This window comes from Camellia sinensis, chromosome 10, assembly GCF_055761805.1.
Source record: "Camellia sinensis isolate YWXY chromosome 10, ASM5576180v1, whole genome shotgun sequence".
NCBI classification, from domain to species: Eukaryota; Viridiplantae; Streptophyta; class Magnoliopsida; order Ericales; family Theaceae; genus Camellia; species Camellia sinensis.
The window spans coordinates 182678702-182750790 of NC_138970.1; the positions used below are offsets into that span (position 1 = coordinate 182678702).

General features: G+C 35.6%; 1 protein-coding gene and 1 pseudogene across 1 annotated transcript; one reads left to right on the top strand and one right to left on the bottom strand.

The window, feature by feature from the left end:
- Positions 1-9617: 9617 nt before the first annotated feature.
- LOC114278373 (acetylajmalan esterase 1-like) lies at positions 9618-33388 on the bottom strand (annotated as a pseudogene).
- Positions 33389-63510: 30122 nt separating this feature from the next.
- CPL3 (C-terminal domain phosphatase-like 3) lies at positions 63511-70981 on the top strand. The gene is made up of 12 exons (XM_082893077.1): positions 63511-64679; positions 64812-64944; positions 65048-65103; positions 65184-65244; positions 65325-66743; positions 67386-67997; positions 68106-68252; positions 68336-68604; positions 68694-68805; positions 68897-69154; positions 70144-70190; positions 70301-70981. Exons 1-12 carry the CDS (start codon positions 63898-63900, stop codon positions 70362-70364), a joined length of 3960 nt encoding a protein of 1319 aa, XP_082749203.1. The 5' UTR covers positions 63511-63897; the 3' UTR covers positions 70365-70981.
- Positions 70982-72089: the final 1108 nt, after the last annotated feature.

Below are 72089 nucleotides of genomic sequence, written 5' to 3' on the forward strand. Positions count from 1 at the left end.
TCTTTTAAATCCAAAAATATCGTTTCAACTACTAGACCGCTTCAACTCTTGCATATTGATCTATTCGGACCATCTAGAACATTAAGTTTAGGAGGAAAATCTTATGCCCTTGTTTGTGTTGATGATTACACTAGATATACATGGGTATTATTTTTAACACACAAAAATGAAGCTTTTTATAATTTCTCAAAACTTTGTAAAAGAATTCAAAATGAGAAAAATCTTAATATTTGTAGTATTAGAAGTGACCATGGTAGAGAATTTGAAAATGATGATTTTATTAAGTTTTGTGATGACTTAGGAATAGATCATAATTTCTCAGCCCCTAGGACTCCTCAACAAAACGGTGTGGTTGAAAGAAAAAATAGAACTCTTGAAGAAATGGCTCGTACTATGCTTTGTGAAAATAATTTGCCTAAATATTTTTGGGCGGAAGCTGTAAACACTGCATGCTATGTTATAAACCGTGCCATGATTAGACCTATTCTTAAGAAAACTCCTTACGAACTTTGGAAAGGTAGAAAACCTAATATTAGTCACTTGCGTGCTTTTGGTTGTAAATGCTTTGTATTAAATAACAATAAAGATAATTTAGGAAAATTTGATGCTAAATCGGATGAAGCTATATTTCTTGGTTATTCTATGTCTAGTAAAGCTTATAGAGTATTTAATAAAAGAACTCTACTTGTTGAAGAATCTGTGCATGTTGTTTTTGATGAATCTAACGATATTATTTCCAAGAATCTGTTAAGTAATGATATTGTAGAAAATCAACCAAGCATGGAGAGTATTTATAAAAAGGAAAATGAAGAAAATCCATTACGCAAACATGACGAAGAAATGACAATGGAGAATCTTCAAGAAATATATGCTCTTCCAGAAAATGACTCAAATCTACCAAAAGAATGGAAGTATGCTCATGGCCACCCCAAAGACCTCATCATAGGTGATGCGGCGGAAGGTATAAAAACTCGTTCCTTTGTTAGAAATATTTGTGGTAACTTGGCATTTGTTTCACAAATTGAACCAAAATCATTTTTAGAAGCTGAAAATGATGAAAACTGGATTTTAGCAATGCAAGAAGAATTAAATCAATTTGAAAGAAATGAAGTTTGGTTTTTGACCCCTCGACCTAAGGATCATCCAGTTATTGGTACAAAATGGGTTTTTCGAAATAAAATGGACGAATCTGGAGTTGTTACTAGAAATAAAGCTAGATTAGTAGCTCAAGGCTATAATCAAGAAGAGGGAATTGATTTTGATGAAACTTTTGCACCAGTTGCTAGACTTGAAGCTATTAGAATGTTACTTGCTTTTGCGTGTTTTAAAGATTTTAAATTATATCAAATGGATGTTAAAAGTGCTTTTTTAAATGGGTACATTTCGGAGGAAGTCTATGTTGAACAACCTCCCGGTTTTGAAAATCATAAATACCCGGATCATGTTTTCAAACTTTCAAAAGCCTTATATGGCTTAAAACAAGCTCCTAGAGCATGGTATGAAAGATTGAGTAATTTTCTACTTGACAAAGGTTTTTGTAGAGGAAAAATTGATACAACACTTTTTATAAAAATCAAAAAGGAAGATATGCTAATCGTTCAAATTTATGTTGATGATATCATTTTTGGTGCTACTAATGAAAATTTGTGCAAAGAGTTTGCTAAAGACATGCAGGGTGAGTTTGAAATGAGTATGATAGGGGAATTAAATTACTTCCTTGGTCTACAAATTAAACAAACTAATGATGGAATCCATTTAAATCAAACGAAATATATCAAAGATCTACTCAAAAGGTTTGAAATGGAATCATCAAAGCCTGCAGCAACTCCAATGAGCACATCGATAAAAATCGACAAAGATGAGCAAGGTAAACCCGTAGATGAGAAGAAATATCGAGGTATGATTGGTTCTTTACTTTATCTTACTGCAAGTAGGCCCGACATAATGTTTAGTGTTTGTATGTGTGCACGTTTTCAATCCGCACCGAAAGAGTCACACATCATCGCAGTCAAACGCATTTTTAGATATCTTGTCGGCACTCAAAATTTGGGATTATGGTATCCTAAGGGAACCACCTTTGAACTTTTTGGTTACTCAGATGCCGACTTTGCGGGATGTAGACTTGACCGAAAAAGCACTAGTGGCACTTGTCATTTTCTTGGACACTCACTCACCTCTTGGTTTTGCAAAAAACAAAACTCAGTGGCTTTGTCAACTGCTGAAGCAGAATACATTGCCGCCGCTGGGTGTTGTGCACAATTGCTTTGGATGAAACAACAACTTCAAGATTTTGGACTTCACTATGATCATATTCCTATAAAATGTGACAACACAAGTGCCATTAACCTTTCAAAAAATCCTATTCAGCACTCACGCACTAAACACATTGAAATAAGGCATCATTTTCTGAGAGATCATGTACTCAAAGGTGACATTGAACTCGAATTTGTGCCTACAAATTGTCAATTAGCTGACATATTTACCAAGCCTCTAAATGAAGAACAATTTTGTTATATTAGAACAGAACTTGGTATGATGAATACTCCAATATAATGTTTATATTAAAAAATAATTTTTTAATAATTAAATAAAATAAATATTGTAATTATTATTATTATTATAAAAAAAAAATTAATAACAATAATAATATACATATATTTATATATATAATTTTTTTTCTCTCTCTCCCGTTCCGTCCCTATCTCTCACCCACTCTCTTCCTTACTCTCTCTTTTTCTCTTTCTCTTGGTCTCTCGCTCTCTCCTTCTTCCTCAGCCGACTCCATATCCATGTTCACCATCATCTACAACCATCTCCACCATCCACAAAATCATCCATCACTTTCATCACTACTATCATCCACCCAAATCCCTCACCAATCCACAAAACTCCATCACTTCTCTACCCAAAAATCTGCATCACCATCTTTGCCGATCCATCAAGTTCCATCGCCGATCCACCAAGATCCGTGACAGATCCATCAAGATCCATTGCCGATCTACACAAATTGCCACCGATCTACCCAATCTTCTCTATTTCTTCCGATCATCAAGGTCATCACCGATCAACATGTTAAAATTATTATTGCACTGTGTTGTATTTTTTTTCTTGTTATATGTGCTCCAAATTCTCTTGGATTTAATATTGGTTGCTTCTACCTTGATTGAAGTATTTGTTTTTATTTTTATTTTCTCCTTTTATGCTAGTGCACTTGGTGTAGTTGTTTATGGCCAGATCTTAAGGGCCTTTGGTATCATAGATTGGTAATCTATTTCTTCAATTTTATGAAATTTCTAGTGCATTAATTCAGGGGGAGACTCATATTTTGAGATTAACAATCATTATAAAAATATATATATATATATAAAAAAAAAGGGCATGTGTATATTCTGTGCATAATTTTAGGGGGAGTATATATATACATTTTTTTTCTTATCTGCCATACTCCTTATCTGCACCAACAAACAATTTTTTTGTGCAAAGTCAAAATTTAAAAAAAAAAAATAATAATAATAATAATAAATACATAAAGGAAGAAATGCTCACAATTTTATTTCAGAAAAAGAAAATATTACTCGATTACAGGTAAATTTTCAGAAGGTTTCACAGATTTTTTCTTTTTCACTTCTCTCAACAATTTTTCATGAGCCTCTGTTACATGCCTCTCTCTGTTTTCGATTTCTGTGAGTCTTGGCATTATCACCGTTGCATAATACTGCACTGCATTCTCCAACTGTGCATTTTTTCTTTTCAGCTCTTTCTTCTCCTTACACATATTCACTACTTGTTGTTTTAACAAGCACACCTCATCTCTCCATTGCTGATTTTCTTGTACTCTTGCTTGTAATCGTCGCGCCATATTGGAAACTGCAGTCATGGCCTGTGTACTAAGAGCCATAGTGTGATTAATAGCATCGAAATCATTTCGATTGCCAATACCACTAGAACCCTCATTTACAGGCATAGCATGTGCCTGCGTCACTGGTACTCTCTCATTTGCTTGCATTACAGGCACCTCATGCAGGTCCGACTCATTGATAGACAAGGTAAGGAATGACATGATTATAAAATGAGCTAAAACAAATTTTTCTCTCAAACACTTGATGATTTCGTATCTTTGCTTCTGATCTGTGTCACTTTTTATACACTCCATTGCTCCATTCCTCGATGCATATCTGCTATATCTGCTCAAATCTTTTGTTTGTCCATACTTCCTGCGCTCGAGATGCTACAAAATCCCCACAATGATTCCGACAAGACAGCCGGCCCCTTATTTTATTGTTGGCCTCCCAGATTATTGTATCCCTTGTGTTTGTTTCTTATCTTCATCTTTATTTTGATGATGTCAAAGGGGGAGAAAAAATATGATTTTGAAAATTATATGTCGCAGGGTTGTCAAATATTTTGTCAAATTTATTTTGTGTCAAATCCATACATATATTGCCATCATCAAAAAGGGGGAGATTGTTAATCATATTATTTAATTTTGATGATGTCTAAAATATATTAGTTAATATACATATTATTTGACACAAATTATTATCTTTTTAAAAAATATATATATTTGTTAAATATTATTTAAATAAAATAATATTATCTTTTTAAAATATATATGTTAAATATTATTTTAAATATTTTCAAAAACTTTACTATTCACTTTTTGAAAAATAGGGTTAATTACTATTCATCTTTTGACAAATCGATTAATTATATTATTTTGACAAAAATGATTATTTTAAATATTTTCAAAAAACTTTACTATTCACTTTTTGAAAAATAGGGTTAATTACTATTCATCTTTTGACAAATTGATTAATTATATTATTTTGACAAAAATGATTGATTGGTTGTATTATTTTGACAAATTTGATATTTATGGGTTGTCTTATTTTGACAAAATTAATATGGAGTGGTAAAATACATTTAGTTTAAAATATTTACAACATATACAATATTTTAAAGATGACATATATTTTCAGATCCATCATAAATATTATTTATAGAGATTTTTCTGTATGCAAAATTTTGATCAGAACTTATATAACATTATATGCAGAATACATCACGTGCGCTATTAAATTTTTTACACTACATTAATTATATCATATTATAATTAAACAAGAAGAACAAGATGGAGTTATGTATATATGTATATATATATATATATATATATATATTATAAACTAGATGGAGAAAATTATTTGTTTGTTTGAAAGTTGTGAACTTTGTATTAAATTGTCTACAAAAACGGTGGCTCCATGTTTGAAAAAAACAAGAAGAAAAAAATCAATCTTATTTTTATATTTTTAATTCTTATCATTTGCTGACTATTTAAATTTAAGGAGTGTGCTTATGTAAGCAATGACATCAAGAGCCTGCTTATGTAAGCGATGACATCAGGAGCGTGCTTATGTAAGCCATGACGTCAGGAGCGTGCTTATGTAAGCCTTGACGTCAGCAAGGAGTGTCTAACGGGTATATTTTTGTGTATAAATAGAGGTGTTGGATGTGGAGAAAAAATCAAGAACTTGAAGAGAAAATATTTCTGTGAGCTCCAAAATTCTGAGTATTCTGCTCTTTCACTTTCAGATCTAAGTCTAGCTTTTGTTCTTACACTTTCATATCTACTCTTTGTGAGAGAATTATTGTAAAAGTGGGTTCAATTACCACTTATTCTTATTCCTTATTTTTGTGAGAGATTTTGTAAGGGTAAGGCATTTATTGTTGAGTGAGGCTCAATAGATAAGAGTAAGTCCTGTGCCAAATCCACAAGCTTGGTGGTGTATTTATTCAATTGATAGTAAAGAAATTCTCAAGGAGGTTCCTTGGGGAGTGGACGTAGGCCTGGCGTGCCGAACCACTATAAATCGCAGTGTTTGATTTTCTCTCTCTATCTCTTCTACCTTTATATTGATAATTATTATTCTGTTTGTTTTTATTTATTCAAATTCTGAATATTGTGTTATATTTAATATTGTGAAATTTTTAATAACCCAATTCACCCCCCCTCTTGGGTTGCCTAACTGGGATAACACAAACAAAACTGTATACATATATCATTTTATATATAAATTTGCCCCCGGTATAAAAAGATATATGTAATTCTTCTTCCATCTTGAATTCTCTTTCTATTGTCCATAATAAAAAAAGGGAGAGGGGAGGGATTTGGTCAAAGCCCCCTTATAATAAAATTTTAATGCATTAAGGTCAAGTACAAAAAGTTTTTCTTGAAAAGTCCAACAAATATCACTATTATCAAAATATTAAACTTTAAAATAATTTAACTTTTGATGTAGTTTTTGGTTTTTAATAAAATTAATATTTTTAGAATTCTCTTATCAAGTTCTATCAAATAAGATCCATATTGACTATGAAATTCTTTTTAAAAAAAAAATTTATTACCTTTGAAATTGATATAAACAGTAACAGTAACATATTATTTTGTCTCACAGTAACATGTTACTCTGGTAATATTGTCCAAGAGAAAGAAAAAAAAAAGATATTGTACTTCATCCTTACTCAATTATGTGTTTTCTCCTTAGGGGATTTATGAAAAAAACTAAATTGGGTTGTCCTTTTCACTAAACAAAAGTCCAATAGAGGGGTTTTGACTAAATTTTCCCATAAAATATTGGAACGATTTTAGTTCTAGATGTTGAATGCTAGTAACTTATGGATAGATTAGTGACAAGAAAATTAGAAAGTTTAGGTAGAGATTATTTTAGATGGATATTTGATTTAAATGGAAAAATAGGGTACCATTGAGATATGGTTTGAATGAAAAATTTTTAATTTATTTAATTTTATTAATTTTATTTTTTTATAGAGATTTCATTGGCAGTTTAGACACTTGATTTATGAAAATTGAATTAAATAGTTTGACTTGAAGTCCATGGGTTAAGGGGGCTCTTCTTTTTCAAAACTCAATGAGACTTGTAGTAGCCTGCTTTCCCATTGATATGGTTCTTGTGGTGACACAAGAGGAGAAGGGATACAAAATATATATTTATGATGTAAATCATGAAAAATAATAAATATGATGCTTAGAAGTTGTTTGGGATAAACTAAGGGTTGTTTTGGAAAGTTGGTAAAAAGTTGGTTTTTGATTTTTTATCAAACTTTTTGACTTTTTTGGGAGTGATTTGGGAAGTTGGTAAAAAGCTGGCTTTTTGCTTTTTAGTTTAATATTTATTTATAGTGTCAAATCAAATGAAAATGACCAAAATATCCTTACCCAACATAAGAGATTTTTTTTTATTTTTTTTTCATAGGCCCTAATTTGTAATTTTAGGACTGCATTTTTGGCACTTCCCAAAGAGATTTTGTTGTGTTTTTTGACATTTTGTCCAAAAACGTGGCTTTTTACTATGTTCCCAAAATAGCACTAAATAAGTGTACTTTTTGACTTTTTATGAAGGCACCGTTTGGGAAGCAAAACTGAGGCTATTTTAGCCACGTCCGGACAAATTAGGCTTATTTAGCCACGTCCAGACAAAACAGAAATCAATGTGTTGGGTTCAATCCTTTGTGGGGTAAATTTACCAAAATACCCTGAAAAGAGAAGAAGCTATTCTTTGCATTGTTCCCTCAGCGTGACTTTTGGGGTACTGACCCACTGTCACTATTTTTTGACATGGAAGGATTTTGGGTTTTTTTTTTCCCCTAAAATAATCATAAAAGAATAAAAATAAATTTTTTAATTCAATAAAATAAAATATTATATTAAGAGATTGTTTAGGGTATCCTAAATAAGTATACTTTTTATCTTTTTTGACTACAAAATTGAAAAAAAAATATGAATATTTGGGTTAACTTTTTTATTTTTTATGAAAAAATATGTATTAACAAATTGTATAAATTAGTGTGTAGGAAAAAATTTTAAAAACAGAATGACAAAAATACGGCTCATCCAAAAAAAAAAAGTTTTAAATATTTTAATTTTTTTGTTATGTATTTGGTTATGATTTCAGTGTAGACTTCTGAAAGTAGTATGGAGTTTCAAGTTATGTGTTTGGTTATGAGTTTTAAAAATAATTTATTAATTGAGTTTTATTTTATGTGTTTGGTTATGATTTGAGTGTAGAGTTGTTTTTAAATTTAAAATATTAACATTTTAAATTATTTAAATTTTTTGAATATTTAAATTATTTTGTTAAAATAATTTTTTGAATATTTAAATTATTTAAATTTTTACGCTTTAAACTTTTTGAATATTTATTTTAATTTTTTTCTTATTAAATTTTTTAGATTATTTACATTATTTAAATATTTAAAATAAAATTACAATTTTACCAAAAATTAAAATAAAATTAAAATTAAATATTTAAAATTAAATTAAAATTAAATTATTTAAATTGCACAGGACAATAAAATAAAACCTCACTTTTTATCATTTCACAGAAAATGAAAATAAAATAAAAATAAAAAACACATGAAAAAACCATTTGCAAAAAAAAAACTTAAAATACATAAATTATTTTAAATAAAATACGCCTCATTCAAAAATATTTAGTACGAATTAAAAAATTACAAAAACGTAAATTGAAAAAAAAAATGAACGACAAAAATACGCCTCATCCAAAAAGAATAAAAAAAAAACAGAAATTACCATTTGCCATGTAATTTACAAATAAATAAAACACATGAAAACCCATTTTTGAAATATAAAAACAAATTAATGTGTACGAATTAAAAAATGACAAAAACGTAAATTAAAAAAAAATGACGAGAAAAATACGCCTCATTCAAAAATATATTAAAAAAAACATAAAAACATAAATTACCATTCGCCACGTAATTTACAAATAAATGAAACACATAAATAAAAAAAATGTTATTGTATACCAATAAAAATAAATAAGACAAAAAACGTAAATTAAAAAAAAGAACTAATTAATGTATAAAAAAATAAAAATGACAAAAACATAAATTTAAAAAAAATAAAAAAAATAAAGCAAAATACAGCAAATCCAAACCCAAAATAAAAAAAATTAATATTTTACCAAAATACGCCAAAATAAAACCCAAAATAAAAAAAATTAAGCAAAATACGCCAAATCCAAACCCAAAATAAAAAAAAAAAAAGCAAAAAAAGCCAAATCCAAACCGAAAATAAAAAATAAATAAATAAATAAATAAATAAAAAACAACAACAACAAGGGCACTTTGGTAAATGAACAGGAAGACACCTCACCTAAAAGCCAAAAAGTCAAAAAAGCAAAAAAACTCTTCCCAAACCAGGTTTTTTAGCCCCAGGCTAAAATAGCCAAAAAAGTCAAAAAGCCAACCCACTTCCCAAACGGAGGCGAAATATGGATTGGGTTTGAAATGATGTAATAGAGAGGTGATGTGATTTAAAAAGATGGTGTGACTTAGATAGAATAGTAATTTTTTGACTTTTTTAATATATGTCAAACCAAGCCTTAGTGTCTGCTCGTAATATTTTCAAATTAGAGTTGTTAAGTCATGATTACATAGTAGTATTTCCTCCATGAAAACAAACACATCACAAAGAACTATCATGGAAATTGTACCCATTATTATTACTTGCAGTCATTTATTTGTCGATGAGAAATATCTTGGAGCTTCTATCCCAGCTTTTGACGAAGAACAAAGCATTAATGCACTAATAGATTCTTCCAAACACATTGAATTTTAGATAGAATATCATTAATGAGAATCTCAGATATACGACGGTAAGCCTCATGTGTTAAATGTAAACCATCCCAGTGTATATATTGTCTTGGGTTAAGGCAACCAGGCACACCTTGTGATCCACAAGTCCTGATAGGATCATAATTATATGACCCTCCTATACCACAACATGCTTTCAGTAGTGATTGTTTGTCAAATCCTGCACACATATGTGCCAATATAATCATTAGCTGGAAAAGTAACCATTCATCATATTTGCAAATTATTGTAGTTGCTTGTGTTTAAACTTTTTGTAGTGTATATATATAGGAGTGCATATGTATGTAAGATATAGAATAAACTCACTCACCAAGAAATGGTGCACGATGAAGAACTGATTGGAATGCTGAATAGTAGTCAGCATAGAGTATAACAACCTGCGGAAACTCTTGTCTAAGAGAGCCCAAGGCTCCTTGAAGATAGTTATTTTGAAACATTGCAAACTCATTTAAACTATGCAAGCAGCCGAGATCGTCATAAGCTCCAGGACCAACACTGGGCAATGTAGTCAAGAAGATCGGGAGGCATCCTATGGGAAAATTTCCAGGAACTACAACTCGCATGGCACCAACTCGGTTTGCTTTTGGTCTGTTAGTTTTCTTTTGCTGTTCTTGTCTGTGTTTTTCTTCTTCTTCTTGGGTTTGGTTCCTCACCAAACTCCTCTCCTTGATGTAATCTCTCTTCTTGTTTGGTTTTTGCATCTATAAAGGTTCCTTTTTGCTGATCAAAAAAAAAAAGGCATATCACTTCCTACATCAAGAAAAAGTAACATTAAAACTGAAAGATAAATTGATAGAGAGAGAATAAATTGTATGTATTATGATTGATATTAAGTGTTTTACAACACTCTCATTTATAAAGAGTAAATAGGGTACATTGGATGCTAACCCACCGAAAATATAAAGATACAACATCATTAGTATGACAGCTATATATTACACTATATTACACTAACACTATAATACACTAACAAAAACCATATATGACCAAAAAAAATAAAATAAAGGGCTATTATTATAGAATTTTTATATAGAATTTATGACCAGAATAATGTGCCAATAACATCTGAACCTATAGCAACTATGTAGTTTGTAACAAAAGTTCAAACAACTATATATAGAGGTAGAAAGACAAAAGCAATCAAATGAGGAGAATTTGAACAAGAGCTTACTCTAACTCCATTGATAATGACCCCAACAACGTCTGGGACAAGAGTTTGAATCTCCTGAATGGATTTTCCTTGAGATAAAGCATAATTGAAGTCATTACCTCCAATCTCACCCACATACACAATAGCCCCCGTGAGCCTTCTTACACATTCTGATAAACAATAAAATGAAGAAAAAACAAATTTGACAGGATATATTCATTAGTTGTAACTCGTTAGTGGCTCATAATGTTAACACTAGTTCTTGTGACACAAACCTTCTAGCGATGGGCAATTGGAGTTAAGGAGAGTTCTAAACCAATTTAGTTGCGCACTAAGAGGAGTATTGATAAGTGGAGTTTGAATGCCCCTTGCAGCTAAGAAGGAACTATCTGAGCGCTGTGCTTCCAGCTACTGCAAAGTTGGCACCATGATCAAATGAAGCATTCTTTTCCAGATAAGGATTAAGCAACGGGAGTTGAAGAGCCACAGCTTTAACACAACCAATATATAGTTTAGTTACAAATTGATACAATTGATATTTCCAAAACTAACATCATCACATATCACATTAATTGATTTATCTACATTTATCAATTAATTGTAACATTTCAGTAATGATAATATTTTGGGTAAAATACACCACTAGTCCTATAGACTTAGCCTGATTTCACTTTGGTTTAGTAGTTTCATTTCAATCAATTTTAATTTTGCACTTTCATTTTCATGTCAATATAATCCATATGCCATCCTCGATTAATATTTCATATTGAAAAATGACACGTGTGATACACATGGACAATTTTTTAGGGCATTTTAGACTATTAAAGGCAATTCCTACCCTAGAAAGAAAATTAAATAAATTACACTGCTGGTTCTATAGTTTTAACTGAATTCCAATTTAATCCCTCTAAAATAATTTGAACTAAATAGATATGTGGTCTCTTGTTCTAGAGTCATTAATATTGGATTCAAAATCCTACTCTATTTGTATTCAAGACAAGAAATTTTCAATGGGGTGAACCCTAGAATCAATCGCTCACAGTGTCACTTACTTTGTTTTTTTTTGTCAATAAGTAAGAGTATTTATACTATATATATATATATATATATTTATATCTATATCTATATCTATATTATATATATAACCAAATGTAGTTGTTAGGTTAAAAGACTCCAAAACTTGAATCCTAAATTTTCATAATTTGGGAAAAATAAAATAAATACGTGGCACATCTCTTTACCCCTCTTCTCACTATTCAAGTATTCCCACTTCCTCTCCCAATTGTGTTATCTAAAAAAATATTTAAAAAAATTAAATAATATATTTCATTGGAGTTGTGGATATACATATGTATATAGAACCCCACATGTTTATCACCATATCACATAAATTTAAATAATAATAAAAAAAAAAAAACTCACAACTCTCACAACTCTTATTTCCACTTATTACATATATAAATAAAATAAAATGTTAGCATTTATCGGATTCACGTTTGCTTTTAAAAAATAAAATAATTTCATAGCCTATAGATAAGATTAAGATTTCAAAGTTGAAATTTTATTTTATTCTATTTTCTCATGTTTATATTATTTTATCTTTAAATTTGAACTTAAATTTTTACTTTCTTCAGAACTTCCTATCTCTTAGAGTTTATCTTCTATTTGAACTTGATTGTTGTAGATTTTCATATATTCCAACTTAATCTTTTAAAAATTTATCTTCAAGTTGAACTTTATTTATCTTTAAAAATCGTCAATTAATTATCCATATAAATTTTAAATATGATATAATTCCAAGTATATCTTTTGTCTAAGCTTAATCTTTTCAATATAAAAACAAGTACTTGAAAAAGGAACCATAAACATGACAGTGAAAAGAAAAAAAAAAAAAAATACAATCAATATTGTGCCCTTTTCGACTCTCCTTCACGGTGCCTAAAAAATTTTGCTTTAAATTTCAAGTCACAAGTGATTTTTTTTTTTTTTCAATTGTATCAACTTTACATTTGAAATGTGTACTTACATGAGTTTTTGCCTTTGTGGAAATGGAAGTTTATGTAAATGAATATTATTATTTTATTTTTGCTGTAAATTCTATTTATGTTTTTGTTTCTTTTTCTTTTTTCTACAATCTGTATTTTTTTATTTCTTTCTTTTTTGGCTAATAATGTGTCATTTAATTGAGATTTCATTTTATCTTTGAAGTGCTACTATTAATTTGTGACTCTTTCACTTATTGACTATTTGTGTTTAATTATTTTCGGTGCAAATGTTATATTGGAAGCGAAGAGATCATCAAAATTTATTTGGATATGGATTTATGTTTTAAATTTAATCATCAATTATATTTGGTTGTTGATTGCCATGTTGAAATAACTTATGATTAAATTAATTTTCAAGATCTCATTTCTTTTGAGACTTAAACCACAAATTTCTTCTTTTTCTAAATATCTTTTTATGCAGATTCAAAGCCTGAGCAAATGCAAGCGATCTTATATTTAAAATGTTAGGTGTTTTTGAATAATTTAAATATTTCTATTCTTTATGTTTGTCCGTTCAATTTTAATGCATTTTCAAACCTATTTATGTTTAGTGAATCAACATAAAATTAAGGAAAAAAAATTATTTTATTTTAATTCATTATATTGTGTGAGATAATTAACATAATATCTCTTATTGATTGAAAAAAAAATGAAAAAATAGCATTCTTGTATTTAATGTTAGTCATTTTCATTAATTATAATTTTAGTATGCTTTTGTTACTCTACTTTTGGTTGTCTTAACTAACTCTTATTATCTATTTGTTATGCGATGATTTAAGATGAAAAAGGTCAAAAATAATAAATAAACAACACGATAAGTGTTCGCATTTATTAGATAAATGTTTGCTAATAAAATAATTGATTTGTATTTTTTTTTTTAAAATGTGATGTTAAAATTTTAAAATTAAATTTTCTATGATATCTTTAGCTCCTTATCTTTATCAAAAAATTAAATTTGAATTTAAACACCAAACCTCCAAAATACATTATCTTTAAATTAAGTTTCCATATAAATTTGAACAACCACCAATAAAATCCAACATTGGAAACAAACCATCAACAACATCCTCTTTTTTTTTTTTTTTTCCTCCTCCTCCTCCTCTTAACGCAGTTGTGGTCATAAAAATTTCTTTAAGGTATTAGTATTTTATATCTCCTAACTCCAATAATTTATTTATTTTTCCTCTCCAGTGACGATTATAATATACGTAGAGTTTTGCAAGCAATATCTGGAGGTTAATCATTTTTTTAATTGAAATCTATTTGAAGTCATAAAATTTCATGTAATTTTTTTTTCATCTTTATTCTATTGTATTATTTAATGATAGATCTTTTCAAGCAACATGTTCAAATTCATATAAATTTACATAGGGTCTATATATGGTTTTACATAAAATCTACTTAGGTCTATCAAATTTTTCATGCAATTGCTCTAGATTTATAGATCTTCGAATGCATTTTGTGATAATACTTGAAAAGAATTTTTATTGAATAATTCGTGCATATTACAATTATCAATCACTTCATTTTAACTCACCATAATAAATATATATATATATATATATATTATTCATGTTTCTTAAATATATCATTTGTCCTATAATATTTGGTATAACTACTGCTATACATTTTTAGTCTCTTTTTTTTTTTTTTGATCGGCAAAGAAAAACTTTATTGATGAAAGCAACCAAAAAAGATAGATTACATCAATAAAGAGGAGCTTGGAGCAAGCACAAAGCTCCAAGCGCCAGTTGGTGAGAAACCAACAAAAGAGAACAAAAGAAGGAGAAGAAAAAAAAACACAAAAACGAAACAACTTCACCACAAGGACACCTACAACCAGCAAAACAGCACATAACAGCCCAATCAACTAGCAGACCATCTTGCCTTCAGCCCATACACCAGAAACCAGCATTACAGCCCATACAACTAGCATACCATCTTGCCTTCAGCCCGGACAACCACTAGACCTGCACTACAACCCAATCAACCATCCAACCCATCAACAAACAACCCAAACAGCCAGCAGGCCAGTAGACCAGCATAACAGACCCTCAACCACCACAGACAATCTGCCACCCAGACAAAAAACCAAACTCAGCATCAACCAGAGCATAGCAGGACCAGAGCACATATACTATCCATGATTGAATCTTTATGAAAACAAATTATACACTATTGGTCCCCTGGCAGCAGTAGCCTACATCAACACAGCAGCAAAAAAACTGAAACAACCTCCCGCAGCAAAACTCACACAGATCAGAATGGTAGATAGGTAGCAACAGAAATAGCACCTGAAGGCATGCATTAAATCAATCAATAGCAACAAACAATTTGCCTCCAATTGAGAACAACATCCACCAAAGAAAATGGAAAGTCAGGGAGGGAGTTTTTGAGCCAGAAGGCTAATCTAAACTTGATGAGATCCCACAGTTTATCTGGGTTCGGACTAGCATTGGTGAAGACACTCATTTCTATGCTTCTAGAGAGACCATAAAACTACAAGTGGAATAGCTCTCCAGAATTTCCTAATAGGCCTCTTAAATTTAACACCCATCCACCAGTTAAAAAGATCTGCCACCGAATTTGGGATGCACCATTGAAGCCTCCATTCAAACAACACATGGGACCAAATGGACCAAGAGAATGGGCAATGGAGTAAGATATGATGAGCAAATGTAGTTTTTAGTCTCTATTGATCTAATTATTAGTTATATATGATATCTTAAAAATTCATTTCAATAATTGATTGCAATTATTAAATTGATATATGTTATATATGATATCTTTTTTAATTTTTCATGTTGTGAAGTATTAAAAAATTTGAATGATGTATAATAAGATTTATATACACAAATTAAATAAAAATATTTTATTTATATTAGAAAATACAACTAAATAGCATAAATTTTTTAAAAAAAATTTATTATGTTCACTTTGTAAAATCCTGTGCATCGCACGGGTAACTACTAGTTTATATATAAGCAAGTGTAATATTATCTCAAAAAGCTTCAAAAATTCATTCATAAATTCTCATAATATTGAAAAGAAAAAAAAAATACGTGATAGCTCTCTACATCTCTCTTTTCACTTTTCAAGTCTTCTCACTCCCTCAACCCATATAGAAAAATAAAAATAAAATAATAAAAAAATCACATAATATCTTTATTTCCCACCATTCAAATAAAAGGATAGAAATCTAATATGGTTATCCTAATCTCTCTCTTCTACAAAAATCTAAAAAAATAAAGCCAAGTAAATAACCAAGAGATAAAAGAAGCAAATAAAATAAATAAAATAAAAATCCTACATAGTTATCCTTATTTCTTTTCTAAAAAAAATTCTAAAAAAACTAAATGTGTGTTATCTCAAAAAACTTCAAAAATTCATTTCTAAATTCTTATTTTGAAAAGAAGGGTGAAAAATCTAGAAATCCCCTAGATGTTGATTTGTGATTATGTATCAATTTTAAGTAATATATAACAATCCCAATCAAACAATCAAGACAAAACATCACAACGATTTTACGTGAAAAAATCACAATTGGACACCTCCAATTGTGATAAAAAGAACCACGGGCAACAACCACAAAACAATCCACTAAGAGGATATAAAGGAATTACACAGGTATACTCTCAATTACCTAGCGAATTCACGCCTAATTGAACCAACCTCTATGTGCCTCTTCTAACCCGTCTTCACCTCGGAATTGTCTTTACGATGAGCCACCCCGGAATCCACCAAAGCTTCAGGCTCGAATTCTTCAGAATCCACCGAAGAACAACTCTCTCTTTTGTAGAACAAACAAAACCTTTGATGTACTCTCTTTAAACCATGAGTTGAATACTCAATAAAACATCAAAGTAAACTAACAAAATTTCCCCAGACATAAACCTTAGAATCTCAAAAAGAAGATCTGGAGGTGTTATCCAAGTATTGGGAGAAAACCAACTACTTATAGAAAACCAAAAGTAATCCTAGATTTGGAAGAAAACCCAATCCTTATTGAAATCTGGAAAACTGTGTTCGCGCGGTCCGCTCGAGCGCCCAACAGCCTGCTCGAGCGTCTTCAGCAAAATATGAGCGTGATATAACAGAGGTCCGCTCGAGCGCTAGAGAACTCGCTCGAGCACGAAATCACACATCTCAGTACTTTTACAGGCGACCAAAACTACTGGAACCAGGGATTCTCTACTTGAGCGGGGTAATATCCGCTCGAGCGGACAGGCAACTTGGAATGCATTTTTGCATTTTGCTTCGGGGGCGCTGTCCCTCGACCCCGCCGTGGCGCTGCCCTGGACCCGCCAAGGGGCACTGCCCCCTCGACCCCCGCGAACTAACCGGGCAGCTCGATCCCCGTCATAATCAGCGAAGTGGCAATCTTGAAAGCATTAGCATCACAAACTTCTCTGAAAGGCACAATTCGGGTTGGATTCGCATCTAAACACTTATAGCCTCACTGAAATAAAAATGCGAAAATAAATACAACTGAAAGGAGTTTTGTCAAATGGGGTTGCCAAGAATAAAACCTAACAATCTCCCCCTTTGGCAATGTTGTGACAAAACACACCTAACAAATAAAATCCTAAACACCCCAACCCATTACAGCCAACAAAAGCCAACCTCTTTCTCAAGGTCATGATCTGCAAAACAGTTATTAGTGCTACAATCTCCAAAACAACTATTAGTCCCATAAGAGTATATGAAAAAGCAATAGACATATGGCACGATTATCTTGAAACATGAGATGGAAAACATGAATAGATGAAAACAAAGACTCATGAAAAACAACTCTCAAACAACCAAAGTAAGATCATAAACCAACCCAAGTCAAGATATGACGATGTGAATACCAAGAACACGCAAGAAGAACATAATTAGCAAACAGTGCATAACAACATGCAAAACAACTATAGCCAATCTCCCTTACCAAACAAATCAAAGTGTTCAAGCTAACAAACTCTTGCAATGAAAAACCAAACTCCCCCTCACTAAAAACAAAGAACAAGAAGAAAAATGACAAAAATAATATGGTGGAGCAAGCAAGGAATTCCAGATTTGTACCTTAAAAGCACACAAGATTATTCAAGAAGCACCATTACAAGAAAACACAATGTGCACAGTCTGTAGAAGATTCCTTATGAAAGAAAGTGATGCATTATGTGAAAAGCATAAATCCCATAATAAAAGTGTGTGTGACTCTTGGAGTTCGACAAACATTAGATTTAATCCTAGTAGTGATATGAAAGTTGGACCTCCGACAAGAGAATCTAAGCACAACAAAGAAAAGTCAAACCACTAGGAATCAAGGGGTATTTGGTGAGTAAAGGCGGAGGCTCCCCCTCAATCAATGAATCTTTTCTTTTTTTTTTTCTTTCTTTCTTTTGCACATTTTTTCTTTCTTTTGCATTTTTTTTTCTTTTTCTTTTTCTTTTGCACAATCATTGGCGGCTATGACCATGGAAACCGAACCAAAGAAGCATAGATATATTAAGGATGGCCTGGTTGGTGACTCTGAGGTAGCCTTTTCCTCATGGCTGGAATACAAAGAATCAAAGGGAAAGCCGTGGAGGTACAAAAAGATGGAAGGTGGTTAAGAAACTCAACATCACCCGTGATATGCTAGTATAGGTCAATTCCTCTAGAAAAGCAAAAGATACAATGCCAGAAGTCCATAAAAAAAATAATCACTAAGGCGGAAGACTCCGATATTTGCTAATCCAAGAGTGTGTACAGAATGAGACATACTAATCAAAAAACACGCACTCCAAAATGAGTAATGACCACAGAAACCACACATATATTAACATGTAATGGATATTCTCATCAATTCCAATATGCACCAAGGACCACTCAAAAATTTCAAACTTGCAAAACCATACTAAGAAAATCTTTTTGGGATTTTTTTTTTTTTAAAAAAAAAAACAAGACAAAAAATGAACAAGCACCCATGTAATGACAAAACAAAAAACACACTGAAATCCAAAAACTAAAATGCCAAAACAAATTAACACAAGTCAAGTTTTCTCACCCAAACTGCTTTAGTACGAACAAAATTGTGAGAATTGCAGTTCTTAGGTGATGTCTTAACGTTGTGGTTCCTTTTCCCTGCAATGGGAACCCGTCTCGACTTGGCTTCCAACTTCCAATTTTTAGTTCTAGGCAAATACACTCTCCCATGCAACTTATAACAATAAGGGCGAATATGACCATGCATACCACAATGATGACAAATAAAAACAGGGTGCACAAGGTGTACCTTCTTTTCCTTTACCTTACCAACTCTAGGAAGTTTGAGAAATCCATCCTTATGTTGAATTTTTTGTTCTCCCTTTCCTTGAGTTCTTGTATCATGAGATGTGGAAGCACTCTGTTTTTGCTCTTTCTTATCACCAAAGCCAATGCCACTCTTGTCAGAACAAATTTGTTGAGACCCAATGATATTGTCCAAAGTCTTTGATCCTCTGTTCCAAAGACCAATGGTAGCCATAGCACACTTGAGCTCTTCCTCTTTCTTGGTCAATAGTTCTTCCAAAGCAACTTGTGACATCTCGAGAGATTCAATCTTTTCTTCATCCATGGCATGGGTTTCCAGTAGCTCATTCCTCTCTATCTCACAAGTCAATAGTTTTGCACAAAGAGCTTGTCGATCATCAGCTATCTTGATGGCATCAATCCTGGCCTCGGAAATCTCCTCCTTAAGTTTGACATTCTCACTTTCACATGCTTTGAGTTTCTTTGTGAGTTTGTCATTCAATTTGAATAAGTTAAGAGACTCCTTATACAACTTTTCATAAGCTTGCTCAAGCTCTTCATGATCATTCTCCGAGGATTCATTATCAGTGGTATTCTCAACTGACCTCTTCGAAGACTCTGTTTGTCCTTCAATTTCGAGAGTCGCCATGAAAGTAAGGAATTGTTTATGTCCCTCTTCGCCTTGATCTTCATTGTCACTTTCATCTTCATCAGATTCTGATTCATCATCCCAAGTGATGGCGAGGGCTTTCTTCTTCCTCAAACGAGTAGGGCATTTTGAAGCAAAGTGGCCAAATCCTTGGCATTCATAGCATTGGAGTCTTTCAGAGTTCCCTTGTATCTTTCCTTTCTCCTTCTTGGCTATAGAATTAATTTTGAGTTTATCTTTGCCTTTAGATTTATGAGTATGAGTAGATTCCAAAAGTTTAGGATTCTTTTTCAGAAAAGATTTTTTAAATTGTTTAACAAAAACAGCCGTAATCTTGGAATCTATCTCACAATCCTCATCAGAATCCTCTCTAACTTTATGAGCACTACTAAAAGCAATATCTTTTTGTTTCTTTTTGAAATTCTTGTGTGCCTCATAAGTTTGGAGATTTCCAACCAACTGATCCAGCTTGAGGTTGTCAACATCTTGATCTTCTTCAATAGCCGTAACTTTTGGTTGGAACCGATCAGGCAAGGATCTCAAAATTTTTCCCACAACTTTGGATTCTGGTATTTTTTCACCTAAATTAAAGCTGGAATTTACAATGTCACTCAACTTCGCATAAAATTCATCAAAGGTCTCACTATCTTTCATTGAAAGGTTTTCGAAACTAAATGTGTGCCTTTGAAGTTTTGAGCGTTTCACAGAAGGAGTGCCCTCATGAACAGTTTGTAAGATACCCCAAACCTCTTTTGCGACTTCACAATTACAAATACGACTAAACTCTTCAGGTGTGACAGCGCAAAAAAGAGAATTGATAGCTTTACTATTCCAGCTACTATTTTGATAATCAGTTGTGTCCCACTTATCAATTAGTTTGGGGAAAGTTACTCCATCAACAGTAATTGTTGGTTCGGTCCACCCATTCATGACAAATTGCCAAACTTTTTCATCTATTGATTTCAAAAACGATCTCATCCGAGCTTTCCAAAAAGAATAATTGGATCCGTCAAGTAGAGGTGGTCGAACCATAGAATTTCCCTTACGAATTGAATCCATTATCACAAATCAAACAAGATCTCGTTCTAAAAGAATATATTTTTTTAAAAAAAAATAGAACGACCTGCTCTGATACCAATTGAAAAATCTAGAAATCCCCTAGATGTTGATTTGTGATTATGTATCAATTTTAAGTAATATATAACAATCCCAATCAAACAATCAAGACAAAACAACACAACGATTTTATGTGGAAAAACCACAATTGGACACCTCCAATTGTGATAAAAAAAACCACGGGCAACAGCCACAAAACAATCCACTAAGAAGATATAAAGGAATTACACAGGTATACTCTCAATTACCTAGCGAATCCACGCCTAATTGAACCAACCTCTATGTGCCTCTTCTAACCCGTCTTCACCTCGGAATTGTCTTTATGATGAGCCACCCCGGAATCCACCAAAGCCTCAGGCTCGAATTCTTCAGAATCCACCGAAAAACAACTCTCTCTTTTGTAGAACAAACAAAACCTTTGATGTACTCTCTTTAAACCATGAGTTGAATACTCAATAAAACATCAAAGTAAACTAACAAAATTTCCCCAAACATAAACCTTAGAATCCCAAAAAGAAGATCTGGAGGTGTTATCCAAGTATTGGGAGAAAACCAACTACTTATAGAAAACCAAAAGTAATCCTAGATTTGGAAGAAAACCCAATCCTTATTGAAATCCGGAAAACTGTGTTCGCGCGGTCTGCTCGAGCGCCCAACAGCCCGCTCGAGCGTCTTTAGCAAAATATGAGCGTGATATAACAAAGGTCCGCTCGAGCGCGAAATCACACATCTCAGTACTTTTACAAGCGACCAAAACTGCTGGAACCAGGGATTCTCCGCTCGAGCGGGGTAATGTCCGCTCGAGCGGACAAACAACTTAGAATGTATTTTTGCATTTTGCTTCGGGGGCGCTTGTCACGACCCAAACCCGCCTCTATGGGTCTAGCACCGTAACCGGTCAGTAATCCGAGATTACCAAAGGCCTGCCTAACAGTAATACAGTAAAACAGAGTACAGGGGCCTGGCGGAAGCCAAAACAGTAATTAAACAATGTCCAATGAGCTGTGACAGTCTGTATGCAAAAAGACTTTTCATTCAAATATATACAACCGGACAAAACAGTATGTACATATATACAATCATTCAGTTCAGGGACCTAATCCCTATTAAACAATACAATACAGTAAACAAAACGGTTACAGAGACAGAAGGGGAAACTAAAACACCCCTAAGCCATAACTTGAGGGGCTCGGAACCTCGCAGTGAGGCACAGTGGTTGGCTTGACAAAACTGGAGCTTACCCCGACGCTTCTAACCACGGTCTGGTGCCTATACACCTACATATATATATGAGCAGTGAGCTAAAACCCAGTGAATAACACAATGCGTAAAGGGGTTAAGAATAAATGTCCTTACTATAGCGACCCCGGTCTTTTTCCATTTGATTGTTGTATAATTGTTGTTGACGTCCTTTATTCTCTCATTTGGAGTTATAGGATGTGTTGGGCAGGTTTGTTTCAGGTTGGTTGGGTTCGTAAACCAAGTGTTGCTGTCCAGTTTTTGAGTTGGTCGCTCGAGCCAGGGATTTGTCGCTCGAGCGAGGGTTGTATTTTGTGTCTTCTGGCTTGATCCAGCTTTGCTTCGCTCGAGCGAGCGACTGCGTCTGGTTTAGACCTGAGGGTAGTGCTTATTCGCTCGAGCGAGATCTTCTTCGCTCGAGCGAGCGAGGTGTATGTTTTCGAGTTCCTAGCTCGAGCAAGCATTCTGTCGCTCGAGCGTGCTCCAGGGTTGCAGACCTGAAGCATTGCATTCTTGGCTCGAGCGAGCTTTTCTTCGCTCGAGCGAGGTTTTGTGTGTCTTGTCGCTCGAGCGACCAAGTATTCGCTCGAGCGAGCCTGTCAGGTTTAAATAGGCAGCAGCGTGTTTCAGATCAGTTTTTCATACACTTTCAGATTCCAAAACCCTAGTTACGAGTTCTCTCTCCCTCTACACACCTTCTCTCTTAAGATTGATCTACTTAGAGTGAGTTTCTACCTTAGATCCTTTATTTAAAAGATAGAGTGAGTCGAGGGCTTCCATTTGATCTGAACATTTGGTGATTTGGAGCACATTGGAATTTGGGTATTCATCTCTGTCTTCTCCATTCGGGTTATTTTCTTCGAGGTAGGGATTTCCTACTCCATTTTATAAGTTTTGTTCTAAGTTTTGGTATATTGATATGTTGGGGTTACTTTGATAATTTTGGAAAAAAACCCTAGTTGTATTAATTAATTAATTTGTATAATTAATTTAAGGGAATTAGGGAATTTGGTTAAATTCATGAAATTGGGGAATTTATTGATTAAGTGGTGTAGTGGGATAATTTAAACCACTCGCCTGTTGAATTGTTGTTATATTTATTTCCAGTCTAGAAATAACTGTTTTGGGCTATCGGTGGAGGATAATCGTGATTGTTGTAAACATTGCATGTGGATTAGGAATAACTGAAACTAATCACATTGGTTAAGTCATTAATTTTGACTATTGCATTAATACAGAAAATACGTGTATTGATTGAGCATTGCATTTGCATACATTGTTTTGTGTGGGAGGAGATAGGGGATGTACTCCACGGTTTAGGGGAAGATAGGGGATGGACCTCTAAACCGGATTTTGTTTGGGAAGAGATAGGGGATGGACTCCATTAGCATCACTTTTATGTGTGCTTATTTATATTGAAGTGTTTTATTGATACAACACTAAAATTTGTATCAAACTGGAAGTATGAAGTGTTTTGATTTGAGCGTGAGTCTCATCTGTTTGTTGACATTGGAAGAATGTGAATATAATATAATATATATAGTTCACTGTTGTAAGTTTGGCCAGGTTATGAGCCATATCGATAATGTTGGAAAGTAAAACGTGTTTTAGACATTAGTGTCATGAGACTGTATAATGAGGTAATTGATTATCTTGGTTAACCATCTATCGAATGCTATTGCTTTATTCAATGCTTATATTTGGTTTAGTATATTTCTACTGGGTTGTGGCTCACCCTATATGGGAACATCATTTTCAGGTTCAGGTGATAAGCTACCTCCAAGAACTTAGCTTGGAAGGACTTGGATTTTGAAGACTATTTTCAGTTATTTGTTTTTCCATTGTTAGTACATGTAAACACACAAGCCTAGGGCTTTATTTGTAATTGAGTTAGAACTCATACTTTTGTGTCCAAGTGTTGGCTTAGAAAGATGTAAGTCTGTAGGACATTTAAGTTGATGTTACATGTAATGTTTTTATTTGGTAATACTCTGATGAATGAATTAATAAAGTGTTTTCTTTAAATAATGCATGTCAATGATATATATATATATATATATATATAATGGGTTAATTTTGAGGGCGTGACACTTACAGTAATGAAAACAGTTCATTAAATCAGTATTTCAGTCGTTCAGTCAGTACAGTCATATGTGGTACATCCATTAACATAACGGTACAGTAAACAGCAGGTCTTAAAAGACCGAACAGTCAATGATGGTCATCAATCAGTAAACAGTAGTGGCTCCAACAAGGGAACCGACAGAGATCTCTGTAACAGTAACAGTAAACAGTAGTTGCTAAGGATGCCACAATACAGTTCAGAATATAGAACATGCATTCATTCAATTAACAGTATCAGTTCAGAAAGCAATACAGTTCAATTGTTCAGAAGATAATCATTTTGAACATATCTTTACACAGTTGTTACTCACATAGTTCTGGGCTACAATAAAGCTAGAGTGCGTCCCCAGTCGCTAACCCTACACAGTTACTGATTGAACACACACTAAGCTACACAGTTGGGAAAATAATAACTTAATCCCTAATTTGCCTCGGTGTGTTCTACATCTATATCCTCGTTAAGATGCCTTAAACTAGGCCTAGTAATGCCTAGGATGGGATGAGGATGCAAAGATGCACTTTTGAAAGCATTTTCAGAATTTTCAGAAAACAGGGGTCACGCTCGAGCGTATATTACTCTGCTCGAGCGGACATGCAGACAAAGGTTTATGCTCGAGCGTAGACTTACCCGCTCGAGCGTTCCGCAAAACAGTCAAAAGTGCTGGATAGGTGAAAATCACGCTCGATTAGGCGCTCGACACCCGCTCGAGAATGAGACATAACGTCCCGCTCGAGCGTCAATTATTCCGCTCGAGCGGACTCCAAAACAGTGCAAAGTACTGGGAGCACGAATTGCACACTCGAGCGCCACTCACCCCGCTCGAGCGTGAGTTCAAAATCTGGAATTCCCATATTGAACCTCAAGCTCAAATTCAACTTTTAAACCATAAATTTCGATCCTCTTGGGCCAATTTTCCAGAAAACATCCCAAAACTCATAATTTAACATGATTCCAAAGCTCAATTGTAAAATCAAGGCCCAAGGGGGTTTCAAACAACTCAATTTCAAACCAATTTTCAAGAATATGAAAAACATGCAAACATACATGAACTTAAACCATTTCAAAGCTCAATTTCATGCTCTAATGAGCCAATTCTTTTCAAAACAAGATGAAATCATGGACTTAACATAATTATGAGCATGCATGTAACATTTTGCCAAGAAAACAACTCAAAACTCAATAATTCACATATGCATGCATGAATTAAGCTATAATTCAACATGTGAAGCTATTACATGACATAATCCACTAAATTTGACATGAATCATGTAAGAACAAGTTCAATTCACAAATAAGGGGGTAATTACATTACCTTAGGTCTAGGATGCAAGATATACAAGCTCAAACATGCACTCAATCCTTCAATTCCTTCAAATTTGAAACCAAAATTCAAGATGAAGCTAAGTTCCTCTACCTCTCTCTCTCAGTTGGTTTTGCTTCTCAAATGTGGCTGAACAAATGTGTGCCTAAGTGTAATAAGGCTCAACATATTAATAGACAAAGGCCCCACTAGATGGCATTTTGGTAATTAAGTCTAAGTTGTGCAATTTATTAATAATTAACTTAATTTAATCATACCAAATCACATTTTAACTAAATATGCCATAAAATCGCATTAATTCTAAGGATCACAAATCATCAATCAATTTCAGATTCGGCCGCCGATAAGGCCTTCAATTCGCAATTTAAACACAAAGGCATGAACAGATAATCAAACAGTCGACAGATAGACATACAATTAAACAAGTATACTTAGTCAATTCAGTTCCAGATTTCAGTCAGTCAGTTCAGTACTTTAATCAATTCAGTTATCAATCCTAATCAGTCTCAGTTTAGCAGTAATCAGTGGTTAATCGGTAAACAGTGACGAGAGTTGTTACAGCGCTGCCCCTCGATCCCGCCGTGGCGCTGCTCCGGACCCGCCAAGGGGCACTGCCCCCTCGACCCCCGCGAGTTGACCGGGCAGCTCGATCCCCGTCATAATCAACGAAGTGGCAATCTTGAAAGCATTAGCATCACAAACTTCTCTGAAAGGCACAATTCGGGTTGGATTCGCATCTAAACACTCATAGTCTCACTGAAATAAAAATGTGAAAATAAATACAACTGAAAGGAGTTTTGTCAAACGGGGTTGCCAAGAATAAAACCTAACAAAGGGGAAAAAAAAATACGTGGTACCTCCAGACATCTCTCTCTTCACTTTTCAAGTCTTCTCACTCTCTCTCCCTATATAAAAAAAAAAAAAAAAAATCACATAATACCTTTATTTCCCACAATTCAAATAAAAGGATAGAAATCCAGTATAGTTATCCTTATCTCTCTTCTACAAAAATAAAACCAAGTAAATAACTAAGAGATAAAAAGAAGCACAAATATATATATATATATATATATAAAGTTATCCTTATTTCTTTTCTAAAAAAATCTGAAAAAACTTTTCTTATGTTCATACTCCAATCTCCATAAATAATTGTATTATTTTCACTAAAACGAAACTAAAGATGATGAAAAAAAAAAAAAAAACTTACAACTCTCGATGGCATTCTCTCTTTTCTGTTACAACAATATGATTACTTCTCTATATCTTTCTAAACAAACACTTAAGATTTTATTATCTTTTGCTTCTGCTTTCATTAATTAATTCATAAATAAGTTATTGGTTTTTTTTTTCTTTTCCCTCTGACATTTTTTATTTGTGTGTTTTATATTTTTATTTTATTTTTTTATCAATATTGAATCACTTTTCAAAGATTATTCAATCATTTTTTCATTTTCATAATGTTTTTCCTTTTCAAATATTTTGGACAAATAGCAATGACAGTGTTGTGACCGAGAGTGTCGATATATCTTTGTAATCGTCGTCACAAAATATGAAGTTGAGGGTAAGAAGAATGAGATGAAAAAAGAGGACTTGAATTAATGTGCAAAATTGAATACATACTTAATAATAATAAAAATAATAATAATAATAATAATTTATTTGTTTTTATCTTTAAATTTAAACATTTATTTGGTGATTGTTAAAGAAGTTTTGAATTTTGTTCAATTATATGTATGCACTGGACTCTCCTTAAATCAATGAATTTTTGTTTATTTAAAAAAAAAAATTAATCAATGAGTTTTAGGATCATAACTTCAAATTAATTTGTTAATTTTATTATTTTAATTAATTTAAAAAATCTATTATTTAGTTCATTTGCTCCTTTATCTATATGCAACAAATAATTTAAAAAATACATCTATTGCTTTGAAGTGACATCATATATATATTATTAAAAGCAATGTTTTTTTTCTATATTTAGGTGACATTAGGTGACATATTATAAGGGCTTATTTTTTTCTGAGAGAGTCACGTCAGCATGTATTTTCTTAATTACATATAGAGTTCTACACAAACCCAAACCTAATTTAAACTATACTAACTTTGGATTTACTGCTTGAATTATTTTTTCAATTGTTGAACAGTAAATTCTTTTATATTTTGACATCATATTACAGATGATTAATTACCTCACACACTAAGATATATCTATCGTTTGGATGTTTTCATTATTTTTTCTTTTTGGGTTTAGATGTTGTTATGTAATTTTTTCTTGGTTAATCGTTGTTGAATTTCTTTTATATAGTTGATATTTTAATTTAATTAAGAGTGTTTATTTTACAATATTATAACTTAATATATATATCATATAAAATCAATATATGACAATCCAATTGCAACATATTTATATTTAATTTTTTTAATAAACTTTATATAATTTCTATTTCTACATATTTTTATTTTCCAAATGAATATAAAAGAAAATTAAATAGTTAGAATTACTTTTAATTTTATGTTACTAATTCTTCATATAATTTAACTATTATTTTCAATATCAAATGAGTATTTATTTTACTATTTTATAATTTAATATATATTATACAAAATTATTAAATGATAATTACACTTTTATAATATGATAAAACCAAAATTATCAAAATATACAAATAATTTAACTAAAATTAATATATACAATTTTATAGAATTATAACACCAATATTATCAAAATAAATAATTCAAATTTTAATTTTAATTGTAATTTATAACATACATTGTAACATCAAAATTTTTTGAAAAAAAAATATAGTACGTACATTGCACAAGCAATGCTAGTTTACAATATAAAGGAAATTACAATCGAATAATCATAGTCTAACATGGATAATATGCAACATCGGAGATTGACACTAGCTCCAAACAGTAAATTTCAACTTTTTTTTTTTTTTTGGTAGGTAAATCATAAAGTGAATCGTATATTTCTTATCATAAACAAAAGAAACACTAATTTTACATCACTAATAGCGTGGCGGACGTGGACCACACTACTAATGTGATAGTTTGGTTTTTTTTTTTTTTTTTGCACTGTCAACAGACATTAGTGCTTCAAAATTAGAGTACTGAATCAGTACGGTAAACAAAATGACAAAATGTTGAAATCACAACAACTTGCTAATTAAAAAACCGAATGTTTTCTAATAAGATAATACAACAAACCTATATATAATTTTCTTGCAGGAAATTGTATAGAATGCAATATTTATTCTGGTGAAATGTATAGAATGCAATGTTAGTTATTCCTTTATCAAAAAAAATTATAAGTTAATATTTTTTCCAATTATTTGATTGGCAGCATGAAGTGTTTGAGCCAACCTACCAATGAAGTCGATGGTAAGAAGACCATCAGACCAGCGGCCAGTGGGTCTATGGAAGACAGTTTCACCGTATGGAAGGCGGGCAGCTGCAGTTCATGATATACATATTCAAAGGGACATATCTTTTCATGGGCAACGCAAATGAGAAGGAATTAGGGGTGTACACGGTCCGGATTGGTTCGGTTCTGAGAAAATTCAAGAATCGAACCAATCCTAACAGTTCCGTGATTTTGAGAATCAGACCAGACCGTTACACTTGTAAAACCAGACCAGAACCAAACTGAAAAAACGGTTTGGTTTCGGTTTGGTTTACGGTTCCAAAAAATTTTATTTACAAGAATAAATTGTTAATATTAGCAAAATAATTACTCAAACTAATTACATTTAACTCATGATAAAAACTAATAATATTAAGGCATTACTTAATATTACATATTTATACCATCCTAATATCATTAAAATTATAAATAATCAATTAATAAAAATAAAACTTGATATTTTATATATATACTAGCGTAGGCACGGTACAATTAATGATGAGATTAAAATATAAATCAAAATTAGAGAAGAATGTATTCAAATTAATAAAGCTTAACACATAAATTGCAAGATCAATTCCACCAACAGAAGTGATGATCAAGACCTCAATCCCACCAACAAACTTGAAGATTTATCACTCTTGGGCCAAACAAAAATTTGGCTATCGTTAGAATTAGAATATAACCCGTGCCTTAAGATATATCACACCTGGGCCAAAAAAAAAAAGTGAAAAACTACCAAATAGAAACATACCAAACAAATAAAACTACATAATCATTCTGTTTTGGAGAGGTTGTTTTCGAATTGGGTAAGAGAGAGAGTAGTAGAATCTCATATAAGCTCATCATTTAATTTTTTATTTTTTAGACTAACAAAAAAAGAGATTAGTTTTTGGATATAGAAATGGTAAAGACTAAGAAATTGACTACAGAAAATATAACACACATCTATTCTAGAGAGGTTGATAATGTGGGTGGTTATTGTTGTTGTTGTTGTTGCGGCGGCCGTGGTGGTAGAGGTGTGTTGGTGTTGGGGAGAGGACGCGAGGCAGAGGAACACTGCAGAGCAGAGACCATGATATTGACAGAAGATGGTGAGGAGGATAAGGCCAATTGACAAATTATGAGTTTGGCTATCGTTATCATTCTGCTTTTTATCATCCATGGACATGCTGCACCACAATTCATGAAAGAATGAATGGATATCTTATGCGGCAGAATGGTAATGTCATAGCGATCTGATATGACGAGAGACGAAAGATTAGGAGAGGCTATTTTCATAAAAAGTAAAGCATGAATAGGGATTTTCATTACAACGAATACTAAGTCATGATTATAAAATCGCTCTAATTTTTCTTATAAAAAATGGTCGCCAAATTTTTTTATATAATAAAATATTCAAATTATAAAACCAGACTCACAATAGACCGGCCATACAAAGGTCTTAATATTTTCTTAAATTCATATTTGAATAAGACTGAAACAACTGTATTTCCTCGTGTATGAGTATGACTACTACCTCTCTTCTAGTTCAAAAGGGAAATAAATGAAAATAATGTTTCCAACAATGATTAAGCAGTTAAAAAGGAGATATTAACTTCCCAGGAACAACTATTATATGACTACTACATTTTTTTAGTCACGAAAAGCTCATATTTGGCAACGAAATTCTTTGGTCGGCAAAGAGTAACTCAAAAAATATGCATGGTCTTTGACAACTAAACTTTCTTTTGTCGGTAAATAATTGTATACGACGATCAAATCAAAAATTTTCGTAGCCTAAAATTTAAACTATCACTGACTGACAGGTTTTTGGTCGCCTATTACTTAATATTTAGCGACCAAATTTTTTTTAGTCGCCAATAAATAGCATATCTCGACTAAATTAATATAGTAGCTAAACTTCGAACCAACGCCGACTAATATATTTTTTAGTCGCCAAAAATGACACTTTTGGCTACTAAATTTGTTTTGGTCGCCAAATTTAGTCGCCAAATGTGTAATTTCTTGTAGTGAAGGAAGCACAAGCCCATATCGGTTTCTTGAACATATAGAAAAACACAAATGATACAAATGATAGAGAATCAAAATGATTGAGAATCACCTAGAATACCTACAAAACTCCATAGCAAATATTACCACCAAATGATACAAATGCAGCTATTAGATGAATAAATGAAAGAGAAAACTAGAGTGTTAACCATAGTCCATAGAACAGCAGCTACTACTCATTCCATAGTAGACTTGTGGGTGTTTCCAAGTCAGCCATTTTAAAACATTTGGCTCAATTCAACCAAATTCTAACTCAAATTGGACCAATAGATATTGGCTAAACCAAATGGGTTATGTATAAACTATACAACAACATGATTCCAATATATTCTAGGTGTTTTGATTTAAGGTTTAGAAAAACAAAAATCAAAATGAGGGCCAAACTGCTGGTGACTTTTGCAACTTGGCAACCTAAAAAGAGTCCCAAAAGAACAACCACTTAAAAAATGCCCCAGTAAAAACATCACACCCAGATCCTCTCCCTAAAATCACACCAAAACTAGATCATAAAACTAAAATTCTTGGGTTCAATACTTACTGCTAAATAATCACAAAAGATTAGACAAAAGAACATAGGCTTATTGAAAGAGATACAATTCCATTTAATCCAATAACAATAAAAAAATGATACAATTTCTCCACAAAATAAAACTAAAATCAAAATTATAGAAAGAGGATATCATAAACTAAAATGGCATGAAGTTGAACCAAACTTGTGTGTTTCAGAACAATCTAAATACCTAAAAATAACCTAAGTCAATTAAGAACAAATCGAACAAATAACCCAAGTCAATTAAGAAAAATACCTAAAAATTGAACAAATCGACAAATAGTCCAACAACCCAATTCAATTAAGATCATCAACACTCTAATAGTTAGTTGCCTTGAGGAGTCCAAATCTTTTCATTATCAAAAAGCTACCCATAAGACTTAAAGTAAACACAATCCCAACTTTCAGAGCAACTAAACATAGTAACCAATTATGGGAAATCCAAATTTTAAGGAAACCCAAATTTCACTTTCTTTACTATTTCCCACACTTTCTCACCAACCAAATAGGACAGGATTTTTTTGGTACAAACTACTGATTTATGAGTTGATAAAAATCTGATGCCATTTGTGGAATACTTGATGGTTAGTTGCCTCAAAAATCTGCTTTATGATGAAAGTTTAAAATATTTATGGGATGAAAGTTTAAATATTTAAACTGATCTTTTCATTCTCAGAAAGCTAAAAAAAAAAAAATTGAGCCCAAATTTCACTTTTTTTCCTATTTCCCCCACTTTCTTACTAACCAAACAGGACAGAAATTTTTTGGGTACAAACTACTAATTCATGAGCTGATAAAAATATGGTGAAACTACAGATTTATGGGCTGATTTATGGTGGAATACTTGACATATTTATGGGATGAAAGTTTAAAAATCTGATAAGTTCAAATATTTAAACTGATAAAAAAAATCTAAAACTAACCCAACACATTGAAAAGCAATGGAAAGTCTGAAAAATCTAAAATCTGATGGAAGTTCAAAAATCTGATGGAAGTTTAAATATTCATGGGATGAAAGTGTTCATGGCCGAAACTTTATCAAATAAAATTTTCTGCACGAAGTGCAGCAAGGAAAAAACCCAAGTAAAACTATCAAGTATTCCACAAATGGCATAGAAAACCCAAATAAAACTAACCTAACACATTGAAAGTATAATGGAACACGGCCATCATCAAATGCACAACCAATTTCCCCCACTTTCTTTCCAACAAAACAGGACAGAATTTTTTTGGTACAAACTATTGATTTATGGGTTGATAAAAATATGATGAAACTACTAATTTATGGGCCGACTTATGGTGGAATTTCGACATATTTATGGGATGAAAGTTTAAAAATCTGACGAAAATTTAAATATTTGAACCGATAAAGAAACCTAAAACTAACCCAGCACATTGAAAAAACAATGGAAAGTTTGAAAAATCTAAAATCTAAATCTAAAATATAAAATCTGATGGAAGTTTAAGTATTCATGGCAGAAACTTTTATTCAATTTGGTCTGATTTTGATAAGAAAAATACAACAATAATTTCAAGGCTTTTCATAGATATCCATAGAAAGCAAATAAGAGAGACACAAAGAGAGCATACCATTTCTGCTCACAGATTCATATGTTTATAGATTCATATATCTATAAACATTTCTCGGAGAGATAGAGAGAGTAAACTCACAAGGATGTGCCGGAAAGTGCCGAAGCCGAAAAACTTGTTCCCGGGGATGATGTCTCAAGCGAAACGACTTCGAATTTCTGTGGATTTCTGCGAATAAAACCCATCAAATCCATTTCAAATTTTAGAAATCAAAAGCCTTCAAAAATTTTCTAGTACAAACTATTGATTTATGGGCTGATAAATATATGATGAAACTACTGATTTATGGGCCCATTTATGGTGGACTACTCGACATATTTATGGGATGAAAGTTTAAAAATCTAATGAAATTTTAAATATTTGAACTGATAAAGAAACCTAGAAATAGTACACATAAAAAAGTGCCTCAGCTCATCATTTATGCCATAACAGAGATCAGACACCAACATTTTTGGCCTTCTTGAAATTCCCTTCTTCCTTTGGGCTTTTCTCACTCTCTTTTAAATCATCTCCTTGTTGAGCATCAAGCTTTCTCATCAGCACTCTCTTGCCTTCTTCACTCTCTTCTTCTGCTTCTCTGGCCTCTTCAGCTTCTTCTTCTCTACTTTAGGCCTTTTCCATTGCACTGTGATATATATCAGTAATTGTGGGTGGTCTGGCCAGATCTTTTGCTCCCTGAAAAAACAGAGGAATGCATAATTGAGTTTGAAGCCTTGGGATCAAAAGTTTCACCAGAAAAATTAGTCGTTTCCTACACAATCTGGAAAAAAAAAAAAAAAAAAAAAAACACCAAAATTTCTCAAATTCTAAGATTTAGAACTTTGTTTGCTTACCTGAAGAGCATTGTTCAGATTTTTAGATAGCTGAGACAGAGAACATAAAATAGAGTCGAACCCTCTGAGCAAAAGCAGCGAGTCCTCCCTCATTCTCTTTGCACGGTCTAGTTCTCCAGAATTTTACAAACAATTTCCAACAGAACCCATTATTCCATTCTGAAATACGAAAAGAAAATCAAAATCCGAAGAGAAAGAAAGACAAATCTACCATTTGGGTGGGGAAAGTGGGATCGAAAGGCTTGCGATTCTCGAGAATGGTGTCAATTCGGCTACGGAGAGCGCTCCAGAAGCGCTTATCCGATGAAGGGCTAAACATAGGACACGAACTCATGAGGCTCGTCGTTGATTCCTTTGATCAAAACATGAAGTGAGTCAATGAAGTACATATTTAGTGCCATAACACACTTCTCATCATTTATTGGAAAAAAAGAAACCTAGAAATATTTTAACATTTAGTGCCTCAGCTAGATAGTACACATAAAGTAACGATTATTGGAAAGAGTTTCCAAAATAGTACACATAAAAATTCATACTACTATTCTTCAAGACTAAAGTAATGATTATTGCAACACCCCTATTAGCTTACACAACGAATGAAAGTAATAGACTATGAACAAAATAGGGCTTCAACGCTTACATATCGACAACAATGAGTTCCTTTAACAGCAACAGCACCACAATCTATTATTGTTCAAATGTTTCTATCCAAAAACATTAGCGTTCTCATCACCTATAAGATCAAAAACTATATCAAAGTTTAGCAACTTAATCATTCTCGAACCAAAATAGTTTATCAAAAAATACTCATTCTAAATCATCATCCTTCACATGGTTGGCCAAATTTTATTTTATTTTTTTCTCTTTAATGATTATTTGGAGATTGTGCCTCATCCAGAACTCAAAGGTTAACTTTTCTCCAATTTTGCTCTTCATTTTTAATGACAAAAGTTGTTAAATATGTTATTATAAACCCAGTTTAAAGATTGGAGCATCTTTTTCCTTAGGCTAAGTTTGATTATTAAGATTAAAGTGGTGGGAGGTAAAGGGATTGACCCAAAAAAATAAATATATATATATATATTGAAACTTTTTATGGGTTTGTTTAACACGTAAGTGGTAAAAGTTATCAAAAAAAATTTAAAATTAATTTTCTTGTAAATCTCATATTAATACTGAGAGGGTAATTTTTGGGAAAAATTGGGCCGAGCTGCGAGTTGGGCTTTGAGGCCCAAAACGCGAAGGACTAAGTAAAAAGGCCGTAAAGGATACTCCGGCCCAGGAGAGCAAGGTCACTCCGACCTTGGGGAGACAAAGTTACTCCGGCCCAAATAGGTGAAATTACTTCGGCTCACAAATGATAAAGTTACTTCGGTTAGAGGATTGTAAATGTACTTCGGTCTGGGAGCAACTTGAAGTTAGACCGGCCTTGAAGTTATATCGACCTTAGAGGTATACCGGTTGGGGAGTTATACCGGTCGAGAGTCGTTGGTTCGGTCCAAACACACCATAGGTTGAACGGATGAGAAACCGATATAAGGGAGAGTAAAGGGAAGGGCTGAACTAAGGATAGTTCGGCCTACTTTACTTCGGTCAAATGGTAGTTCGGCCATGGAGAAAACCATCCCACTTGGTTTAAGCAGTGGGGGAGGGTGTAAAAGGATAAGCATTATCCTTTGGAGTATGAATCCTAGGAGGACTCTGCATGGAGAAATACAAGTCCTACCAGGATTGTGCCACGGGAAACTTATAAAAGCCCATAAACATCACCTTGAAGGAGGTAATTGAACACAATCTTCCTGAGAACTTAGAGCTTTTTGTCAAGTTTTCTGACTTAGGCATCAGAGAGGTTTCCGGCACACATCCGCCGGCTAGCTCACGTTTGTGTTTTCAGGTAACAAAGCGACGTCGTACGGAGGAGCGTGGACTGGGTCAACAGGATTATACGAGGAGAATTATTTCTTCCCCGTACAATTGGCGCCGTCTGTGGGAAGAACAGACAAGAACAAAAACCTCTTGACTAAGCTTCTCCTTTTCTCAATCAATGGCACACATTGAAGAACTACCGCAGTCCGCCGTCGACGGGCTAACTCCAGACGGGGGCACAAGGCGAGAAGGATTACCCTCTGTCCCTCCTATGGCAGATCTGGAGCCCCAACAACATAACTCCAGGAGGAGTGGCAGGGGAAGGCGGAATAGCAGCCCTCGTCACTCTCAAAGTCCTGACAGGCAAAGGAGGAGGATTGATCCTCAAGCCCTGGAAGATCGCGTAAAGGAACAAGATGAACTAATTCGGAAGATGGCGGCGGACATGGAAGCATTAAAACGCCAGATGAAGACTAAAGATGTGGCGACAAGAGAGGGGCGCAAGCACAAGACGCCCCCTCGCCATTCAGAGAATCGTAGTAGGAATGCTACACCCTCCCAAGGAGAGAGCAGAAGCCTCAGGACAGGCGACACTCACTCCTTATCTTCAAGGACTCGTCACTCCAGGTCTGAGAGGACGAGATCCGAAAGATCATACACTGAAGGAAACACGTATTGGCCTTCACATTCACACCAAACCAGATCTAGACAAACGGAGCTGCCCAGGTCATCCGACTTACGAACCGTACTCGAAGAAAAAGCACGATACAAGGAGGACGCCAGGGCAAGGGATCCACACCGAATTTCGGCCTTACAACGGTTGGCTCCTCGGACGCATGGAAGCGTCGAGGTTGGAATGCCAATACCGCGACCGACCTACGAACCAACGGACAAGGCATTGGCAAGACTACAGACTTCACCGTTTGTTCCAGCAATCGAAAACGCGCCACTACCATCAGGCTTCCTTCAGCCGAAATTCACTACCTATGAAGGGAAGACGGACCCGTATTCACACTTGAGCCACTTTCGCCAAGTCATGGCTGTGTACAGGCGAAACGAGGCCTTAATGTGCATACTCTTCCCATCAAGTCTTGGCGACCTAGGCTTGACTTGGTTCGAAAAGCTCCCAGAGGGTAGCATAGCCTCCTGGGCCCAATTGGCAGAAGCGTTCGTAACAAGGTTTCGAACAAACACTAAAACACCGGTGGAGATAGACCAGTTACTCTCCATCGACATGGGTGAAAAAGAGACCCTCAAATCTTACAACAGTCGCTACTGGGAGACATTCAACCAGATTGGAGACTGCCCCACCAATCTAGCCATTGCACAATATAAAAGAGGCCTACCAGTAGGGAACAGACTAAGGGATTCGATTACCATGACGCCACCCCTCACTATGGAGGCCCTGATGGAAAGAGTGCATCAGCACATCAGGGTAGAAGAGGATGGCGCACGTGCAAAAGCAAAATCTAGTGCAACCACGGTACCAGAAAAGAAGGCCTCAGCAAAGGTCAATACAGTAGATAGGTAGAACAAAAACGGGCGTGGCAGACGAGATAACGGAGAAGACCCAGACAAAAGATGGTTGAGAATCTGCACTGCCATAACAACGGTGTTCAAAAAACCAATATATCGGATTCTGAGCGAAATAAAAGACGAGCCTTTTGTCAAGTGGCCAGCCAAGCTAGGGGAAGGTCAGAAAAATTACGATGACAGATCACGGTGCACCTTCCACAAAGAAAAGGGGCACCGAACTGAGAATTGCACGCCACTGAGACAGCACTTGGAAGAATTGGTGGCAGCAGGCCACTTGGACGAATACATTGAAGGAGGGACGCAACCAGCCCCCCAAGATCATAATAATCATCCCAACAGAATGCCAATTGACGCCCCACCACAAGGCATCATCAATGTAATACACGGAGTCTTTGAACCTGAGCGTGTATGCGAGCTCAGGGGATCGATAAAGAAGGCTGAGCAATTTAGGGAAGTGTTAAGTGCCCAACCTGCCGCCAAGAAGGGGAAGACAGAGGCAACAAATGTCATGTCCTTTTCAGATAAGGACTTGGATCGAATATACTGTCCTCACAATGATGCACTGGTCGTCACTCTCCGAGTCAAGGATTTTGACGTCAAGCGGATTATGATTGACCAGGGTAGTTCATGTGAGATCATGTACTACGACACATTCAAACAACTGAAGCTGCAAGACAAAGACTTGGCACCTGCAGTTTCTCCCCTAATTGGATTCAACTCCATGCCAGAGTGGCCTGTCGGCAAAATAATTCTTCCAGTCAGAGCAGGGAGTGCAACAAAACAAGTGGAGTTCTGGGTATTGAAGGTCCCCTCCACATACAACATCATCTTGGGCAGAACATGGCTGCATGCCATGCGTTCGGTAGCGTCATCTTACCATCAGGTAATGCGGTTCCCCAACGACACCGGCATAATTGAAGAAGTCTATGGCGATCAGATCATGTCAAAACAATGCTTCGCCACAGCGAATGGAAGCCGAGCTGCCAAAGGATACGTTCATTCGGTGGTAGAACCAGAAAGTAATGAACTATTCGCGGACGTCGGCAAAGAGGCTGATCAGAAAGCGGTAGAGGACTTGGTGGAGGTAAAAATAGATGAGAAGAACCCGGATAAGTTCTTCTTGCTTGGCTCATCGTTGTCCAGCATTGAAAGATTAGAGGTCTTGGAATTCTTGACCTCTAATATCGAAGTGTTTGCCTGGACGCCCTACGATATGCCAGGTATTGACCCAAACTTCATCAGTCACCAACTCAATGTCCACCCATCCGCCAGACCAGTCATCCAACGCACACGCAGATCGGCACTCCACCACGCCGAAATAGTGGCAGAAGAGGTAGGCAACCTGCTGGAGGCAGGAGCAATAAGAGAAGTGCACTACCCAAGATGGATCTCCAACACAATTGTAGTGCCAAAAAAGAATGGTAAATGGCGTGTCTGCGTCGACTACAAAACAGTCAACAAGGCGTGCCCGAAAGATAACTTTCCTCTACCAAGGATAGATCAACTGGTGGACTTAACGGCAGGGCATAACCGACTTAGCTTTCTGGATGCATACAGAGGCTACCACCAGATCGCCATGCACGAACCAGACCAGGAGGTCACATCCTTCACAACACCAAGGGGGTTATATTGCTACAAGGTCATGCCCTTTGGCCTAAAGAACGCAGGGGCGACATTCCAAAGGATGGTCACCAAGATGTTTAAACCATTGTTAGGCAGAATAATGGAGGCTTACATCGACGACATGGTGGTCAAAAGCAAGGATGAGAATGACCATCTTAAAGATCTAGGCGAGATGTTCCAGATCCTGAAGAAACACAAGCTGCGCCTCAATGCGTCCAAATGTGCATTCGGAGTTGGATCTGGCAAATTCTTGGGCTTCCTGGTGACCAACCGAGGTATAGAAGCAGACCCCACTCAGATCAAAGCAATCCAGGAGTTGGAGAGACCAAACTCAGTCAAAGAAGTACAGCATCTCACTGGTATGGCGGCTGCACTCAACCGGTTCATAAGCAGGTCGTCAGACAGACTACGACCATTCTTCCAAGCTTTAAAAGCCAAGTTTGAGTGGGATGAAGAATGCGACCGAGCTCTGGAAAGCTTGAAGGAGTACATGTCTTCCCCACCACTACTTGTTACACCAGTACCTGGTGAAGAACTCTTTTTTGTACCTGGCAGTCTCTCAGCACGCAGTCAGCGCAGTGTTGGTTCGTGCAGAAGGAATACAACACCTGCCCATCTTTTATGTCAGCAAGACATTGTTGGGAGCCGAAACAAGGTACTTGCCCTTGGAGAAACTAGCATTAGCATTAGTGATGGCATCCAGAAAATTAGCGCACTACTTTCACGCCCACACCATAGTCGTCCTCACAGCCTTTCCACTAAAAGCTCTGTTCGAAAGGGCAAACTTTAGTGGGCGAATTTTGAAGTGGGCAGTAGAGTTGGGACAATTCGACATCAAATTCCAACCCAAAACCGCAATAAAAGCCCAATCTTTGGCAGACTTCGTCGCAGAGTTTACTCCTGGAAGTCATCATATCTGCCCAGTCGACCTAACTGACACAACCGAACTAGGGACGGAAGTTGACGCCGGAATAGCGCAACCCCTAGTAGAAGGTAGTCAATTAAGCACCAAGGCAGACCATACTAAGGACAACAAGGAAGAGACAAACAAAGGCTCACCAACAGTTCAAACAGAGGACGAAGGACAGACAGCCAACATGGACCTTGAAGAGAACACCATTCTTGACCTCACGACATCATCTGATCCTTCCACTTGCTGGAAACTATTCGTTGGAGAGATGTGGAAACTCTTTGTGGATGGAGCATCCAACCGACATGGAGCAGGGCTTGGCATAGTCCTCATCTCTCCAGAAGGCCTGGTTATAGAGCAAGCAATCAACCTTGGCTTCCCAACATCCAACAATGAAGCGGAGTATGAGGCGCTTCTCGCAGAACTCAAGTCAGCACACTTCATGAAAGCAACCGAACTAATGGTTTACAGTGACTCTCTGCTGGTGGTAAACCAAATTTCTGGCGAATACGAAGCAAAGGATGACAGAATGGCCAAGTACCAAGAGTTAGTCAGAACAGAGATTAAAAAATTTGATGTAGTAAGGATAGAACAAATTGGCAGAGAGGAAAACAGCCAAGCGGACGAACTAGCAGGCCTTGCCTCAATGGCAGATACATCAATCCCTCATCCATTACTCATCGACTTCTTACCAAGACCAAGCATAGAAGACCCCGAAGCAGAAGAAGTATGTTGCACTGAATTAGGCCCTTCTTGGATGGATCCCATCATCCTGTTCCTAAAAGACGGCATCCTACCAGAAGAGAAAAAAGAAGCCAACAGAATAAGGGCAAAGTCGCAGCGATTTTGGCTATCTCCATCTTCGGCATTATACAAGAAGTCATTCTCTGGGCCTTACCTCAAGTGTGTTCATCCCAGCAAAGTAGAAGCATTCTTATTTGAAATACACGAAGGGGTGTGTGGAAGTCATCAAGGGGGAAGGTCGCTCGCTTACAGGGCTATTTCGCAAGGATATTGGTGGCCATATATGTAAGCAGACTCAGAGAAATATGTGAAGAAGTGTGAAAAATGCCAGAAATTCGCACACCAAATACATCAACCAGCAAGAGAACTCCTACCCTTAACTAGCCCATGGCCTTTCGCGATGTGGGGCTTGGACATAGTAGGACCACTTCCAACAGCACCCGGCGGCAGAAAATTCTTTCTCGCAGCAACAGACTACTTCACAAAGTGGGTGGAAGCAAAAGCATTGGCGACAATCAAAGAAAAAGATGTGAAGAAGTTTGTTTGGCAAAATATCATCACTCGGTTTGGCATACCAAAAGCACTAATCTCAGACAATGGAACTTAGTTCGACGGCAGAATCTTTAGAAGCTTTTGTGAAGAATACAAGATAGAGTTCTATAATTCCACACCGGCATATCCTCAAGCAAATGGGCAGGCTGAAGCATCAAATAAAGTCGTCTTGGATGGACTAAAGAAAAGGCTAGAGAAAGCAAAAGGTAAGTGGGCAGATGAACTTCCTCACGTCTTATGGGCTTACCGCACCACGCCTCGGCGATCAACTGGAGAAACACCATTCTCCTTGGCCTATGGAATGGAAGCAGTGATCCCACTAGAAGTTGGCCTCCCCACAATTCGAAGCGAAAATTTTGATCCAAACTTAAATGGAGAAGCCATAGCCTTAGAACTCGACCTTGCAGAAGAAAGAAGAGAAAGAGCACTAGTCCACATCGCCTCATACCAACAAGAGTTAATCAGAAAATACAGCAAAAAGGTTCATCCACGACAATTCAAGATTGGGGATTGGGTACTACGCAAAGTAATGGGAAACACCTTAATCCTAGGAGACGGCAAGTTAGGCCCAAATTGGGAAGGTCCTTATAAGGTGGTTGGGTTAGCAGGCAAAGGGGCATACCACCTAGAAGACAAAGATGGCAAGGCAATCCCTAGGCCATGGAATACGGCCAATCTCAAGTTATTTTACTTTTAGCTCTTCTTTTTCAAACATATGTACTTTTTTCTTCCTTCAATAAAATGAGAAATTCTTTTTAGCACAAATCATTCTTTGTAAAAGTTAGCTTTAAAGACTAAGTATATTGCAAGCATTCTATTCTAAGTTAGCTGGAAAAACTAACTCAGAGGTTGGCTGGATTAAACCAACACCCTTCCTAAGCCCAGGATAAGGATCCAGGCTGCAGGACATTTAGTCGGAATAACCAAATACTATAAGTTAGCTGGAAAAACTAACTTCAATAGTTGGCTGGAATAAACCAACACTTATTACTCTTCAGCCGAAGTAAGTGCATGGCTGAAGAGTAGTTGGCTGGAATAAACCAACACTTATAACTCTTCAGCCGAAGTAAGTGCATGGCTGAAGAGTAGTTGGCTGAAATAAACCAACACTTATTACTCTTCAGCCGAAGTAAGTGCATGGCTGAAGAGTGGTTGGCTGGAATAAACCAACACTTGTTACTCTTCAGCCGAAGTAAGGGTATGGCTGGAGTGGTTGGCTGGAATAAACCAACTCTTGTTACTCTTCAGCCGAAGTAAGGGTACGGCTGAAGAGTGGTTGGCTGGAATAAACCAACACTTGTTACTCTTCAGCCGAAGTAAGTGCATGGCTGAAGAGTGGTTGACTGGAATAAACCAACACTTGTTACTCTTCAGCCGAAGTAAGGGTACGACTGAAGAGTGGTTGGCTGGAATAAGTCAACTCTACTTACTCCTCAGCCGAAGTAAGCATATCGGCTAAGGAGTGGTTGGCTGGAATAAGTCAACTCTACTTACTCCTCAGCCGAAGTAAGCATATCGGCTAAGGAGTGGTTGGCTGGCAAGTAGTTTAACCATCTAAAACCGAAATAATAGTTGGAGTAATAGAAGACATTACAAAGCACAAGCATACATATCACAACCGGAACAAGAGTTGAAGCAAATTTTTCATTCACTAAAAAGTCATTACAGAAGGGCACAGCCCGATTACAAAGACAAGGTAACAAAAAATAGAGAAAAAAGTACAAAGTCAAGAAAAAAGATCTTCGATCTCGGCGTCGAAGGCAGCATCAGCGTCAACCCGAAGACCGGTTTCGGGCGCAAGGACGTTTTCAGAAGGAAGAATGGTTTCGGCCGGAGCCACGGTTTCACTTGGTTGATCAATAGTCAGATCTTCCACCATGGGCTCCGACCGAACTACCTGATCTGCATTCACAACCGAAGTATCCTCAGGGGCAGAGTCTTCATCAGAGTCTTCATCGTCTGAGCCCTCAAGGAACTGCTGTTGCATGGCTTTGGCATATTCCATCAGGGAGTTCGGTATAAAGTAGGCTGGAGGGTTGAAAACCTCGGTCTGAGGATCATGACCGAGCTTCTCAACGGCTCCCCTCCAGCCGCACTTAAAGAACAGCTCCTTGGCAGCATTGCATTGTTGGGCATAAGCATCCTCTTCTCTCTTGAAGCCTTGTTTGTCAGCTTCCTTTACCTTCTCCTTTATTTCGGCATCTTTCTTTCTTTCGAGCTTCACCAGCTCGCGCAGGTATTTGTCCTTAAGAGCTATGGCAGTCTTCTGCCTTTCTGCCTTAGCCGAACTAACTAGTCCGGTCAGCCTGCTGTTTTCAGCTTGAAGCTCGGCCATTTGCTTCTTGATTTCTTCTACTTCGGCCGACTTCACTTCGGCTTCTGCAACAGCATCCCTTGCAGTTTTTCTGAGTTCCAGCACCTTCTTGTGAGTATTGTAGTTTTTTTGAATTGCCTGGCAAAAAAACGAGGACTTCCCATGAGCCGAGATAAAAGTTAACAAAATTAGACAGAAAAATGGACAGAGCGGCATACCAGGATCATGGACTTCGTTGCAGACCGAATGGACTTTAATTCGATGTTTAGCTGCCTTCTGTGGTGCTCCATATCCTTGGGGAGGCACACTCCCTTAGCCAGATTAAAGGCCAACTCGTGATCTTTTTCGGCAACAACCGAATCAGCATCCTCGACATGTCGGTTTTTAAAAGTCAATTTTGGCACCCAAGTGGTGGTAGCTCGGTCGGTAGGTTCCGGTTGGGGGCTCGGTGGCAAGTTTGGTGGAGTAACAGTCTCATCTTCATCAACCAAACTTGGTTCGGACTCGCTGGTTCGGGCGCGCTTGGTTCGGCGCGATGAAGATGGTTATTGAGAGGGGAGGGCCACAACGGCAGGCTGCGTTTGGCTTGGTGACGGTACTTCGGCCCTGCTTGTTTCGGTCAGAAGCGCCCTTATTCTGCTCTTCTTGGCCATTTCCTCTTCGGCAGTTAAAGGAATTAATCTTATTTGCGGCAAGTTTGGGTTCGGCTCTGGGGCTTCTTCAAGAAGAAAGTCAGTTACTCTTGCTTTTCGGCGACCGCTGTACCGGTAGGTCGGCTCAAAGTTCAGAAGCTTAGCCCAACTTCTTTCTTTAATCCGTAGCGCGGCTCGCAAAATTGCAAGGTTTGGATAACTATATAAGGAATGAAGATGGGCGAAATCTGCGAAAAAAAGAGAAGTGTTAGTTCGGTCAATAGACTAAAAAACCGAGATAACATACAAGAAAGAAGACCGAAGTTAAATTACCAGGCTCTCCCTTCTTCCAATTTATAGGTCGGCCAGGAATTTGGGCTTGAAAATCCTCAAAATTCCCAGAGACCCAGAAGAAGTCATCATCATTAAGGTCTTTGTCCGGTGTGTGCTTAACTATCTTCTCTCGGCGGCGGCGGATCCTAAGGTAATAGACCCACCCAGCATCTTTCAAGCCGATGAAATACTGATGGAATATTTCGGCAAGGCCAAGGTTTAAACCGGTTTGGTGGTTTAGTGCGGCTATTCCCATAATAATACGGTATGTATTGGTGGACAGTTGGGTGGGGCATAACCTAGTCTGCCTAAGGAACTCACAGATCAATGGTTGGACAGGAAACCGTAGTCTGGTTTCTATTATGGATTGAAGAGTAAAAGGGACGAAACCTTCATTTTCCCACGGAATAACATCTTTTTTGGCCAACGTCAGATGGACATCATCTGGAATTTGGTAGTCCTTCCTAAATTCGGCCATGCCACCTGGGGTCTCAACTAGATACCTATACTTACCCATCTGATGTATAATTTACTTATAAGTTATATCGGTGCAAAAATCGTGCTCAGTAGCTCGGTTGAGCGCACACAGGAGTGCCTGGGTAACCTAAGTCTGCAAAGTAAAAGAACAGAGGGGGGTTAAAGCACTGATCAACGGACCGTGCTACAATTTAAAAGCATGGTATAAAAGCCCTACTTCGACCTCAAAAAACTGGTTCTATCTCGGTTCATCAAAAGGTTGGGTAGCTCGGTTTGAGCAGTTTGCTCGGTAGACCAGTTTAACGTCTAGGGGCAGCTTTCTGAGTTCGGTCTAAAAAACTAAGAAAGCTGGTTTAGCCCTAAGGTCTAAATCGGTTGCAGTATGAATAGAGTTACTTCGGTTAAGCCTCTAGGGGCGGCTTTCTGAGATCGGTTTAGGAACCAAGAAAGTCGGCTTAGCCCCAAAAGCTTAATTCAGTTGACAACCGAGGTTACTAGTTTGCTATATTCAAAACTCGGTGATCTTACTTCGGCTAAAGTGAGTCAGTCTCTGGTAACCCTTTGAAAACTTTCAAGCTCTAGTTCGGCTATTGACTACAGAGATCTACGTATTTGGGGCAAACAGGATCCTAGTTCGGTTGCTATGTGATTTTGGATCTAAGACTGGTTTTTCTACATAACAGTTCATACACGTACAAGTTCTACGGTTTTTTTTTCATGAAAATACAGAAGCAAACCAGAAATGGACAAAATGTTTGCAAAAAACACACGAAACAAGATATACAGATGCATAAAACAAATGTGAAAGCAAAAATACATGAAGGGAAAGTGGATTTGCTTACCAGGTTAAAGAAGAAGGGACTGAAGTTGAAAATCTGTTGCAGTAAAAAGAAGAACACGAACAGCAAGAGAGCGGAGAGAGAAGATGAAGAAATGGCAAAAGTGAAAAGACCTAGCCTCAGGGATGGTTTTTGCCCAAAATTTGGGCAGGACTGTTCAAAATTTGCGAAGTACGAAAGACGGCGTGACAGCCGTCCTCAGCCTATCAGAATCTGCCACGTGTCATTGGAAGGGGAAGCGTTACAGTCGCTGTGATTGAAGAGACGTTTTGACCGGACATAGTGAAGCCCGAAGTAAAATTAGCTCGGTTGGAGAGCCCGAGGGTTTTTCGCTCGGCTGGAGAGGCTAAAGGGTTTTTAGCTCGGCTAGAAAGGCTTAATAAACTCTAGCTCGGCCAGTAGACTGATAATCCCAATCATGTTGTGCAGATGGAATTAAGGGGCAATTGAGAGGGTAATTTTTGGGAAAAATTGGGCCGAGCTGCGAGTTGGGCTTTGAGGCCCAAAACGCGAAGGACTAAGTAAAAAGGCTGTAAAGGATACTCCGGCCCAGGAGAGCAAGGTTACTCCGGCCTTGGGGAGACAAAGTTACTCCAGCCCAAGTAGGTGAAATTACTTCGGCTCACAAATGATAAAGTTACTTCGGTTAGAGGATTGTAAATGTACTTCGGTCTGGGAGCAACTTGAAGTTAGACCGGCCTTGAAGTTATATCGACCTTAGAGGTATACCGGTTGGGGAGTTATACCGGTCGAGAGTCGTTGGTTCGGTCCAAACACACCATAGGTTGAACGGATGAGAAACCGATATAAGGGAGAGTAAAGGGAAGGGCTGAACTAAGGATAGTTCGGCCTACTTTACTTCGGTCAAATGGTAGTTCGGCCATGGAGAAAACCATCCCACTTGGTTTAAGCAGTGGGGGAGGGTGTAAAAGGATAAGTATTATCCTTTGGAGTATGAATCCTAGGAGGACTCTGCATGGAGAAATACAAGTCCTACCAGGATTGTGCCACGGGAAACTTATAAAAGCCCATAAACATCACCTTGAAGGAGGTAATTGAACACAATCTTCCTGAGAACTTAGAGCTTTTTGTCAAGTTTTCTGACTTAGGCATCGGAGAGGTTTTCGGCACACACCCGCCAGCTAGCTCACGTTTGTGTTTTCAGGTAACAAAGCGACGTCGTACGGAGGAGCGTGGACTGGGTCAACAGGATTATACGAGGAGAATTATTTCTTCCCCGTACAAATACGATAACTAAAATTTTAATTTCTTGCAAAACATATAGAAAATATAAAAATAAATAAATTTTTATAATTAAAATTTTAAATCTCTCTTCTTCATCATGTAGAATTTTTATTTTAATCAAAATTTTACAATAAAATATATAAACACCAACCCTAGACCAAACAATTTTAAATGCATTAATCATATCTCAGGAATTTCATTTTCAAACATGTATCCTAGAATTATCAAAACAGAACGGCGAAAAAATAAAGTATTATTTACTGTGTGGTTGTATGTGATATAATGACTCCAAGTGTGAAATAGTCTATATAATACCACTAATATGGAAAGAAGAGACTTATTGAAATATAAGTTTAAACGTATAAAAATCAATTAAATGGGATACAAATTCATCAAAAGAGATTTTTCACTAAATCTCCCATATTTTTTTATTTCTTTTCTTTCATTTCATTTTCTACCACTGTCACTTTCTTTCATTGAAATGATGACTTAAAGCAAATGTAGGATATACTATATTAATGTTTATAGATTAAAAATAATTGTAGATTAAGTGGATGAAAGACCTTGGTCAAGTGGATAATTGACCCATAAAAAAAGAAGGAAATTTTAGATTTAAGTGGATGAAAGACTTTCGTAGATCATTGGTTTCTTGGTTAAGTGGATAATTGACCCCAAAAAATAGAAGGAAATTTTAGATGATAATAAACTTGTAATCCAGATAAATTTTAGATTATAATAAACTTGTAAACAGAAGGAAACAGAAGGAAATTTTAGATTATAACCTAGATAAATTTTCCTCAATCTGTGTGCAATAAACCCAGTTTAAATCCAGATAAACAATCAAACCTTGAAGCCTCAGGGAAGGTGAGAGAACAATCGGAACATCAAACAACTCTTTCCCAACAAAACAAAATTAAAAAATACAAATTTTCTAACACAAATTTTCTAAAAAAACAAAGAATGCTCTAAGGTTGAGAATTTAACTGGATAAAAAAAAAACATTACTGTTTTTTGAATCAGAAATAGAATCATTATACTATATTTTGAATCATTCTTGTGCTATACCCACAGAACCATTTATCCCAATCAAAACATTACTATATACCCCAATCTATCAAAAACAGATACTATTTCTTGAATCAGAACAACCATGAGCAACTATAAAAAACAAACCCAAAAACATCATCATCCGAGTGATAACCACCATCAAGAAATCATTATACTATTGATCCCAATTTATCACAGAAGCTGTGAAAGTTTCTAGTCAAAGTCATTTTTGGTCTTAGATAGAAAGAGACACTTGTGAATTAAGGTTTTAGCAACATCTACTATTGTCAAATTGTAGTTCCAAAACTGAATCTAAATTCATCAGGTGGACTGCGACCTTTTACCTCATGTATTTTGAACCTTCTTGTCAGCGACGGCGGGGTAGGGTATTGGCGTCAGCGTCAGCGTCGGCGTCGGCGAGGCAGGTCAACGATGCCCTCCTCTTTCTCTCCTCTCACTGAATCGAAGAAGGTATGGGTCTGTTGCAAAACAAAGGCCTAAAATGGGGAAGGGGGATGAGGGAGCGGGAGATGAAGAGAGGAAGACAGGAATAGAGGGTTCGGGTTTGGGTCTCGGGTGAGAGAGAGGAGAGGTGGTTGGTGATCAAGAAGAGAGGCGGTCGGAGAGTAGCGTATAAAAGAAATAGGAGGAAGAGAGAGATGTATCTGTGAAAGAGAGATGTATTCAAGAAGAAGAACAGAGAATGAGAGAGAGATAGAGAGGGAATGTGGGTAGGTGGGAAAGCGACAACGATGCTTAGGAAGAGAAGTCTTTGGGCGGGAGATCTATTGATCTGAACCATTGATATAAACTTGGGATTAATCTCAGCCATTAAATTAAAATGTATTTCACATACATTTTATACATTTTCAAAAACCTTCTTCCCTTATTATATAGATATATATTTTTTATCACAACTTACCAATCACCACTCCCAAATAAAGGGGAAAAAAATAGAAAAACACAAAAAGCCCAATAAATGTAGGAAAATCCATATCAGTATTTAAAGCGTATTTAGCAAACTTAGAAGTATTTATAGATCCGTATATATTTATGAGTATTTAGCAAGTAATAGAAAAACTCATAACATAGAAAAACCCATTTTATAAATCAAAAATTAACACCCATTTCTCATTAAAGAATCAAACATTTCATTAACTCTGTGCCTCCGTTTGGGAAGTAGGTTGGTTTTTTGGCTTTTTGGCTTTTTTTGCTATTTTAGCCTGGGCTAAAAAGTTTGGTTTGGGAAGGGCTTTTTGGCTTTTTTGACTTTTTTTGTGAGAGAAGAATGTAATGATTATGGGTTGGATGTGATATTTTGTTTTTTGTGACTAAAATAGCCTATTTTGTCTTTTGTGGCTAAAATAGCCAAAAAAGCCCCGTTTAGCTAGTAGGAAGTGTCTAGTTCATCCTCTTCAGTCACAACATTTAAAAAAGGAAAAAAAAAAGAAAAAAAAAGTGTTACTAAGATTACTTGCCTCCAAATCTTTGCCTTTTCATGAACTCTCTCAATAAGTCATCAATGAGTATAGCACATCCATTCAAATTCTACAACTCATATAGATTAGTTATTAAATTAAAATGAAGCATAACTAAGATACAAATAATGTAGAATCAATGTACTAAAGACATACCCAATGTCAAATTATACAAACCACATGCATGCACTAAATCCACATACTTATGTATATAACATAGCCAGAAATATGTTTACATACACACAATGAATTGATGAATGAGAGCAAACCCATATGCAATTGCTGCCTAGATTTGATGCAACATAACTGAGATACAAATAAGAGCAGGATCACTATACTAAGAGCATCTCCAACCCTAGTCTCTTTTTTTCATCAAATTTTAGAGAAATTTTGGTTAAAAGCTTGATCTAATATGGAACACTCAAACCTTACTCTCTTTTATTTCATCAAATCTTTCTAAAAAAATCCAAACCTATCCTAAAGATTTGTTTTAACCATTTTTAATGAAAGAAACGCATGTCCAATAATTACTGTAATGCCCCCAATGTGTGTATAGAAAGTTATCCTTATTTAATTAGGGGTTAATGTGCTTGCCATTGGAATTGAAGAATTATCCGTTGGATTATGCCTTTGAAACTAGATCGATGACCTTTACCAAGCAACCTGAAAATTTTCCCTCTGCTCGAGCGGAATAGTTGGCGCTCGAGCGTAATTTTGGGGTTCCCAGCAAATTTTACAGGCGGCCTGAGATTCTGCGAGTTGTGATTTCCCGCTCGAGCAGGGGATTAGACGCTCGAGCGGACTACCTTGTTGGTCTGCGCGCTCGAGCGCAAGGTTGGGCGCTCGAGCGGGTCTCTTGGTTAAGTTTAAATTTCTGAGGCACGTAGGTTCGTTTTTGGACATTTTTATTAGTGTATTTAGAACCTCCTTATCTTATGTTGGAGTATTGATTGAGATGATAATATGATGGTAAAGTAAGATTGGATCAAAAACTTTAATTTGAATAATTCGTTTACGACCAACCGTCACTCTTTTGCCCTTTTCTTGTTCCACACTTGGAATTTGGATGTGAGGTTAGAACCATTGGAAAGCTTATTTTCGGGGCTTCAATTTGGGCACAAGAACGACCTAAAACGGAGTCCGGATGGGGGAGTTATACCTGTTTGAAGTTTTGAAATCTGTGCTGGGAGCAGGTCCGCTCGAGCGGGAAAATAGCGGGTTTTTCGGGACAGCAGCTTTAAAAACGGGATTTTGGATCATTTCTCATATTTTTCTTCTTCCCTCTTCCTTCCTCTTTGCCTAAGTCCGAAACCTTAGCCCCAAATCCTTGAATCCCTTTACTTTGCTCACGATCCACCATGGTTTTTGGCATCAAGGATAGAGAACAAGGGGGGATCGACGATTTTACCCGATTAGAACTTGGATTTGTGAAGGCTTCTTCTCAAGCTCACTTCTTTGCTTGATTATTGAGGTAAGGGTTTGAATACTCTTCATTTGAAGATGTTGGGAGTTAATTAATGGGTTAAAATGGTGAATTATGAGTCCTAGGTGTATAATCAATGGAAAAGTTGGAATAAAAAGTGTTGGGTTAATAAGTTTGATTATTTCTTGAAATCTCCATATTTTCTTGAAACCCTAGGTTGATTAAAGATGATAACTAAAGATTTAACCCAAATTGAAAGTAGAATAATGAAATTGAGGTATTGAATCATGTATATGCAAATTTAATTGGAATTTGGTGATACTTGGAAATTATGTTTAAAATTGCGAATAAACTTTGTTATGAGCATGGTGAATCATGTCTTAATGAGAAAGGAGATTGGGAGGAAGGGTTTGTTGACGATATGGATGATGTAAACTTGGCTACGGAATATTGAATTGAGTCTTAGCAAATTAATCTGAATTATGTGGAATTATAATTGGTAGTATTGAGTTGAATAATGTTAAATAGTGTGGATTATCTTGGATAGTAATAATTATGTGGGGTTATGTCGATTATGTCGAATTGTGTTAAATGTTGTTGAATTGAATTGTGTAGGGTTATCTGCAGGGACGAACCTAGCATCTAAACACTGTGAGTAGTAGTACAAAAATGTATATTTTATCTATTGTTGATAATTATTGTTACTAATGCTCTGTTCTTTGTAAGTGTTATACGAACATCTATGACAATCGGAATTCAATATGAACTGACATGAACACTGAAAGATTCGCGTACGTCGGTATGATTTTGGAATCCTTTATTCTGTTAATGACAAATATTAACCCTTTGTTATTTATAAGCATCCTTTGTGATTTCTTAAAGGATAAGTGGAACTGATGTTCATCTTCGAAGAATCAGAATAATTGGAAAAAACTATGTGAATCCATATGAATCTGAAGTTGTTTGGTTGTGTTACACATGAATGCAAAGGTTTAACATCCTTATGTGACTACATAAGAATATGAATTATTCTATTATGTTAGGTGCACAATAATGACATAATATGACAAGAAAGGCCCTGTTTTCTGATATGTTACGTTATGACTTAATGAATGTTCACAAGTTTACGTATGTTCTAAGCTCAAGTCTATTACAAGATTACGTATGTTATAAGTCAAGAATGTTACAAGTTAATATATGTGACAAGTTCAAGTATGCACAAGTTTAAGTAAGTTTATAAGTTCAAGTATATACAAGTTTAATATGTTATAAGTTTAAGTATGTTATAAGTTCATGTATGCTACGAGTCCAAGTATGCTATAAGTCTATGTATGTTACAAGTCTAAATATGTTACAAGTATACGCCTGTTACAAGTTCACGCATGCTGTAAATTCAAGTATATTTCAAGTATGGTCTAAGTATGATTTCAGGTAAATTACAAGTTCAAGTATGGTTTCAAGTATATTACAAGTTCAAGGATGTTTCAGGTATGTTTCATGTATATGTTACAAGTTTAAGTATGCTTCATGCCATTTTCAAGGGCTTTAATGCCAACATGTTTACAAGGGCTTTATGCCATTTTCAAGGGCTTTAATGCCAACATGTTTACAAGGGCTTTATGCCATTACAAGTTACAAGGGCTTTATGCCATTACAAGTTATGAGGCTTTTATGCCATTACAAGTTACAAGGGCTTTATGACACAAGTTACAAGGGCCTCGTGCCACACGTTTCAAGGGCCTTAATGCCATATGTTACAAGGGCTTTATGCCACAAGTTACAAGGGCCTCGTGCCACACGTTTCAAGGGCCTTAGTGCCATATGTTACAAGGTTATGCCACAAGTTACAAGGGCCTCGTGCCACACGTTTCAAGGGCCTCGTGCCACCATGTTTCAAAGGCTTTATAGCCATTATGTTTATGTTGCAGGATTGGGCCTAAGGCCATATGAAATGAGAACAGGAACAGATTAACTACATGATCTTCGCATTTACTTATGCATTGTTATGTACTATGTTTAAATTGTGCATTTATGTATCATACTATTCACTGAGCCCGGCTCACCCTCTGTTATGTCTGTTTCTGTAGGTCACCAAACAGGCAGTCAGTCCTAGCCAAGACGTTGCTTTCTTTTTGTCAACCTCCATATGTCCAGGCACTATTTAAGTCATTTAATTTCTTAAGTTGTCAAGATGTGGGTTTGCTTATGAGTGTCCATCTAAAGTGGTTGTATTTACCTTTCATGTTTGTTTTTGTATATGCCCGACTTTAGGGTTGGAACTGTAAATGCGTATGTACATATTCTGGGATATAGTTGAGACTTTACTTATCCGGTATAATGCATGTGATGAATGAGATCCTGGCATGTAGGAGTAGCTCAATGGAGTTTAATTGTTCATTATTATTTATCTATTTATTTTTGCGCTTCCGATAAGGCCCCGTATGTTAAATTACCAGGTTACATGTCCGTCTCTAAAGAAGTCATGCCCAACTTTTAGGGGCGGGTTTGGGGCGTGACAATTACTCTTTTTGAAATTTCATTAAAAATATGACTGTTGAATAATTACTCTTTTTGATGAGATGGTTTGATCTGTATTCAGCCATTTTTTGATCAAATTTGAAAATGGGTATGTTTTAGAGCATCCTTATTAAGAGTATACCCATATTCAATTGCCGCCTTAGAGCAAAACCAATGTACCAAGACATACCCATTTTCAAATCAAACCACAAGCATACAAACTTATACACAATGAATTGAAGTACCAACCACAAAGAACAAACACAGCAGAGAGAGAGAGGAAGAAATTACGATGCCCAAAAGAAAATTATCTGAACCACAGCATCACCTACTGTTTTCAATGGAGGTTCAGATGATGCTTTGATGATGATAAAAAAAAACATTAATTTAAACCATTATAGACATACCCATTTTCAAATCAAACAACAATTGGCTCACCGAGAGAGGTACTGGAGGGGGTTCGAAGCAGAGAGAGAAAGAGAAGACGACGGCGCCGAACAAAGAAAGAATCTGTGGTGGTGGTGAAGTTGGTCGTGGAATAGAGGAGCTAACTCGGTCGGAACCCTATCTTGCAAGCAGCAAACACTGAGAGAGAAGGGGGGAGAGGGGGAGAGAGTTCTCAATCTGAAACCCTACCTTGGGCGCAGCGAGCACTGAGAGAGAAGGGGGGAGAGGGGGGAGGCAGAAAAGAGGGAATGGGGGAGGAGACGTGGGTAGGTGGGAGAGGGAGAGAGCATATAGGGTTTGGGCGAGAATAAATCATTATCCGAACCATTGATGTTTATCAAAATTGATCTAAGCCTTTGAATCTAAATGTATCTCACATATGTTTTATACATTTTCAAAAACCTTCCTCCCTTATTATATAGATATATATATATATATATATATCTTTTAAAATTCGGTTCGGTTCGGTTCGAACCGCGATTTTTTCATAAAATCCATTAACCGAACTGTTTTTATGGTTCTCATATTTCTTAATCTGAAACCGAACCAATTCTTAATAGAACCGAACCAAACTGTATGATTCGGTCTGGTTCGGTCCGGATTACCGGTTTAAACGGATTTTTGAACAGCCCTAGAAGGAATTGAGTGATGGTTATGAGAAAAAAGTAGTAACTTGTAGATGCAGAAGCCATATATATTATATGCACGAAGCAATGAGAATGTAACAGTAGGAGCAACTTGCTATTGAGCACAACCTTATTGTGCTTTATAAACACAATAATGTAAAGTCTGCTTTTTCTAGGTTTTAAGGTAACAAACTTCATGTCAATTTGTTTTTATCCCAAAAATAGCAAATTTGGAATGAACCTTCTGTTACATTTTTGTCTTAAGAATCACTGGAAACAATACTCACTAAACCTTGCTAATTATCAAAAACTTTAGATTTTAATGAAAATGCTACACAAACAAATTATTTTTTACAAACTTATGTGACGTAAAGTGATAAATTTAAGTATTTGAAATAAAATCGCTGAAAATTATATAGGACAAATTATCCTTGTAATCCCTACATTTCACTCATTGTATCATTTTAGTTCTTACACTTCTTTTTTTTTTTTTTTTTTGATAACCGAGTGTCCGGGTCAGCACTCCTTCGGAATGTCGCACCTCAACTAATCTTGAGGTCCTGAGCCAATCGACCAGGCAACCACGCAGTGACCCATCAGTAGCTAGCTAAGGGTGGGATTCGAACTTGAGACCTAGAAAGGAGCATACTTCTAGCCTAGGTCTTTGGTCCGTTACCCTCAACCAACTAGACTACCCTTACACTTTCAATTGACTCAATTTTTACCCTTAATTTTAAATTTTGTGTCAATTTGATCCAATTAATGACGTCATTAAAGATTTTGACATAAAATAATCACTGAGTTAGATGAGATTAACTCATTGACTTGAGCAATGCTTCTAAAAGCACGACATATATTGCTCATGAGCACATTTTTCATAAAAAGATGCTAATAGTTGTAACAAATTAGACCAAAGTGAGACAAAATCATTAATTTAATGTCAAAATCATGTAAGTTGAAACTATAGAAATCAAAATGATATAAAGACCAAAATATAAGAAATACCGATATAATTTTTCCAATTATATATAGAAACAAACTCAAGTGCTATCTGTTGTAAAAAAATATTTATGTGTATAGCTATACTTCTTTATTTGATTTGTATAGCAATACTAGATGGTTAATATAATGTAAGCCATCACATAAGATGCTATCTAATTGTGGTCACTTTAATCTTAAATGACATCGAATATTAAGTCCATCAAGTGAATTTGGGCTCAGCAACCACTGTGCAAATAACTTTAGAGGTTAAGGCCCAACAGATGTATTTGGGCTCACCAATTGTTCTTTGAAAGGACACCAAAAGCTGGGTCCATGTTGTTACTTAGGGCTTGATAATGTCTTAATTATCATTAAATTTTTTTCTAAATTCACACCTTATAAATATTTGTACTGCATATAAGCCCATTAGACAAGTCTGGCATGAAGGTCACTCAACACTATTAATCTAGAATTGTTTATTAGTTGAAATTAGGGTAAATTATATTCAAGTTGATTCTTTCATTCGAGTTAGAGGTTAAAATTATTAATTTTGGGATGCTTGTCAGACTCTTGAAGTGTACACTTAGAAAAAAAAAATTAACAAAATTTGGATTAAATGACCAAAGTGAAAATTTCTCTTCTTTCCTTTGCTTTCGTACTCATAGTCGACATAGGATTGTGTCTACAATACACATTTTTGTGAGAAACTCACCCTCATCCATATGTCAGTCGAGGCATGTGATGACCGGTGCGTATTTTGCCTTGTTTTCTTGGGTTATGTTGGATTTACCTTCGTTGAAATGTCGGATTCCAAAGCGTGGTCCAGTCAACAATTGAGTCCGTTGTCTTTGAAAACTCTTCTTTAAAAATTTTCATCCTTGTTTGTTTCAAATTTCGAGTTTTCGCTTGTCTAGGAGGGTGCGAGGTCGACTCCGGAGTGTCGGGAGAGAAGCCAAGGTTTTTTCCGGGCTGGAAGGCCAGAGCCGCACGTACGAGGGGTGAGACCACACGTGCGGGAAGCAGGGGAAGGCTGTGTGCACACTGTAATATATGCAGGGTGCGAAGAGAAAATGCGGGGGAGAACTACACGTGTAGGAGTGAGAGCCGCACGTGCGGGAGGACGCTCCGCACGTGCGAGAGAAGACACTGCACGTGCGGCCAGGGGCGTGATCTGTCTCGTTTTTTGTGCTTTTCAGCTATGTATAGCTCTTTTTGTCCCATTTTCATCCATATCTGAATGTACCTCTCTCTCTACAATCTTTCTATCTTTTTCTCTCATCTCTCTCTATCCAAACCCTCAAAAACATTGTATTTTCTTTTGATCCCCAGAATCCATTGAGATTTTGGTGCTAGCCCCTTATACCAAAATGATGAGCATATCGAGGGCTTCGTCTTCACCGGTGGAGATCGAATTCCGACAAAGTTGATTTTTGGGCATTTCTCCTCTTCTCTCTTGAGGTAGGGATTTCTTTGATCTTTTTCAATACCTCTTTTATAGATAGACATGTGGTATATTCTATTGCATAAAAACCATGTTGTTATGGATCTTTTTGGGAAAACCATAAAGAGGGATCTAAGTGTTAATGTGTAAAGTTGAGATTTGGGAAAATAGATTGTTGATTTAATTTGGGGGAAATGGTTTAATATGTTATGGGTAGAGAGAAGTAAAGCCCTAATTGTTTTTGTAGTAATGCTTAATGGATGAAAATGGTTGAAATGGTGAGATAATCATGTTGCGAATTAAAGAATTTGATTAATGACCTGGTAATTTATTTGTGATTAAATTAGGTCTTATGATTTTAACATTTACCTTGTGTTGGGTTGATTATATTTGAATATGACGGATGGAATTTGTTAAGTGTTAATGAGGAGTTAATCATGAGATTAGGAATTTTGGGCAACGCCCTTGTTGAGTTGGAATTAAGCAGATTATGACTTTGTTATCCATGGGTTGAGTTTTTGGTTAAATGAATGAAACGAATCTCTTTTATTGTACGTATTTATGTATACAATTGGTGAATTGCGAATTGAAAATTTTGGAAGGTAATTTTGAAAAGATAGAGATGATTGTAACTCTTTTACAAATTAAGAAGGAACCTTGGTCAAAGTGATAGAAAACTTTGAGGAACATAAACTAAAAACCATTAAGGATTCAATTCTATACATGAAAACTATATGAATTTCTACAATACAACTTAAGTAAATACATACCTTGATCCATGATAATATGAAATCCTCTTGCAAGAAAGAGAAACCTTGAATGGAAAATCTTGATCTTTAAGTTCTTGACTTGTCTAAGATCTTCAAACCACTTCTCTCTCTCTAGGCGATGAGAGCCTTCTTGTGGTGACAACTTAAGTTTTTGATGGAGAGTATGGTTTGGGACCTTACACTATTTATACTAATGTTCTTCCCATCAAAGAACCATTCATTCAATGAACTTCATTAAATAGATTAATGTATCTTATACATTCATGATACATAATGCATCTTCTATATTAATGAATTCATTAGATAAGATTAATGTATCTTACATATTCATAATAGATACATAATGCATCTCTAAGATTCATTCATAATGAATCCATCACATTGAATGTGCATCTCTAAGATTCATTCATAATGAATCCATCACATTCAATGTGCATTAGCATTAGTCTTCTATACATTGTATATATAGGTGCATTCATCAATCATTAGTCACCATCTAATTGATGCACATGTATCTTACTTAATAAGATGAATCTAGTATAATCATGCATAAGCCACATTAAGCCATTTATTGTAAAAATTCTTACACAAAGTTGAAAACCTTGAAACATCATTGTTGTTGTTGGACTTAATGCCTCATAAAAATGGGATAATTGTATTTTGCGCATTAATACATATTGCTTAGAGGTTTTGTCATTGGTCATCGGTGGAGGATGACATTGTGAATGTTAAAATGGTTATATGTCTGTAGTACACTCGAGTTACCTATGACTGTTGTATAAAGTGATGGTTGGAAAATGTGTAATGCGCTGAGAATGAGAGATACTATTACCTTCCAGCTAGCGCCTCGAGAATTGGCTACGTTGAGAATGAAAGGTACCATTACCTTCCAGCTAGCGCCTCGAGAATTAGCAGAGGTACCATTACCTTCCAGCTGGTGTCTGGTAAATTGGCATTTCATTGTGGAAAGATGTATCATTGGCTTACCATGCTTGAGGCTGGTAGAGCGGAATTTATTTAATATTATTGCTTTGGTATATTTGAGTTTGTCATGTGTTATGATGGTTGTGGTTTCTGGAAGGCCGAATTTCCTAAATGGTAGAAGTAGATAGTTGTTGAATGCTTGTTGTGTTTCATTTCATACTAACGGTATACTTGCATGGGCATGAATGTGTGGCAAGAAGACGTGAGTAATGTTTTGAGATTGTAAGTAATGTGAAAGTTATCAGATATTCGTGAACATGTTTTTAATAAGTCAAATCATGTGCAAATCTAAAAAGCGTGAGAGAGTATAAAAGGTTTTTTTTTGGTGAAATTCTTACTTTCAGAAATTTGTTACTGTCAGATAAGTCTTTGACGAGAAGTAATAAGAAAAAAGAAGGGTGAATTGCTTACGTTGTGGAATGAAATGAATGATTTTGAGAAAAGTACTTATATGCGGATATTTCTGTATAAATCATCACATTATTTATATAGTATGAGACTAAGCATTCATGATCATAACTATCTATAGGTTGTTGTTGTTGAGGATCATGTTGAGATCCCTACTGGACTATATGTTCATCCCATGTTGCTAATCTTTTTCAGGTGAACATGGAGAAGTGTTTCAAGGTCATGGATCTTCTTTATCTGTTAGCCACGGGGCATTTTATTTGCGGGCGGAATGCCATTTGTGTAAAAGGGTTGAGCCCTTCATCTATTTTTTTTTAAGATGTAAGCCTTCAGGCAATTTATTTGGATATACTCCTGTTGCATTAATTTTATATTCGAATAAGAGAATTATTATTTATATATTCCTTGTAAATATAACGAGCTTCTGTATGCTATCTCTGAAATTGAATTTATACTAATGGTTTTGGTAATGGAATCCAAGTAATAAAAAGTGGGACGTGACAAGGTAAGGGGAGTCAAATGAGAACTAGAATCCTTCGCACTACACCAATTCGGGCTGAGACCGAACTGAACTTCAGCAAAAAGGAAACCTCGCCCAATCTAGTAGGAATGCCTGAAGGAAACGTATCCCTGAGGCCTTCTCGATAAAGTTCTTTGTTCACACGCATTCCTTGATTCTAGTGACCAATTGAATATGGGAGAGGGTCTTGTTCTATCTTGAGAGAGAGGGGACAACCAGACTGTGACGGTTTAGTTCTCTCTACCTCTGCAAGGAAGTGGTGGAACCCCTTTCCACGTGCTATACTATACTGACTATAGGCTCCTGGCATAAATTGAGAGTAGGGAAGGATGCTATTTCATTCTCTTAGATCAAGGAAGACTCCAAAGGAGCTCTTTTATTGAAGTGTCTACTACCCAGCTTGGTTACCCCAATCCTTATGTATTTTCATGCCATGATCTTCTCATTCCCTGTAACAACAATCCAATATCTAAATCTTGTTGTTGCCACTAGTCCAGTACAAACCTTCTTGTCCGAACTATCTATCCTCACACCAATCCTATGGTATTAGTTATTATTACCTATGATTCTAGAAGTGATAGAAGTGAAAACAACGTAATCTCCGATCGAAGAATACAGAGTTATTGAGTTTAGTAAATAGAATGTTGGACAAAACAAGGTACTGAACTAATTAAAGTATAGGATTTAAATTGTTTAAATTGAACAAAAGAGACTAAAATGAAATTTGCGTCAAAATATAAAAATAAAAAGTGTAATTTACCCTTGAAATTATTTATAACATATCAACAGAATCTCAACAACCTTTGATAACGGTTAACGTGATGTCAAATTCATACATTATAGTTATGCTCGAGTTAACCAATTATTGTTATTATTATTACTTTGTTATTTATTTATTTATTGTCGAAAGCTACGTTTTCTGAAGATCTCATGAAGAGGGTTCTATTTTGATTTTTGGCCAGAGACCTGAAGAAAGTTTGAGCCACTACTGCTTAAGAGGTTATACACAATTTCATAAAACAAAAGAAAGGTGTGCTTGGTTACACTGGTAATAGCTTAAAACTTACAAATTTTGCAAGGCCAAGCCTGAGACAGTGCATAAAGTTTGTGCGATAGCAAGGAAACAACTTGCATTGACCTCCAGAGACTGAGCTAACTTAAAATTGCTTCATTAGGTTCTTTTTTATTCTAGAAATATTGGTGGGAATGTTTGGAAATACATTCCTATTTTGGTTAAAATGGTTGCTTGTTCGAGATTCGGGAGTGGGGACGCTGTTGCGCAGCCTGCGTAGCAGCGTCTGCTGTGCGGCGATTTGGGCCCATTTCGAGGCCCATTTTGATAATCCGAACTGTTCACATTTTAGAATACGTTAAGTAGAACATGCTTGCAAAAAATCAAGTTAATCGGATATCGTTTACCTATTCATCCACTCACATTTGTATCTACAAAAATAAATGTAAATGTATTTTAACTTAATTAAAATGAATACAAATATGAGTGGATGAATAGGTAAACGATATCCGATTAACTTGATTTTTTGCCTGCATGTTCTACTTGACGTATTCTAAAATGTGAACGGTTCGGATTATCAAAATGGGCCCAAATCGCCGCACAGGAGACGCTGCTGCGCAGCAGCGTCCCCACTTCCGTTGGATTCACCATTTGTAATTGTTTTCATATTTTGACACACAATGCTATATGTACCTAACATTTTATCTATTATTATACCATGTAAAATTTTAGATACATATAAAATTTTTCTTTAATCTGATTGGCTCTTGGTTTTCTTTTTCTTAAATTGGGAATTTTTTCATTGTGTTTTAGCTTTTTTAGAATTCTTTTTTCATGTTTATGGTAAAAAAACAAAGTTCAAGTGTGTTCATATCATTTTGTTTTTGTGCAAAAATTGTGGGATGTACTTTAGTGAAACCTAATGGATTTATCAAATCGGCTAATGTGATGGAATCTCACACAAATGTGTTGGGTTTCATGATATGAATCGTCGAGATAAGAATAAGAGTCAAACTTAATATGAGATTGCTAAGGTAAGTAATCCCAATGAGATAGAGAATTACTTAAGTTAGATAAGGAAGGTTCCTCAAGGATAGAACTTAATTCAATTGGGAAAGGATTCGTAAGTAAATCCTAAGTAAGGAATATTTGCTTGGCAAGTTTATTACTCTTATAGCTTACACTCCACAAGTTGAGATATGAGTTCTACATAAAGGCCTACACTCTATCAGTTGATGTATGGGTTTTTAATTTTTAGAATTAAACTGAAATATTCACGAAAGAATTGTTGACTTAGATCTGGGAGTGGTTTCTTGGTTGTGGCAGCTTGACAGGTACTAACCTTACACACATTTATCTTCGATCTTTTTCATCCTCCCGTCACAGTTTTGGGAAGTCATTTTTCATCGATTTTTTTCCGCACAAAATAATTTTATGATATTTTATATAAAAAATTCAAAAATAGTTTCAAAAATAATTCTCAAAAATAAACTTAATTAAAAATATAAGACAAATTTCACTTTCGACAGCATTTATTAGACAATGTCAGCATATTTCTAATCCATTGCCATGTGTGGTGTCCAACTAAATAGTCAAACTTTTGATTTTTGATTTTTTTTTTTATTTATGTACATTTGATTCTAAAACAAGACCACTAAAGCCATATAAAATTCAAATCTTTATTCTTATGGAAAAAAATTAAACCAATAACATGTGATCTAGGAAACATGGGTACATAGATACAAAACATTACAAGAAAAAAAAATATATATATATATAATACAAAAGTGTAGAAAAAACATATTTTATAATTGTGTAAATTACAGTAACACCTGAAGAGATTTGGTCTAATTATATTTCACCCTTGGCGTTTTAGAAATTACATTTTTACCCTTATAGTTAATAGTCTCATTTCACAAACTCCTCTGCTTATATAAAAAGCAACAACTCCTATTAGAAAAATAGAGAAAATCACATTAAAAAAAAACTAAGTAAAGGAAAGGAAAAAAATAAAATAAATAAAGCAAAATAAGAAAAGAGAGAGTGCATAAGTTCAATATTTTCATTCTGTCCAAATAATTACAATGACAGGAAAATTAGTGTAATTTTTCAAATGAAAATAGGTGATATACATTAAACCTAAATTTCAGGAATGTAGGTGTAATTTACCTTTTATAATTTGAAATAGCATATGATATAAAATAATTAAAAAATTAAATATAAAAATGAATTAAATTAAGATATGAAATAGAATTTAATATCAAAACAACCTATAAATCTATATAGTGGTCGAAAATAGAACTCTATGTATTTTTTTAAATATTTTCTATGAATATATATATATATATATATATTTTTATGACCTTTATATATTTTTCAAATTATAAATTTCCATGATTTATTTTGTCGTATGAGATGTATATTTGCAGAATAATTTTAAAAATAAAAAAGAAGAACAAATTATAGAAAAAAAAAAAACATGAGTTTTAATATTTATTTCTCATAAAAATTATTTTAATTTTGACTTAAATTCGAAATTTTTTTAATGGTTTCTTGTCTTACTATTATTTATTTAAAAAAATTTTCCACAGGTTTTAATAATAATAAAAACCACGGGTACAAAGCCACGTCATATGAGGTCATGAAAGACGACCGCTCGCCACTAGGATTCGTGCTGGCATAACGAAGCCACCTTCATTCGGGATCGCTGACATGTACGGCCCAGATTTAATCTCACCATGCTACTAGATTTTGAGTCTTCTATTTGAGATCTCTCTCTCCTTTTTTCGTCCCTTTTTTTTGCCCTTTCTTTCTCGTCAGTCTCCACTTTCAATTTCTTCTCTCTCTCTCTCTCTCTCTCCCAAATTTTCCTGGTTCCAAATTCTCGATCTCTCTCTCTCTCTCTCTCTCTCTCTCTCTCTCTCTCTCTGTCTTCGGCACAAAAAAACAAGATCATCAACAACCGGATCAAGATCTGTGATTCTATACGAACATTCAATAATCTTATCGTACAAACTCTCAGATCTAGGGCAAAAAATTATACAAAACCCTAATTTAAATTTCTGACCTTTTTGTCAATTTGTTGAAGAAGATCTGAATATATGAATGTTGTGTGTTTATATATATAAGTGATTTTGTATAACATATGCTCGTGGTGGTACCTGATTTGGATCGATTTGTAGAATTTAACAATCGAGAACAAACCCTAGTAGGTAGAATGGGAAGAGAAGAATGTCAAACAGTTGAAGATGTGGAGGAAGGCGAAATATCTGATTCGGCTTCGGTCGAAGAGATCAGTGAAGAGGATTTTATTAAGCAAGAGACTAGTAAGGTTTCTGGGAATTCTGAAAGTGCCGAGAAGCCTAGGGTTTGGACGATGCGAGATCTGTATAAGTATCAGGTTTCGAGGAATTATGCATCTGGCCTTTACAATTTTGCCTGGGCACAGGCGGTACAAAATAAACCCCTCGATGAGGTTTTGGTGATGGATTACAAAACCAGTGAAGACAACAACAACTCCAACTCCAACTTGAAGCGATCGTCTTCTTCGTCGTCGTCAATCAGTGGCAAAGAAGACAATAATAAGTCCAATAATGGTGGTTTAAATTCGGTGGTGGTGTCCAAGGAAGTGAACGATAAAGTAATAATTGATGTGAGTGGTGATGAGGATGAGGATGTTAAGATGGAGGATGTTAAGATGGAGGATATTGCTGGAGGTGAGAAGGAGGAAGGGGAATTGGAGGAAGGTGAGATTGATTTGGACTCAGAGCTTGTTCAGGTTCAGGGGATTGAAGATGTGGGTTTGATGGTGGTGGATGACGTGGATGCAAATAAATTGAATTCTGTTGTGGAAGAGAATGAGTTGGGGAGGAGGGTTAACTCCATTCGCGAAGCACTTGAGACTGTAACAATGGGCGATGCGGATAAGTAAGTTGATTCCTTCCTGGGTGAATTTTGGGAATGCAGTGATTGATGGGAACTGTCCAATTTGAATTTTTTTTGACAACTGTCATAATGGGTTATATATAGGATTAATGTTGTTTTGATTGTTTATTGTAGGTCATTTGGTTTGGTTTGTTCCCAATTACAATGCTCATTAGACAGCTTGTGGGAAGTGGGTTCGGAAAATTCTATTTCTGTGACAGATGATCTTGTTCAACTTTCATTTACTGCATTACAGACTCTGAATTCTGTAAGATATCCACTTGTTTTTCTGTTCATTTCCCTTTCCTGATGGGATCACATTGCTGGTTGTGTTGTAACCATTCTAGAGGCTAAAACTTAATTTCTTGCAGGTGTTCAGCTCCATGAACCAAAATCAAAAGGAACAAAATAAGGAAATTATATCAAGGTTTCTGTTATTGTCTTTGCATTGTAGTATTTGCCATAGATTGGACTTTTATCCCGTGTTTAATCTGAATTTGGTTACAGGTTGTTATCTCATGTCACAAGCCAAACTCCTCCTATGTTTTCTCCTGAGCAGATGAAAGAGGTCTGTTCTCTGCAAAACTTATCTGCATAGGGAAAATTTCCTGTAGTTATTAAAACTAACATTGGTATGTGTTGTCACAGATAGAGTTCATGATCCCATCTTTGGATTCTCTTGCTGCTTTGCCATCTTTGAAAGGCAACAATAAGGAAAACAAGATACAGTTAACTGAAAGGGTGAATCAGAAAGACTCTGATGCTTCATCTGATAATACTACTCATGATTCGACTGATTCAATGAAGAGAGTGTTAGAATCCATGTCTCTTGAATCTCTGCATCACAATGACGCCAATACATTGATGGAACCGTTGAAATTAGGACCAAGTAGTTCTAAAGTTAGAGGGATGTTACTTCCCCTGCTTGACCTTCACAAAGATCATGATGCAGACAGTCTTCCATCCCCAACACGGGCAACCCCATCGCTCTTGTCAGTAAGCAACACACTGGCTGTTGGAGGTGGACCTGTTAAACCAGAGTGGCCTGTACCTCGGGCAGCTCGTGAAACGGAAGATGTTGTAATGCATCCTTATGAAACCGATGCCCTCAAAGCTGTTTCTACATATCAACAAAAATTTGGTCGCAGTTCTTTCCCTATGAATGAACTTCCAAGCCCAACCCCTTCTGAAGAATGTGATGGTGGAGATGGTGATACTGGTGGGGAGGTTTCTAGTTCCCCCATTGTAGGCAGTTTCAAAACTGTAAATGCACCAATTTTGGCACAACCAATTGTTTATCCTGCACCACATGTGGACATTTCCAATGGGCAAGGACCGATCAATATTAGGAATGTTGGGCCTGTGAATGTGGGGCCTAATACTGCATTAAAATCTTCAGTGAAGAGTAGAGATCCTAGACTTCGGGTTGCCAGTCCTGATGTAGGTGCTTTGGATCTCAATCAACGTCCATTGCCTTTGATTAAGAATGAACCTAAAGTGGATGCTGTTGGGGAAATAGCAAGCTCAAGAAAGCAAAAGCCTGTTGAGGAGCCTAGTTTGGATGGCCCTGCACTGAAAAGGCCAAGGAATGGGATGACTGATTCTGAGGTCATCAGGGATGTGCAAACTGTGTCTGGAAGTGGTGGCTGGTTAGAGGATAGAGGCACCATTGGACCCCAGTTCAGTAGCAGCAAAAGCCAGGTGGTGGAGAATACAGGAGGTGATCCATTGAAATTCGAAAATGCAGTAACTTGCTCTGGTACAGGCATTGTTATGCCAAACGTAACAATTAATGGAAAAGAGCACTTGTCAGGGACACCTACTGGCACTACATCTTCCTTGCAATCTTTTTTGAAAGATATTGCAGTGAATCCATCCATGTGGATGAATATAATTAAGATGGAACAACAAAAGTCTGTTGATTCTGTAAAAAGTTCCACACATATGCCAAGTACAAATTCTATACTAGGAGCAGTTCCGTCAATGAATGTTAATCTTCCTAAACCCTCGGTGCTTGGACAGAGATCAGCAGGAATACTTCAGACTCCTCCTCAGATAGCTTCAATGGTGAGGATTTAATATGAGGTCTTTCTGGAAAAAAAAAATGAAAAAAAAGAAAAAGAAAAAAGGAAATAAAAAAAAGAAGGAATTAATTTTGTGTAAACAATGTGCTTCTTCATTTAAAATATCGTCATTGAAAGCTTACCTTGTTTTCTGTTTTCCCTTCTCTCTTGTGCTGCAACTCCATAATTTCTCTTTTTTTGCCTCCACTCTTGATGAATAAAGTTGCCTTATGACTGCAATAGTTGATAATTCCTATGAGATCTGAAATTTGAATTTTAGATATGCACCACAAATGTCATTTAGTCTGAAGTCTGAACAGTTATTTCTATTTTTCATTTTTAACTTGTAAATGTTGTAATTTGTTTGATTATTTGATGTTGAATTGATCTCTCATTGTGAATTTGAGTATTTGTTTGAAGATGCTGTCTGACATATATTGTGTTAGTTATAACTAATATTTCTGTTGTCTGCTTCTGGTGAAATTATGTAGGATAAGAGGCCCTTATTGCTTGTCAAATTAAATGTTAAGTCATTGAATTTAGATTATGTAACTTTCTTTCCTGTTTGCGACATTCTGTTCTCTGTTCAATGTTAATTTTATGGTCAAAGTTTTTGATAACGTCCAATAATTTACAAAACTTGCAGGATGAATCAGGAAAAGTCCGCATGAAACCACGTGACCCTCGACGAGTTCTACATAGCAATAGCTTTCAAAAGGGTGGGAGCTTGGGACCTGATCAGTCCAAAACAAATGCTGCTACTATAGCGACTTCTCAGGAAATGAAAGGCAACTTGAATTGTCAGAAGCAAGAAGATCAATCAGATAAAAAGTCCATGCTTTCTCAATCTATTATGCCACCGGATATCACTCGTCAATTCACGAAGAATCTGAAAAATATTGCTGATATTATGTCTGTTTCTCAAGCATCTATTGCTCCACCCGTTATTCCTCAGATTCCTTCTTCACAGCCAGTGCAAGTTCACTTGAACAGAGTGGATGTTAAAGGTGTAGTACCAGAGTCAGGCAACCTGCAAAGTGGGACTGTTTCTTCAACTGAAGAAGTTACTGTAGGCCCCTCTCAGCCACAGAACACTTGGGGAGATGTTGAGCATCTGTTTGATGGATTTGATGACCAGCAGAAAGCTGCTATCCACAGAGAGAGGACTAGGAGGATTGAAGAACAGAAGAAAATGTTTGCAGCACGTAAGTTGTGTCTTGTATTGGATCTGGATCATACACTTCTTAATTCAGCCAAGGTATGGCGATTTCTTGGTATATGATGTGATTGTTGTTGCTAATTGTTGCTTTATAGCAAAGACTCTGAAAACATTATATATATTTTGAATTTCTGTCTGTTCTTTCAGTTTGCTGAAGTGGACCCAGTGCATGATGAGATATTGAGGAAGAAAGAGGAACAGGATCGTGAAAAGCCATATAGGCATCTCTTTAGGTTTCCACACATGGGAATGTGGACTAAATTGCGGCCTGGGATTTGGAATTTTTTGGAGAAGGTAATTGTAGTTTTTGTTAAATTCTTTGGGCTAATGCACAGTTGCTTGTGAAGCTTACAATGCATTCTGTGTTTGCACTACAGGCTAGTAAGCTTTATGAACTGCATCTTTACACAATGGGGAACAAGCTATACGCTACTGAGATGGCAAAATTGCTTGATCCGAAAGGGGTCTTGTTTTCTGGACGAGTTATTTCTAGAGGTGATGATAGTGATCTTTTTGATGGTGATGAGAGGGTTCCTAAGAGTAAGGATTTGGATGGGGTTTTAGGTTTGGAATCGGGTGTGGTAATTATAGATGATTCTGTTAGAGTCTGGCCACATAACAAACTAAACTTGATAGTTGTAGAAAGGTAATTATGCCTCTGATCTTTAAAATTATCCAATTTTCTTTCTGCCTGTTTTGCTCCTATGTTCTTATCTTCAACCATCTGTTTTGCAGGTATATTTATTTTCCTTGCAGTAGACGACAATTTGGACTTTTAGGTCCTTCTCTCCTTGAGATTGATCATGATGAGAGGCCAGAAGAAGGAACTTTAGCATCCTCGTTGTCGGTGAGATTATGTCCCACTTACCATGAGATTTTATAAATAATCATTCGTCTTTTACCTCCCTGTTTACTTGTTTGTTGCCTCAAAAAAATAGGTGATTGAGAGAATACATCAAAACTTCTTTTCACATCGATCCTTAGATGAAGTTGATGTTAGAAACATCCTAGCCTCCGAGCAACAGAAGATTCTTGGTGGTTGCCGCATTGTCTTCAGTAGGGTGTTTCCAGTTGGTGAAGCCAATCCTCACTTACATCCCTTGTGGCAGACAGCTGAACAGTTTGGGGCTGTGTGCACCAACCAGATAGATGAACAGGTCACCCATGTAGTTGCCAATTCACTTGGGACTGACAAGGTATTGTTGGTTATTCATTTTCTGCCTTCTAAAAAACACAACTCGTGTTATTTATTTATTTTTTCTCACCAATCTGATTTATAGAAAGATAAAAAACAATGCCTAATTAGTACACAACAATGTGTGTTTGGTAGGAGAAAAATTGGATACACAACTAACTTTTGGCATAATGCACAAAGTGGTTGCTCCGAGACTTAAACTCATAACTTCAAGGTTATTAGGTCAAGATTTTACCATTGAACCAATGATCACCCCAAGGTTATTTTTCTTTTACGTTTGGATGTAGAAAATCTTAGGGACATTCAAGATTAATCATGTAGGAGTCATATGTTGAATGGGGATGGAAAAAAAGAGAGTAGAAAGGTAGCATGTGGGAGAATGTCTTAATAAAATCCACATGGTGGTTAAAGGCTCCATCTTTTTTGTGGTTTTCTGCTATAAGTTTTTAGACATAGGCAATTGAGTCGCTCTACTTAACTTCTGCAGTGGATTTTGTTTCTTGTGTGTGTGTGTTTTGTAAAAAAGGTAGTGTAATATAATTTAACTGTGTCTACACAAATGTGGGTTATTCGTTGCACAAAAATCCATGTTTGGTAAGCCACATAATGGGAAATTTCTCTGAATGCTTGTGTACCTGATTTGAATTCAACCTTGAGATATTGCAAATCATAGTCACTTGTTTAAGGGCCTGTTTGATATTGCTTATCTTCAAGTTGAAAGTTGATAATCAAAAGCAAAAAATAAAAGTAGCCCTCCCGTTAAGATAATCAGTTTTTTCAGATTATTAAAGTTATTTCTGGCTCATAAGCCATAAGTAGAAGTTGTAATAAACATATGACATAGATTTCCCCCCAACCAAAATAAAAAATAAAAAATGCAGCTATAGCCATATCTGTAGAGGCTACACCAAACAGGGCCTAACACCTGCACGTCAACAGAAGCTATCTCTGTTTTTCAGTGCAAGGGCTAACTTGGGTTGTTTCAAACAGGTCAATTGGGCTCTTTCGACAGGAAGATTTGTTGTACATCCTGGCTGGTGAGAACTACTGACCCCAGTTCTAAATTCGATACAGCGGTATTTGTGATTGCTTTGTGTTTGAATTTAACATGGTATTATTTATATTTTTCTGACACAAAAATTTACAGGGTGGAAGCATCTGCTTTGCTTTATCGGAGAGCAAATGAGCATGATTTTGCCATTAAACCATAAACAAATCACCATTGATCCCAACCTGATAAACTATGACCTGATAAGAGGGGAAAAAAATTTGAAGCATCCATTGGAGTTGGGGGAGGGACCATCACCAGGTCATGCTAGGGCTTAAAGCGTGAGAATAACGATTTCCTAATTTTTACTTTTCGTTAATTGCCCTCTATAACCGCGGCCATTTCACCATCAATTTGCCAAAATGAAGTCCATCTGACTGGTTGATTGAGGCAAATATAAAATTATACAACCCTAAAACATTTTCCGGTACTGGATTAGGCTATAAATGACCATGTGGAGGCTCTGGAGGGTTGGTGACCTGGGTTGATTTAGGTATCTTCGGCTTATGAAATTGCCTATCTGATCAAGTGAATTTTCAAGTGGTTTCCAACGCTATGGAGAAGTTTAAAATGTATAGTTTTGATGAATTTAAAATGTGGAATTTTGCAAGTCTCTAATTATTATTTTTTTAAATAAAAGATTAAAACCGTGTGAAACTGAATATACAAGGGAAACCTATTCTGGAGAGTGAAAGTGGGAGGCTGAAATGGTAAATTAATGCAAGGTATTTTGGAACCTGACATTTTTACTCTGTAAACTTGATTTAGTCTCTTTCCCCCCTCCGCTCCTCTCCTCTCTCTCTCTCTCTCTCTCTCTCTCTCTCTCTCCAAGGGTAAGATCTGTGAAATTGGTGAACTATTAATTGGGGTTTTATCATTTGGTAAGACTATAAATGATATGCTTCAAACAGTAAGTTATTTAATTACGAATTAATAACTTAACAAGTTTTAAATGTTTATGAGTTTGATTTGTTTTTTATTTGAATTAATTTTAAACAAATTTGAATAGAGTCAAGACATTTTATTATGAGTTGGATATTTGAATAAATTGGTTCATTTTTATAATTTTAATGCCGGATGGGAAGATGGTTAAAAAACATAAAAGAAAATAAATTAAAAAGTCAACTTTAATTTTTGAGTCACATTATTTTTTATTTTTTTATACATTTTTTAAAATAAAATCAAAAAAATTAAAAAGTCAATTTTTAATCAATTTTTCAAAACAATCCAATGAGACTTTGATTTTTGTTGTCCAGGAAAATAACCTGGGGCTCTTACCTTTTGTTTTAAGCGATGAGATTATATATCAAGCACGGAATTAGATATAACCTTCTCATAATCGCTATAGTTAAGAAGTAACCTTGGGCTGGGCTGTATTTGGTTTTAGGCCTTACTTTGACCCTGCATGGTTAGGTTGTAGCCATCGCTTTCAATCCAGGTATTTGTACTGATATTGTCACTCATGAAAGGGTAAATCTTTCACTCCTAAAGTACAGGTCATTTTTGTTCCAAAAAAAAAGAGGTCTAGGTCATTGTCATTTTTCTATTTTAGTCTCTAATTTATTTTATTTTTTTATCGTTTTACACTTTAATTCAATTACCAGCTCTTGTGACGGTTAAAAGGTAGTTCTAGAATTTCAAAAAATTAAAATTTTCACTTTATTGGGTGCTTTTAAATCCATTTCAAAAGTATTGTTAGACATTTGGTTTATATAATTTTTTTTTAAAATCATTATACTCACAAGTCAAATTGTCAAAACGGGCAAAATCTGAAGTCCAAAGTCATTTTTAACTTTAGTTTTGACCACCTCTGCCACTACTTTTGTCAATTACCTAGCATTTTTTTTCAGTTATACCTAGCTCTTCATGCCACGCCATTTCTCAACTT

What these genes read in the sequence shown, in the direction of transcription:
- CPL3 (XM_082893077.1), top strand. Translation starts at nt 63,898, where the DNA reads ATGCTCGTGGTGGTACCTGATTTGGATCGATTTGTAGAATTTAACAAT. An exon ending in CATTACAGACTCTGAATTCT is followed by an intron (nt 64,945 to 65,047) that starts GTAAGATATCCA and finishes AATTTCTTGCAG; the next exon opens with GTGTTCAGCTCCATGAACCA. An exon ending in TTTGGAATTTTTTGGAGAAG is followed by an intron (nt 68,253 to 68,335) that starts GTAATTGTAGTT and finishes TTTGCACTACAG; the next exon opens with GCTAGTAAGCTTTATGAACT.